Source organism: Ictalurus furcatus, chromosome 16, assembly GCF_023375685.1.
Source record: "Ictalurus furcatus strain D&B chromosome 16, Billie_1.0, whole genome shotgun sequence".
Lineage (NCBI taxonomy): Eukaryota > Metazoa > Chordata > Actinopteri > Siluriformes > Ictaluridae > Ictalurus > Ictalurus furcatus.
Window position 1 is genome coordinate 9214118 of NC_071270.1, and position 72089 is coordinate 9286206.

Genomic DNA, 72089 nt, shown 5'->3' on the forward strand with positions numbered 1-72089 from the left:
TTATGGTTTTTAAGTGTTTCCATCCTCAACAGCAGCAGCAAGTGACTTCCAATTGATGAGATTTCCAGCCAGAAGTAGGGCATCAGGATGGACCAGGCAGGTCCAGAGAGCAGAAGGGGTCAGGATTACTAGTATCTCAAGTGATGAGCTCTCACTCAAATTGGCCACTAGGGGCACTATTCATATTTTTGCACACAAAAACAATATCTCTACACTACCCTACAGTATATGCCCGATATTCACAATATTGATAAATTGATGAATATTTATCTTTTGATAAATATTCATCAATTTATCAATATTGTGATAAATTGTTGATTTATAAACAATATGACTGCCACACGTCAGTCAATTCTAAGGAGACAGAGCTGGATTACTTGGCAATATCTTGATTAACAAGACAGAGTTACCATTAAGCTATTGATATGAAACTTGAATGATGGTTTCAGGGAGGCACCTACTAGTAGCTGATGCAGTCTCACTTTTTAGCTAATTTGTATAATATGCAAAACCTACTTTTGTGAACTAATCATAGGATTTTTGCAATTTTCACTAATTTGGTCTCAAACTACTCTGCAGAGTGTGATGCTCAATGATCAAATCAGGTTGACCTTGGTAAACAATATGGCCACCTCACATCAATCAATTCTAATGATGCAGTGACTAATTTACTCAAACAGCTGTAACTCAAATTCTTACATGGATTCGTGCATAACTTGAAAGGCATGAAAGGAGAAGCTAATGAGGTAAAAAAAAAAAAAAAAAAGAATGCTGGATGGAAATACCATATGCAAATAATGCACTCAATTGAGGTGGATCATTTTTATATTCAATTAAAAAACATGCGCATACACAATGGAAACAAATTTACTGAATAAATTCCTCAATGCACATCCAAAAAGTCATGTGACTTTTCCTCAACAAATCATATGATTGGTTAATTGGCTGATGTGATTGAATACTCACTGCATGTGGCCAACTTATGCGTTCTCCATCTGGTTGCTTTTTTTCACCACCGTAGATAAGCAAATATACATGGTATGATATCTGTCAGTTTTCATACCACGGTATACCGTGAAACCGTTATACAGTTACAACCCTAGAAAGATGGCTGTTTCTCAGGAACTGTAAGTCTGATCGAGCTGAAATTTGGTAAGGTGCATCTGTGGTTGTCTAAGTAGATTTTGATACTAACTTAATTACTTGAAGAATATGGCCACCATCGGCCCATCAGTATTCAACAGGGATTTGACAGGGTTTACATTGGGGTGTTGTCACAAAACTTGAGTGGAAGATTTGGGTTAGGACCCTCTACTATCTGATGGAGGCTCAGTGAAATTGGTCACTGGGGGTGGTATTCATGTTTGTGCACACAAAAACAAACATATCCCTTGGAAATAAGCACTACAGTGAAAATTATTTTTTATTTTAATGTGTTTATTGCCTTTTGGAGCCACTTGAATTTGTGATAATTTACATAATATACAAAACCTACTTTTGTGAAACAGTCTTAAGATTTTTGGCCAATCTTCACAACTGTGGTGTCAGAGTGTGAACTTCAATAATTATCAAAAACATGTCATTTGTAAACAACATGGCTGTCATACATCGATCAATTATAAGGAGACAGCTGGATTACTCAAATCTGATTGGTGTTATGGAATTCATGATTGGTGATATGGAATTGAACTGACTTGAAAAGATATGTTCAGTACAAGGATATGCAGACATCTACAAAGGATTGGGCGTGGTCATTGAAAGGGAGCAGAGTTAGGGTCAATTAGTTGTTTCTCAACCAAAAGTCCTTTTAAGTTTAAATTTGGTGTGCTTCATCATTCAGCTAATCTGCAACTGAATTTGTAAAACACTATTTGATTACTTTGAAAATATGGCTGCCTTCAGCCAATCAGCTTTTAGCGCATTTCACACAGCTAGCACTGAACTGTCGTCATAAAACTTGATAAGTATGTTTTATATATGGTCTATTTACTGTTCTACGTACCTTGGAAAGAACTGACCACTGGGGGTGCTATTTGCATGCTTGTTAATGTTGGATATATGACATTCCTTGCATATTTTTCTAGGCTATATTCTGAGTCAACTGTACATTTAGTAAATGCAATTTTTGAAGGTGGTCATTTTAGTACAGTTTAGAAACTTAATAGAAAGAACATACCCTGTTGTGCTGATCCAACCTACATTAAAACAGACAATTTTTTTTCTGGTTTTCAGCCTGGGTGAGAATGGAGAAAATTGACTCATGTACAACTAAATTAGCAATACACCAGTGTTATAGTTGGTGAAGCTATGGGGTTTATTCTGAAATTGATTTTCTATTTATTTTATGCAGCCTAGTTCACAAAGAACAAACACCATTGCTTTAACACTGTAATTTTAGCAAATGTCTGACATCAGGCATTTTTCATCCTTAAAAATATGCTCCACATTTTCTTTGATGATTGAATGTTATAACTGCTTAACTGTTTGTGTTGTAGGTACTACAGCACACTACTGCAAAGCCTAATGGACTGTGATGAGGAGACAGTGGAAGTGGTCCGCTCTGGGCTTGTAGCTAGGCTAGACTCTGACATGCTCACCCTCTTTCAGCTGCTGCAAAAGAAGCCCTGTCCCCAAGACCTTGGTCATGGTACCACTGGTATGGATGGCCTTGAGGGCTTCCGCTGGCCCATGGGAGCACCCATGTTCAAGATCCAACCTGATTTGCACAGCAGGGAACCAAATCACCTCTTTGCCAAGAAACGTTCAGTTGAAGATAAGATACCAAACACCAAGATGCTAAACACATTAAAGAAATGATTTAGGAGAAACCTTTTTTTTTTTTTTATCAGCCATGACACATGGTATCCAGAGTATTACTTCCTTTAGTGTTGCCCTATAGCAACAATAGTAAAGTACTTGAAGTTATAGAAGCCTCAGACTATGAATTAGCATCTTGCAAATGACACTTCCTTCAAATAAATGAATGTCAAACAGACTTGCGTATGTGGTTTCTGACACTGTACGGCTGTTTATTTTTTTATGTACAACCCCAATTCAAAAAAAGTTGGGATGCTATGTAAAATGTAAATAAAACAGAATGCAATGATTTGCAAATCTCATAAACCCATATGTTATTCACAATAGAACGTAGAAAACATATCAAATGTTTGAAAAAATTTAAGGAAAAAAATAAGGTAATTTTTAATTTGCTGGTCACAACATGTCTCAAAAAGTTGAGACAGGGGCTACAAAAAGCTGGAAAGGTAAGTGTTACTTTTTTCTATTGTGAATAACATGGGTTTACAAGCTTTGCAAATCATTGCATTCTGTTTTTATTTACGTTTTACACAGCGTCCCAACTTTTTTGGAATTGGGGTTGTATTTAAATGTTTAAAATACTCTGCTATTTAATGAATTTGTACAAATGATAATACTTATCCAAACAATGTTGTCTTCACTGTATTATTATTTCTCCATGCAGTTTCCAGGATTTTCTATATGGTGGTCTCATTTAGCAACAGCTGTGTTGTACTTCTGCTGTGGCCTTTATGGTGGACTTATTTACACTATCTATACTTTGGTTGTAATTTACATATTGAAAAATTTTATCACTTATTTCACTAAATTTCTCTCAGTTTTCCTTAATGAAATCCCATCTTTCTGGCATTTCTATATTGTCTCTTCCTTGACTTCCCATGTGCTTTGCTTGTGAATTTCTACACATTATGGTCCATCACTGATTCGATATCTCTTCCTAAGTCTATTTTATTTCCCATTATTTATACAAACTAAGTCATAAATCTCTATTGTCTATACTAATGGACTAGTACTAGAAGAATCATATTTACCCCACATAGTGCTACATTATATGGCCAAAAGTATGTGGACACCTGAATACTGAACCTCCCATACCAAAACCATGGGCATTTGTTCATGAGTTGTTCATAAGTTGTCCCTCCTTTGCTATAACAGCCTCAAAACTTCTGAGGTTTTCCACTAGATTTTGGACTGTGACTGTGGGGGATTTGTACCCATTCAGAGATAATAGGTTGGGTGCTGATGTCTGACAATGAGTGGCATGAAGTTGGTGCTCCAATTCATCCCAAAGGTGTTCAGTGGGGTTGAGGTCAGGGTTTTGTGCAGGCCACTTGAGTTCTTCCACACCAACCTTAGTAAGCCACACTCTAAAAAACACTGGGTTAAAAACAAATCTAATATTTACCCAAATCGGCTGTGTAAAAATAGGACAGAACACATTTCGGGTTAAAATTGGTTTAATTTTTACAAAAAATGCTGGGTTAATTTTATTTCATAAATGGGTTACAATTTTCAGGGTTATTTTTACCCTTTGAAAATGTCAAATGTACCACATTATAAACAAATATCTTAATATGGTATCTCCTGTATTTATACAGAAAAAGGTGTTCAGAAATGTATTGCTAGAGCTGCTAAAGTGGTGTTATATAAGTAAATTACTCAAGTCATATTTAAAACGAAAATGTCAGATTTTGTTCAAAGGAGACATTTAAAACATCTAAAAAACTGAGTAACGAACTTATGATCCAGTGGGCATTATAAACAAGTAAGCCAAAGTTAACAAAAATAACGGTGCATTTAATGTCATGTAACAGGACTGTTATCACAAATTTTTGCTTTTTCTAGTGTACACTAATGGTTTTATGGATAAATATCCATACGACCTACGACCCTTTTTTCTCTAAATAAATCTGTCTGTCTGTGTGAAAACTGCACCCTCCAGCTGAGGAATTCAAACAGTCCGCAGTGAGTTGATTTGACCCAAGGAACTGAGCTTATGAGTCGGAGTGGGGGAGGGGTGCATTGATTAAACTGTCAATGAAAATGACCCAGCCACTAACCCAGTGGTTGAGTTACACAAAACTACCAAAAAATTACCCAAGACTGAGAAAATAGCCCAATTAAATGACCCAAAATGCTCAACCCAGCATTTGGGTAGGAAAAAAATAACCCAGCATTTTTTAGAGTGCAGAGGCACTATCATGCTGGAAAAAGATTGGGCTAGGCCTCTTGGTTCCAGTGAAAGGAAATCATAGTGCTACAGCATACAAAGACACTCTAGGCAACTGCATGTTTCCAACTTTCTGGCAACAATTTGAGAAAGACCCTCATATGGGTGTTATGGTCAGGTATTCACATCCTTTTGACCATACATATTGATAAATTAATTCCTCTCTCTCATACAACGAAAGTTTTTTTTTATGTGTCAGAAAAATTTTTAGACCATTTTTATGTTGTCCTGCTAATTCTATAGCTACATAATTCAAATGGGTCCCTGTCCTCAGTATTCTATCTTGCACTTGCAAATTAAATATTGTACAACCTCACCTCCTGCCATCATCACCCATCTCACCGAATGCTCTTATAGCCTTTGATCATAAAATCCAGTTCTGGCATTAGTTTTCTGTATGAACATTCATAACATCAATGACATCAAGACATTTTATGGATCTTTGATAATGTTCTTCCTTTGTTATTATGAAACATGGTGTCAATGTTTTATAAAAGAACATTGTACCTAAACAACGTCCCCCAAACATCCTCAGAATGTAGCAGGCAAAATGTTCGACCTTTTGTTAAAACATCACATTACAGGAACATTTTATTTTAAAAATAATAAAAATAACCATCATGATCAATGCCATCATTGATCATCTCAGGCCTCAGTAATATCCTCAAAGCATTTTACAAATTTTGCTTTGATAATGTTCCTCCTTTGTTATTATGGAAAATTTTTACCAATGTTTTATAATAGAACATTGTATAATCTGTTACTGTTACCTAAACAATGTCCCCAGAACATCAAAATGTTGCGGGCAACATGTTCTACCTTTGTTAACATATCACATTACAGGTATTTTTATAAAAAAAAATAAAAATAAAAAAAGATTCTGTGATCTCAGGAGCTAATAACATCCTCAAAACATTTTCAGAACATTGCTGTGAGAATGCTCTTCCTTTATTATTATGAAACATTTGTACAAATGTTTTATAAAATAACATGCTACAATCTGTTACCTAATGTCATGATACGAAGTTGGATACAGATGCAAGTGTGGATTTTTAAACATTTAATAACAACCAAACCAAAACACAAGATACTATAACAAGGATACAAACACAGTGGCAAAGACTAAACACAGCAGCAGAGACACAAGCATAGTAAGATGATGTGAGACAAGGAAGCAGTGTAAACAGTGGCCACACACACACACACACACACACACACACACACTCTCGCTAACCAGGAAGTGAATTCAGGTGCAGGTTGTCATGTGACCGAGTATGGTGCAGTGGCTGCTGGGAACTGGAGTCTAGAGTTCCTTTCCTGATACATGACAGAACCAACCCAAGGGCGCTTCTCCCGGAGCGCCAAAATACACTCCCTCCCTCTGGCGGTCCTGGCTGCCTGAGCAAAATGTCCCCCACTGAACCAGAAGACTGAGCAGTATCCTCAACGGAGCAAGAAAGCAAAGTGATGTCCTCAGTGTAACAGGTAAGCAGAGCGACGTCCTCAGCTAGGCAGGAAGGCAGAACTTGGTTTTCTGTGTCAGCAGACTCGGGTATGATATTCCCGGTCCAGCTTGAATGCAGAGCGATGGCCACTGCACATTCAGCAGGAGGAACAAGGCTCAAGGCGGAGTCTGAGGGGATAGCGACATTCCCCATGCTGCTAAAAGGGAGAGTACCGCTCTCCGCGTGATCCGCGGGGGGAGCAAAGTTCTCCGCGAGGCCAGAGAGGGGAGCGAGGTTCTCCGCGAGGCCAGAGAGGGGAGCGAGGTTCTCCGCGAGGCCAGAGAGGGGAGCGAGGTTCTCCGCGAGGCCAGAGAGGGGAGCGAGGTTCTCCGCGAGGCCAGAGAGGGGAGCAAGGTTTTCCGCGAGGCCGAAGGGAGGAACAGTGCTCTCCGCAGATTACGAGAGTGGAACGATGCCCTCCGTGGAGCAGGAAGGGGGAGTGACATACAGCGCGCAGCAAAAAAGAGGAGTGACGTCTTCAGCGGAACATGGAGGCAGAGCGACGTCCCCAGTGAAGCAGGATGGCAAGACAAGGACAAGACAAAAACATAACAGGGAGGCTGCCAAGAGACCTACTGTATGGCAACATTAAAGGTGCTGCAGAAATATCTGACAAGAACTGATTACACTCTGCATGATACTGACAAAAATCTATCATGTTCTTCACATGTTTGGGGTAGGGTCGGAAGTCATTTCTCACAAAAAACAACAACATCTAAACCCAACCTGTGTTACAGTCTGATGAAATCAATTCCAAAAGCTATAATAATTCCGTAATTCCAAAAGGTATGTTTGGTGAAAAAAAAAAAAAACACCACCAAAAGAACACCATGACCATGGTGAAGCATGGTGGTGTTTCTTTAGCCAGAACTGGGGTTTTTATCAAGGTGAATAGCTACAAATAACAATCGATTTTAGTGCAAAACCTTCAGGTGTCTGTTAGTAAGCTGAAGATGAAAAGGAATTTACCCTTTTAGCACAACAGTGACCCAAAGCATACATTCAAATCAACAAAGGTATGGTTTCACCAAAAGATCAATGTTTTTGAAAGGGCTAACCAAAGCCCAGACCTGAATCCAGCTAAAAATCTGTGGGGTGACGTGAAGCTGGCTCTGCACAGGAAATGCCCTTACAATCTGACAGATCTAGAATATTTCCATGTCAAGATGTTCCATGCTGATAGACTCTTAAAAATACTGAAAAAGACTGAGTGATATAATCAAAAGATGCTTCAACAATGTATTAGTTTATGGGTGTGCACACTTATGCAACCAGGTTATTGTTTTTTTCTTTTTTTTTCTTTTTCCCCCCTAAAATATTTGATTGTTTTTAAATTAATTTGTAGGGGTTTAAGTGCGTAGCGCTGAATTACAGTACAATAGGGTTTCAGCCCTTCGGGCTTTAACCCCTAATAAAAATTGTAACAATTACAATAAGGTTTCAGCGCTAGGTGCTTGAACCCTTTATAATAAAAATCCTTACAATTATTAGGGGTTCAAGCCCGAAAGGCTATTATAACTGTAAGGATTTATTTTATTTTATTTTATTTTATTATTACTATTAATATTCTGCCCTAAAACTGATCGTGCAGACCAAACCGTAAGGCCTGGAGAGTTGAAACTTTTGAGGTACTACCTTCCCTCAAGGTAAGACTCAAATGTCTTATATCTCTGGAATCGAACAAAACGAAGAAAACATATCTCCAATTTCATTTCTGGCTATAAAAATTTTCTGCCATCTCGGGTTTTTTGTAAAACCTACTTTTGTGAACTAGTCCTAGATTTTTTTTGATAATTATTGATATAAAACACCCAATGCATTGTCCTGCAATAGTTTTATTTCACTTGAGCAAAAAACTATGACTAGTTTGCAAAAGTAGGTTTTAACATTATTTGAAATATTTAACGAAAGGTTTGACAGACACAATGGTTCTTGAGCAATTTTCACCAAACTTGGTAAACTTATGTAGGGTCTCAGTCTGAGGGCACTTGTCAAAAAAGGAGGAGTTTGGCCACTTGGTAGCGCTATAATACTAAAAAAAATTGAAAATGGCTGTATAAATAGTGTGTAAATGATTGAATATCATTCAATGTTACAGATATACACATTCTTTATATCATACATTAGATCTTCTGATTCTGAACAACTTTGCCTCTAGGACCACTGCTGTCAATCAAATTGTTTGTTAAATATTTGAGATTATTTCAGAAACCTAGTTTTGCGAAGTAGTCCTAGGTTTTTTGCTCAACTGTAATAATCCTATAGCAGGATAATTCTTTGGAATACTTCGATCAATAATTATTAAAAAAAAAACGTTTTTACCCTAGTAAGGGCACATCAAAAAGTTTGGGCATAGCCACTTTTACTTAAATGGCTATAACTCTTGAACAGAATGAGATATTTTCACCAAACTTGGGATACTTAAGTATGGGTTCAATCTGAGGACAATTCTAAAAGGAATACTGATTGTGACCAGTCGGTGGCGCTATAACAGAACAAAATATGAAATTGGGAGCAAATGTGGAACCATTGGTCAAATAGACTTGATGAATAAATATTGCAAGAATTGTGAATCTTGAAAAATCATTGTTCGACCAATGATCAGCAGCTATTAGACTAGCTTAATGCAAGCTGATATTTCTTAAAATTATCTTGTTTTTTCTTTGATTTAGGTGCTTGTATATAATTGCTGCTCACAGCTATATATTTAATATATAAATATATATTAAATATATAGCTGAAAAATTAAATATATATTATTATAAAATTATAAAATTAAATATATATTTAATACAGCTTTGTTACTGTATTAAATAAAAATCTGTGATTTTTTTGTTATGTTCTATTAGGGTATTTCCAATTGAATACAAGTAGAGTTCTAAAAAAAAAGATCCTAAAAATCAAATAAGATCCTACAGGACAAACTGAAATTCTGTTTAAAAAAAGTCACAATGTCCAGTAAGATTCTAACAATCAAAAAAGTGCATGATGAACTGAAATTCCAATAGGATTTTTTTTTTTTTTTTTTTTTTTTTACAAGGGGAAGCAAGTTAACGACCCTAAGTGCACAAGTGATTCTACCAAAGAATGGTTAAAGAAAAATAAAGTTAATGTTTTGAAAAGGCCAAGTCAAACTCCTGGCCTTAATCCAGTAGAAATGTTGTGGAAGGACCTGAAGCAAGCAGTTCATTTGAGGAAACCCACCGACATCCCATAGTTGAAGCTGTTCTGTACTAAGGAATGGGTTAAAATTCCTCCAAGCCGATGTGCAGGACTGAGCAACAGTTGCTGGAAACATTTAGGTGCAGTTACTGCACAAGGGGGTCACACCAGATACTGAAAGCAAAGGTTCACATCCTTTTGCCACTCAAAGATATGTAATATTTGATACTTTTCCTCAAAAAGTAAATGACCAAATGTAATATTTTCTCATTTATTTAATAATTAAATAAATGAGACAAAAATATTATACTCGGTCATTTACTTGGTCATTTACCAATTAAATTTTCATTGGTGAAACGGGCGTGCAGGCGGATGCAAGTGCAGTAAAAGGCTTTTAGTGAGAGGCAGGCAGACAAATCCAAATCGTGGTCAAAACCATAATCCACAAAACAGGCAAGGTCGGGCGATGTACAAACAGTGATGAGGGTAATCCAAAAGCATAAACCAATCAATATACTGCGCGGGTAACAAAGACACATGAGGGGTTTTAATACACAGATTAATCAAGGGGGAAACGGTAACAGGTTTGCATGACGTGAGGGAAACAACCAATAATGGTACAGTGGTGGAGACAGCACAAAAACCAAAACATAAACACACGTGGTAATGTAAACAATTACATGACAATGCGGAAGCGCGCGCTGCATCTGCACGCTTCTCGTGTCTCGGGGAACTCCCTGACTATTGGGCTCTCTTTATCTACTTTTAGGACTTGTGTAATAATCTGATGATGTTTTAGGTCATATATATTAAGAAATGTGGAATATTCTAAACGGTTCACAAACATATAAGCAATACTGTAGAATGTAGTGGAGCACAGTTATATTGCAATAATTGTTTTTGTTTTCTATATAGCTACATAACTTCAATAAACAAATTAGCTAAATATTATACATTAGTGTTATCTTGTTAAAATGCTCACATTTATTAGTTTTATATGCAGCTACTAGGGATGGGGAAATTAAGCTTTCTGTAGGCTAAGCTTTTAAGCCAGTTGTATTAAAAAAAGCAATTAAGTTTTTTTTGTTTGTTTGGTTTTTTTTTTTTGTTTTGTTTTTTGTTTTACATTTTTCCGAGTTCAGTCGAGTTCGCGTCATGTGTAACATGAAAAGAAAGATAAAATAAATAAATAACAACATACAATTAAGATAACAAGAAATTAATGAAAGTCTCCCTGTCTGACTAGGGGGCTTTCTGTGCGCACATGCTGGAAGCGCGCGCACAGAAAGCCGCCTCATCATGCAAGTACCGAATTGAGTTCTCTTTAGTGGCTTATTACGCTTGGACGGTCAAATAAATATACACAAATCATGTCAAAATGCAAAATTCTGCTTTTGGGCGCAAATCGCATGTGGGAAATTGGCAACACTAGGGTGTGAATGAGGTGGTGATGGAAGGAAGTTGCCTGGATTCAGGAAGTGATCCGGAAACGGATGGAATGGACGGCGGGGAATTAGAAAATAAGCTAAAGCAAATAGTACTTGGACTTTAGTGGAAAATCGTAAAAGAAAGAAAATGAGTAATAAATTATCCGGATCCGATAGTGAAAGAGAAAGACAACAGGTTATAAGACTGAAAGAGGAGTACAAGGTGATGCTTAAATTTCTTGAGGAATCGGCTAATCTGTTAAACCCAATTAAAATAACAAAAGCACTGAAAGAAGCGGTTGGCAAGGTTGAAAGTGCAAAAAGGATGAGAGATGGCAGATTAGTGTTGTTCTGTAATGACAAGAAGCAAGAAAAAGCAGCAGTAGCCCTAAAGACACTGATGCGGAAAAAATAGCTGAGAAAATGTATCTTGGATATTTATGTTATGTGGTATGATCGTATGTACCACCACCAATAAGATGCTTTATTGTGTCAGAAGTTTGGTCGCGTAACTGCAGTTTGTAATGGAAAACTACGTTGTGCTAGGTGTAGAAGAGAGCATAAGTACAGAAAGTGTGGGCATGGAGTTAACCCAAAATGTTGCAATTGTGGAGAAAGCCACAGTGCGGGTTATGGGGGCTGAAAGGTTAAGAAAGGATGTGGCAAGAGTGCAAAATATAAGAGTATCAGAAGGAATAACATATATGGAAGCTTTAAAGCATGTCCCGAAAAATACAAAGACGAGTACAAGGAAAGCAGATCAGGTGGAAAAATCTTATACAGTGCATGAACAATATGTAAGTAGTCGAAGAATAAGTGAAAATACAATGTTGATTGACAAGATATCATTCATTGCATTTATATCAGAAGTGGTCAATTGCTCAGTGCAAACTGAAAGCCGTATGGAAAGAATTAGAATAATCCTGAGGGCAGCTGGAAAATATTTGGATGCGCAAGGTGGTGTTTGTAGCCCCATACTTTTTAATAATATGATAAATTATATTTTTGGGGAAATTGAATCAGGAATCGGGAAAGCACTATAGCAGATGATAGAGTGCTATTGAAAGGAGGGAGAAACCTGCAGTATGTAGGAAAATAAATGCAGGAGGCAATAGATGTTGTTGTTAACTGGGCTAATCAATGGGGATTTCAGCTTTCGGTACCAAAATACACGTTATGTTTTTCGAAAAAGAAGAAAACTCCTGAAGTCAAATTAAAATTATATAAACAAACATTAGAGCATTATTACAAATTAGGAATCTGGGAGTGTGGATGAACTCCAAATTAACATTCGGGTCACATATTCAGAAGCTAGATGATAACTGTAAGAAAGGAATTAATGTGTTGAGGTGCTTGGCAGGAGTGGATTGGGGTGCCACAAGGCATTCTCTAAAAAGGGTATACTGTGCATTAATTAGGTCATCAATTGATTATGGTAGAATAATATATGGCTCAGCATCGACCTCACTGCTTAATAAGATAGAGGTGATTCAAAACCAAACCCCTTAGAATACACTGTGGAGCTTTTAGATCCTCTCATGTGACAGCTTTGCAGACAGAAATGGGGGAAATGCCACTAGACATTCATGAATTACAGCTAAAATGGTATATTGGACAGGTATTAAAGTTTATGTTACAAATCATCTGGTTAAAAAAATATTGGCGAGTTGCTGGGAATATGAGCAGACATATCTGAATAGCTTTGGCTGGACAGTAGGCAAGCAGACTCAACAAATATGTATCAGTAACATTGATATTAGCTCCACAGTAGCTCTGCCAAACTCTCCACCTTGGCTCTTCTTTATGCCAACAGTTGATCTGCAAATATTTAAACTAATAAGAAAACCAGAAGTATGTTCCAAAGGAGACAATAGTGTAGCAGTATTTAGATAGTGAATACTTTCCATTTTTACAAATTTACACAGATAGTTCTAAAGACCCAGAAACTGGGTGTACAGCTGCTGCTATGTATATTCCTCACTTTAAATATAAATCTGCAAAAAAGAACATCTAATAATATATCCGTATATGCAGCAGAGATGGTCGCTATTCAGATAGCGATAGATTCACAATGGGTGGAAGAAATCCAGTCTACGGCTGTAGTAATTTGTTCATATTCATATTCTGCACTTCCAAGTGTATTGAGTGGAAAATCAGAATCTAGGCAATATATATTAATAGAATTACTACAAGGTTTGTACAGAATAAGCCAACTGGGAATTACAGCAGTCTTTTTATGGGTGCTGGCTCATGTTGGAGCAGAGGGAAATGCGGAGGTGGACAAGATAGCTAAACATTTACATACACATACCATTGAGTAAATCAGAAATTAAAGGTTTAATTAAAGTAGCTGTCAGAAAGATGTGGCAAGAGAGATGGGATAAAGGAAACAAAGGACAACATTTGTATAATATACATAAACAAGTTGGTCATGTAAGAACTGCTTATGGTAATAGAAGGGATAATAGTTATATCACGGTTGAGAATTGGACACTTTACTCTTAATAAATCACTCCAGATGATAGGTAAACATGAATCCAGTGTAATTGTTACGGACTTACAGAAACCGTAGAGCATGTGCTGATTAACTGTAGGGCATATGGAAGGGAAAGACTCTAGTTAAAAGAGGAATTAAAATATGCTGGCATTCGTTCTCTGACATTACAGAATGTGCTAAACAGTTCTTATAAAGGTTTCAAAGCTCTTATAAATTTTCTGAAAATAACTGAGTTATTTAATAGAATTTTTATCTCCTTGATATCAACGTGTCACACTTCATCCCAGTAGGTGGCGGAATATGCACCATAAGCTGCCATAAAACATCAAAAGAAGAAGAAAAGAAGGAGGCACACTGCTTTAGTAAACACCGCTTCGCATTTTTTCAGTACAAGCGCTAAAGCTTTAGTGTTACGTCGCTAGCAGCTATATTCGGCTTCCAGTACGGAGATCAGAAATCCCTTTAAAAGCATGGCACAACAGCGGGGAGTCAATAGCCTCCAGTTCAATCAAGACCAAAGTGAGTTACGTTGTATGAGCTTTTCATTTGCCTTTTTTCAGTGTTAATTACTTATATAAAGAGCCGACATAGTAGGTTATCTAACTGTTAGGTAGCACCAAATGATAAATTGTTAAATGATAAACTGTGTTAGATTGTAACACAGTTTATCATTTAACAATTTATCATTTGGTGCTATTCATATTCATGCTACTGAGTCCTTTTATTTTCGGGGTGGAGGTTGTTAGGCGAGCTAACTCGAGAAGTCAGACTTGTTTCTACAAACCCGGCTAATTTGCTTCCACTAACGAAGCTAATCGTAGGCCCCGCTGAGTTATTATGGCAACGTGTGGTTTTGGACAAACATGGGGGTATTCCACGAAGCGAACTAACTCGATAAACCAGGCTTATTTCACCAAGCCCGGCTAATTTCCTTCCATTTCGGTCTCACAAAGCAGCATATGCTTGTGGGCAAACCTGCTCCGTGTCTGCTTGGTTTTGAAGCTTAGCTTAGTTTAGCTTATTGAATTCTGTTGGCCAAGCCTTGTAAATGGCGCACTTATATAGCGCTTTTAGTCAAAGTGCTTTACACTGTTTCTCATTCACCCATTCACACACACACACATACAAGTGGTAGCAGAGCTGCCATGCAAGGTGCTAACCTGCCTTCCGGAGCAACATGGGGTTCAGTGCCTTACCCAAGGACACCTCGGCATGTGGAGTCATGTAGACTGAGTATCGAACCGACAACCCGCTCTACCACCTGAACCACAGCCGCCCCATAATGACGCTGGATATCAACTTTCTCAGTCAACCCAGATTTTAACTCTGAATCGAGATTTACTTTATGTGCGTGTGCACATAAAAGACAGACATTTGCAGCAAACAGCCAATAGCATTCAACATTGAAAAAGCAGGTGTGCATATTTTTGGTTAAAGAGCAAGAATGAGGAATCAAACCTACACTAACCGCAAAAATCACATCGTTGTGGCTGTCAAAGCTCGGGAACATTGCTGATTGTGTGAATGTGCAAGTTTACTTTCATAGGCTCACAATGAGAATAAACGGATTGAAAACCTATAACCCTATTTCATGTAATTTCATTTAATATAAATGTAAATTGTTTTAATTACATATTAATACAATAAATATCAATTAGTGAAAATATATTGGGACAGGAATAATGCCACCACATGAAAATGTGTCACTTTCAAAGAACCGCAAAACAATACAAGCAATACATATAGTTTGCGTTACAGTAAAAGCATGGCTTCTGCATGTCAGATTTTTTTGTGTGTGGCTCAAGAAGCCAGCATAGATAAACTACACCATCAGCCGAAAATCCATATTTTTCATACAGATGGTCATCAGTAAAAGCAAGGTGATTGTGTCTGTCCCTCAAAGTTCTTTCCCTTTAAAGTGGCTTTATTATGTTTGTTCTGAGCTAGTTAGTTAGTTAGTTAGTTAGATAGTTAGTTTACTTTATTATCCACGTTGTGACAAGACAGAAGTCACCAATCACTTGCATTTAATATTTTAACAGCATTGGGCACAAAAGATAACTGAAACTTTCTTCATTGCACATGGTTGCCTATAACGGCTCCTTGATGGCAACAGGTTAAACTCGCCATGAAGAGGGTGAGACACATCCCCTACGATCAATAGCCTTTTGCTTTACTTTACATGTGTATAGATCATTCAGATGTCTCTGTGTATTGCCGATTTATCTTACTGGCTTCATTTACAATCTTGGTACCTTCTACCAGAATCCATTATCCTTGAATCATATTTTATTGGACTATACTGGTCTTAACCCCATGAGAAACTTTTTTTTTAATTCAGTTAACACTTGTGGATAGCTTGACCTTGTTTCTAACACACAAATTACCATACCACGAGGTCATGTTAAAAGTTAAAATACTGTCAACAAAATTTTTATAGACCGTTTTCAATTAAGTCACACCAAAGTGATTTAACCTCCTGATCAAATACAGCCTTTGTTGAGCTTTCTTGCGAATGCTGTCAGTATTCTCTATAAAACTAAGTTGAGCATCTATGTGTCCCCCAAATACTTAAAATTACAAACAAATTCAATTGGATTCCCACCAAGTATTACAGGTTCCAACTCTAAAGTATTCCGCTTATCTCCAGTAATTACCAATTCTTTTGTTTTATCCACATTTATCACAAGTGTACTCAGCTGGTATCACTCAAAAAGGGCTTTTGTGCGCTCTTGGTATGTGTGAGGCCTTCCTATTTCTCCTGCTTGCAAAAGACCCATGAAACCGTATCATCAGCATATTTAAAAAAGACTAAACAACATATTTTTAATTGTAAACTCATTAATATAAAAAAGAAAAAAGTAATGATAGTGATAAAATTGCTCATTGTGGGGCTCCAGTGTTTAAAATATTTGTTCCAGACATGTTGCCATTAACAACCAATTAAAGATTTCCTCCAGTTAAAGATATCCTGACATGGGCACGGGAATACTTTGGTAAATCTTGTCAGTCAACACCATTTGCCGCTGCATCCACAGATCCACCAATTAAGTCCACTGTTAACCCCCAAGTCACTGAATAAGTATATGGATCTTCATTGTGTTCAAAGCTGACATAAAGTCTAAAAACAAAATCCTAGTGTAGTTTGTTGTACATGTTCAGCAACTGAATTATATAATGTAAGCACTGCATCATCAGTACCTCTAGCTTTTCTATATGCAAATTGCAATGGCTGTACAATCCCAATTCCGAAAAAGTTGGGACAATATGGAATATGCTAATAAACAAAGAGGAGTGATTTGTAAATGTACTTTGACTTGTATTTAAACAAAACATGTAAAAAGACAAGGTATTTGATGTTTTACTTAATCAACTGCATAGTTTTTTGAAGATAAATGTTTATTTTGAAATTGATGCAATTTAGGACTAATAGTGATGTGACAAGTTGAAAGAAGAAGGTGATGTGAAACAGGAGAGGTGATCGTTTAATCAGAGTATATATAAGGAGCCTCCAAAAAAAAAGGCCTAGTCCTTCAAGAGCAAGGATGGGTCGAGGCTTTTCCAATCTGCCAGCAGATGCATCAGTGAATAATCCAACACTCAGTGCATTTACATCAGAGGTGTCGAACTCATTTTAGTTCAGGGGCCACATACAGCCTAATTAGATGTAAAGTGGGCCGGGCCAGTAAAATCATAGCATAATTACATATAAATAACAATAAGTCCATGTTTTTCCCTCTGTTTTCATGCAAAAATACAAGTACATTAGGAAAATCTTCATATTTAATGAAATCCTTTTACAAAAGATATCATGAACAACCTCAGATTTCTTAAGATAAACATGCGCAATTTGCTTCTGATTATCATTTACATGTGTGCATTACAATTGGTCAGTGTTTGTACAAATGCAAAAAACTTTGTCACAGGTATTTGGAACTGAGAAATATAGTATTGCACTTTAAAATTTATGGCATTGCATGAACAATAAGATTCCACTCTTTTGTAGTGAAGCTGTTGACTAACATTAAATTGCACATTTTTTTTTAACTTTTACTACAGCAAGGATTAATTTTCAATTTGTTAATTTGGAATACCCTGGCAAGAGATAATGAAAAAATGTGTCTACGCCCACTGAGGCAAATTTGTCGCGTATCCACTTTTCTCCTTTTTGACAAAGACATTTGTCAAATTGGGGGGGGGGGGGGGCCTCTTCTACTCTGACTAAAACAGTGCGCCCCTAGCGGATAATTTAGGAGTAGCATTGTATTAAAAATTTCTAGTTCGTGTCTTTTATGCATTTTTTCACTTTCAAAATTCATCCTGCGGGCCAGATTGAACCCCCTAGCGAGCCAGTTTTGGCCAGCGGGCCGTACGTCCGACACCCCTGGTTTACATGGACAACAATAATCCAATATTAACCCGACTAAGATAATACTCTGATTAAGAAACTACCATGTAAACAGCAGTTTTTAATTACCTTAATCCGATTAAGGTCATACTCAAAGTAAACACAAATCGAATTAAGACATGTGGAGTACTCCTGTTTTAGTCGCATTATCAACGTCTATTACAGACACCTTAATCACGTTATTAACGTCGTGTGAGAGTTTTCACCGCGTTTTGCGACAGGACACGATCACACACGGCAGTGCTCAACCATTTTATAGCAAACGAGAGCACGGCTGCATCCCAAACTGCGTACTTGCCTACTATAGGCCTGTAGTAGACAAAATACATGTATCTCGGCTACTATATAGTAGGTAAGTACGTGATTTGGGACGCAGCCCACGGTTTCAAGCAGTCATCTATTTACACGTTTAGCATGACAAATAATTAACCGCACTTGAAGCATTCATAAATTTTTTAAAATAAAAACACCCAAAACTGTATATGGTACCATAACGAAGACGAACTGTATGTTGATATGTGAAATTCTGGAGGGACGGCGTGGCGTGGTGACATAATGACGCGTGCTGTTAATCGAACTATGTTACTATATAACATGTAAAACGGGTACATGAAAGGAGTATTCTAAAAGCGACTCATGTAAACACCTTAATCACAATATTGTCTTATTCAGAATAAGGTCAATAATTAGATTACTGCTGTCCATGTAAATGTAGTCACTTTGAGAACAACATTCCCCAAAGACAAATTGGTAGGATTTGGGGCATTTTACCTTCTTCAGTGCACAATATAATTAAAAGATTCAAAGAAATCCAGTCAAATCTCTGTGTGTAAAGGGCAAGGCTGAAAGCCACTTCTGAATGCGCTTGATCTCAGATCCCTCAGACGCCACTGTCTTTAAAAACTGTCATGAGTCTGTAATGGATATCCTGACATGGGCTCCATCCTGACAAATTGCCCCTGCAACCGAATTGTTTTAAGCCATGGAATGAACGGAAAAAAGAATCTTGTTTCTAGCCCTTACGGTTCAAAAGTTATTAGCATAAACGGTGGTGGTGGTGCTAGAGAGTTTGAGATAGAGACTCCAAAATTGCTTTGGTTAATGTTGAGACTGTCCTCTATGTGTGTACCAAACTTCATAACTTTCCCACAAGAGGTTCTATGGACTGCCATAGACTCGAGCGGAAGAAGAAGCAGAATAATAATAAAGAACACACAAAAAAAATTATAGGTGCCTATGCACCTTTGGTGCTTGGCCCCTAAAACATATGAGCAATAACAATAGTGATGCTTTGTTTCACAAACACCACTAACAATAAGCTTATAAAGCAGAACAGTATGTTGGCTTTGTCAAGCCAACATAACTAGATGGGTAAGTTTGTCATGATGAACCTTGTTGTTAGTTTGACAAAGCCGGTCTAGTTTAACGGGGTCATTTGATGATTTTTAAAAGATTTTAATAGTTCATTATTTTGAGTGTAATAAGGTTAACATGCTGTAATGTTCAAAAACACATTTTCACATACTGTACATTATTGCAGTACCTCTATTCCCAGACTGCCTGAAACGCTCTGATTAAGTTCCAGTTTCTCCAAAGCCCCTCCTTCCAAAATGCCCATAGTGCTCTGATTGACCAGCTGACCCATTGTGTTGTAATTGGTCAAAAACCTGTCTCGGAAATGTAACGTCCCTTACCATAATGGTGAGCTTCAGCTTCTAAAGCAATTCTAAGCTTCTAAGCACAGTTTTTGTTTCTAAATATATTTATTGAACATTTTCCAACTTTAGCAGAAAACAACAAAAATTTCAATCACAATTAAGAAAAATAAAACACGCATACAAAAAAACAGCATTAGTAATAGTGAGCACATTTAACCTAGGCCACTTAAAGGGTTTAAAAAAAAAATCAAAAGGTATGTTACAATTTCAAAACCATTATGTCCTCACTTAAGGCAGATGTTTGGGAAAACCCCTCTGCAGAATAGTTGACAATTCAGTTCCAGATTATTGATATAGGGCTTCCAGACACTATAAAACGGATCTGGTTGACCATAAACTAGACAAGTTAAATATTCCAGCAGAATTAGTTCCATCAAAATCTTATGCCAACCCAATATAGTATGAGATTTGTCACTTATCAACCTCAGTAATGTTTTTCCTAGCTGCAAAAGTAAGAAGATTATAGTCTTTTTGTTCTTTTTCTTTTGATAAAATCAAAACTTTATCAGGCAGACCAAGGATAAAAAATAAAGGGTCCATTACCAACTCCTTATTAAAGATATTACTTATTTCAGAAACTATCTTGGGTTCAATAGCGAGCACAAAAAGCAGGGGTGACCGTGGGCACACCTGCCTAATCCCTCTATGTAAAGAGAAGCTTGCTGATCTGAAACTATTTGTAAGAACAAAAGCTTTGGGTTCTTCATATAACACCCTAACCCATCAGATAAAAGAATCACCAAAATTAAATTTTTCCAAAACAAAAAATAAATATGACCACTCAATGCGGTCAAATGCTTTCTCCACATTGTCGTGGAAATTTAGACAAACAAACACAGGCTTGTCCTCAAGTGAAAAGGTTTAGTGTAGAAGGATGAATACAGGATAAACTTTTTTTATTGTATTTATACGCCACATCGTGGTATCGACTTTGGTCGTATCGTGTACTTTTGGTGGTATCGGTATTATTCTTAATGAGAGCGCTCCGGCGCACTTGTGCTGGGAACATCTACTGTGTGTGTGTGTGTATGTGTGTGTGTGTGTGTGTGTGTATATATATATATATATATATATATATATATATATATATATATATATATATATATATATATATATATATATATATAAAATGGATGTCACAATACCAAAAATCTAGTAGTCGGTACTGATACCACCAAAAGTACACAATACTCGATACCAAAGTCGATACCACGGTGTGGTGTATAAATACAAAAAAAAAATTAATTAAAAACTCTCCTGGAGGACATCCTCCTCTGGCTGATACTGGCAAAAAAAAGAAAGAGCGAGAGGGGGTCATATTTTAGTTATCAAACACTGTCTGACAATGAGTGGAGGCTACAGTGGAGGTGCACTCCTAAACGTGTGCGCACACACACCCTTATACTCTGAATGCAAGCATTAGTTTAAATTCACTGATAAAGTGGCAAGCCAAAAAGATTTATTAAAAGCATGAACATTTAAATAATTATTAGTGACATTAGGCTACATTTTGCTGACAGGACACGGGCTGAATGGCGATGCATGGTGGGAGTTTATAACATTGCCATGCTTTAGCCTCGTTAACAAATAACTGGCTACCGCAAACATTACATGGAGCATAATGTTAGCTGGTTTCACGGCCACAATGCCAGCTGCCTCAAACAAACATAATATAGGGCCCGTCTTTCAGGTGCTTCACCAAATTCCAGGTGTTTCCTAGCTTTGTTTGAAATGAACGATAGCATCGGCTGCACACCGGCTTCAGAGCATCAATTATATGCTTGTTGTCATCCGCCTCGAATGCGAAGTATTTCCATATTTGACTCTTTACCACCTTTCCTCTCACGAGTCAGGGCAGAGCTAAACTTCTGTAGTTTTTCCTGTGTTCTTGTAGTTGTTGTTGTTGTTCACCACTTGTGGACCAATTAAAACACTTGTGCATATTTGTTGCCCCCTTCAGGTCTGGAAGAATTGCAACATCTGTACCCACGCTACAGCAGAAAAACCGTCACGTTTTAAGAATGTTGGTACCGAAGTATCGGTTCTCGTGACATCCCTAATATAAAGCGCAGGACACGATACACTTCTATGTACCAATAAGGAGCAGTTTGAGGCAGTTCAAACAGGCTATGTTTCAGGGTCGAACCCTTAACAGGAAAAACATGCTTGTCTCTATAAGCAGATAAACATTCTGTACTAATCTAAATGACATGACATGACCACCTTTGACGTTATCCTCAGATGAACAAGAACAAAACTATTACAAATGAAAAATTAATCATTTCCCTCACAGCATCAATAGGTAGCACTAACCCATCCATCTCACATTGTTTAAAAGTTTGTATAATATTAAGGAGACATCTCATATTGTTGCAAGATGAGCAATCTCTTATAAAACCTACTTGGTCATCCTTAATAACATCCGTTACTACCTTCTCCAAACGAGACGCCGGGATTTTAGCTAGCAATTTCCTGTCCGTATTTAATAGAGACATGGGTCTATATGAAGAGCAGACTTCGGGAGGTTTACCTTTTTTCAATATAAGAGAAATATTAGCTTCTCTCAGAGATTCCGGAAGCTGCCCAGTGTTAAATGAATGATTAAACATATTGAGCATGGGTACAATTAACAAAGTGTTCCATTCCTTATAAAATTCTTAGCCTATAACGAGTCTTTATTGGTCACATATACATTACAGCACAGTGAAATTCTTTTCCTTTGCATATCCCAGCATATTAGGAAGCTGGGGTCAGAGCATAGGATCAGCCATGATACGGCGCCCCTGCAGCAGAGAGGGTTAAGGGCCTTGCTCAAGGGCCCAACAGTGGCAGCTTGGCAGTGCTGGGGATTGAACCCCCGACCTTCCGATCAGTAACCGTCAAGCAATTACACCACTGTAATTGTAATGCCACCACTATGCTATGCGGACCTGGCACTTTTCCGTTTTGCAGCTTTGAAATTGCCTCAAGTAACTATTCTTTAGAGATAGGAGCATTTAACTTCACTTTCTGCTCTTCTGAGATAGTTGGTAAACTGATATGGGATTAATTTTCACAACAGCCATGAGTCACAGTGGACTGACATCAACTCCCCTCTTTGATTGATTGGCTAGAGAAGGAGTTGTAGTGGACCAATTGTGACACTAAAGCCAGCCCTGATTTACATGAAACTCGAACTGCAACATTTGGAAAAGCAAGCAGACAATGTGGAAAGAAGTGCGAAGGGAAAAAAAGTGCAAGCGTTCCAAAAAAGAAAACGAGCAGAAAATGTCAGAGAGCACACAAACAAAGTAATATAACCAAGGAAACATGATTTTGTGTGTGATTCAGAAAACTTTGAATTCATGTTTCAGTTTTGTGCAATATAATTGTAAATGCGTCTTAAAATTTTTGATGAACACGTATTATTTTTTTAATCTGTGACTGCAATACTTTTGATGGAAAATTAATCCCATAAATTGATTTTGGAAAAAAAAAACTTAGGGTAGTATCGCTGCTGGATACTTCAGTGTTGTATAGGTATTTCTAAATGTGTTGTTAATTGACATACATTCATAATGTAATTTATCATGTGCATCTAATACTGATGTAACAGAATGTGAATCACGGTTCTTTTTAGTAAGATAAGCCAGAAATCTACCTTTCTCCATGTTAGTAGAATTTCTGTTTCACAAATCTCAATTTGTATTCTGCATCTTGGGTAAGCAGCGAATCTACAGCACACCTTAGTGCTGATATTTCTCTAAGTAAAGTCTTATCAGCAGTCTTAATATATTTTTCCTCTTTTTCCCTCAGTTCCTCCTCTAACAGTCTTTGGGTCTCCTTTGTTTTTACGTTTCTTAGGGGCAGAAAAAGACTAAATTAATCCCCTTATATAAGCTTTACTAGTCTCCCATAAAAGCGAATAGTCGAGCAGTTTGAGCATTGTTATAGAATGAAGTAAATTCCATAGAACAAAAGGGTTTAAATAACTTGACTTAACTTGAGATAACTTGAGTATAATATTAGTAAACTGAACTGTATTCTTTACCAGATGGTTACAGAGCTCTCCAAACATCTATACATTCTTCACAAATACCATTAATTTGTTTAGCTAGCTTAGATGGAGTCGCTATTTTATGGGGAAATCGATCAATGGGAGGATTTAACATACAGTTGAAATCACCTGCAACAATCATATAATCGGATCTCAAATCATGAAAGTCAGCAAATGTCTTGATCAGGAAATTGGAGGGGTGCCCTGAAGGATAATATATATTATACAAAGAAATAGGGCTGCACAATTAATCGAATATCGATCGTGATTACGATTTTGACTGCCCACGATTACATGAACATGATCGACTGCGATATTAATGTTTAAAGTTCATCCTCCGCTCATAGAACACTCCGCTACAGATCAAATCAAGCGTTTCCTAAACTTTCCAATCACATAGAGCGGCGCAGTGATGACGTCATTTTGTAGTGCCAAAACCCGGAAATGGATTTAGCATTTTAGTGCTCCAGCTGCTAGCTTCGCTTCGGAAATCATGACACTAACATGATGCTAAATGGCACTACAGAGGTTGTCGGGGAGATTAAACATCATCACGCCGAACAGGAAAAAACTTTGCAGGTAAACTCAGCGCTCTACAGTGCGACCATTTCACTCGCATTTGCGACTGAAAAGTACTTTGTGCGACTGTGAATAAATATATATTCACACCGGTGCGAGTGACCTGTTCGGAGTTGTATAATTCAATCGGGATAAAAACTACAGGAAGTCCAAAATGCATCTACACTGAGCAACAGTTACTTTCCCACTGCTTTTCATCACCTCAGTTAACCTGAACATCATCTGCTTCAACTTCCCGATCTCAAAACCGCCATCTTTTATTGATCCCGCAAAATGACCTGAAACTGTGACCTGCTCGTGCAGACACAGCGACGTCAGGCGGAGTAAATAAATAATAATAATGCTAACGCTACAAGGTGGGTTTAATTCAAACATCTATATTATGTAATTCCTCACCAATCATTATCAAGAGTAGCAACTCTTCAGTCGGTACACATACAGTACACTGCCGCTCTCCTTCTACACCAACTCAGTGCTTTTACTTCATTTAAACTCAGGGTTGCCAGATGTCACTGGAAAAGTCAACTCCAATTTCCATGTTCTGATTGAATCCCCCCAACACTGTACTGGGGAACCGATCTAAAAGGAACAACTGATAAACAAAAATAAAACTACTAAAATGTAAAGACAGAAAATGTGCTTAGGTGTAAATAAATCATTTAATATAAAAATAGATATTATAATAACTTCATAAAATATCAATAAAATGAGAAATGAAAATGTTTAATTACTGTGGGTTGCATTTAATATCAATTTGACATTAAGCTTAGTAAGCTATTTCCTTAGAAAGCTATTAGCCTTTTTCCTAATATGGATAATTTTTGTGTTAGTCTTCTTTTAATTAGGACTCTTTATTGTTTAAGATATTTTAAAATAAACATTTTGTGCTTGTTTATGTATCAGTTAACCAACAGTATTTCTCATTGCTATTATTTTAATTCAATCAACAGTGTCCATGAGCAGAGAGCTTACATTTAACTGTTTATGACAGACCTCCTGATTAAAGCTTAAACAAAAAAAGATTGGTATCCGGATCGGTTTCGGCTGTAAAAATTCTGATCGGAGCATCCCTAATGAACACCATTAACCCTCTAACCCCGTAAGGCCGAAAAACCGGCTTGCCCGTCTTTGACCTATTCCCGTAAGGATGATATACCGGCTTGGTCGTCTGTGCCAAATACCCGTAAGACCGATATAGTGGCTTTACAGTGTAACATTACTCTACTATGATTCCTTAATTATTATTTTTTGACCCAGAAGGTTGATGACGTCATGACGTCACGACGTGATTACGTCATTACAATGAAGATGATCCAAGCGTGAATGTTGTTGATAAACTTAGTTAACTAAAAATGCCAAAGCGAAAAGCTAATGTTACGAACCCGGTCTAGGTCGGGCCGCAACATACAAGGAAAAAAATTAATAAAAGAAAACGGGTTGGCGAGACCAAGATGGCGTTTGTGTTGGTTTGTTTTATTCTCCCAAACGGAGCACCTTTTATACACACAGTGGCCTTAATCTTCAGAAGCTGGCCGGGCCAAAATAATAAACAAAAATTCCCTCTAACGTGACCAAAGAAAACTAGCTAACCTAGAAGACAAGGAAACAAAAATACACCGTCTTCCCTCACTCCCTTGCTAACCCAAAACAAGAGAAAAGATGAATCAACAAAACGACTTCCTACAAACCACTCCTAACCGTTCACTATTTACAAAGGTGGCTATTAGTGTGGTAAATAACAAAAATACTGTTTACACATTTATATATATATAAGGGTATCATGTGAATCGTAATGGGACAGAGCATAAACAAAGTCAAAACAGGCATAAGGTCATACACAGGCGAAATGCACTTGTCTCTACACACAACACAATGGGCAATGATCTGCCCTGGGACTGACGGGGCTCAAGTACACTTCCGGAAGCGTGCTGACAACCAATCCGGTCGCACCAGGCTGGAGCAGGCAGGAACAAGACGTGATCGTCCAGTAGCAAGCCGGAACGTGACGCATGCAGTAGGCGGGGTCTAGAGAAGAGGGAGGAGACAAAAGAAAACCCAGCCCACCACCGACACACAAATGGCACATAGAGCAAACAGAAATATATTGAATAACGTAACACTAATCGTGTTCCAGCTAAAATTACACCTACAGTGAACACAGGTACATCTAAAACAGTGAAAAAAAAGAAAACATACACAGTTACACAGGCGAGAGCAAGGATTCTAGATAGTAACAGCAGTGAAAGTGCAGGTGAAGTTGAAACTGAAACTGATAGTGATAAATCCTTCCGTTGAAAAGAACAACCCCCACAAGGAATCAAAAACTGTTTTTCGTTGTCGGGAATGCGACCAATTTCTGTGCATTCGTGAAAACAGTACCTGCTGGTCTGATTATCACCAATAAGTTGACTTTTGGAGCTAAAATGCATATATTCAAAGGCACTGACCATGCTGATGCTCATATGGTACTTCTAAATGAGTATAAGGATTTTAGCAAGCATTTTTCGTAATTTCACTAGTTAAGAATTGTGCTCTAAGTGGAGTAAAAACACTGAACTGCTTCATTTTCAAAGTAATATTACACAAATACATTATTATAAGTTGTTTCAAGGCCTAAAAATGTTAAAATTAAAATGTTGATTTTGGGGCCAATTTTTGCCCGGGAACTCAGGGTTGGCATGCTGTTTCTATGGGGAATATAGGGTTGTGGGACATAATACTGTGGGAACTAAGGGGTAAGAGGGTTAAACTAAAGCGCTTTGCATCTGACAGGTAAATGAACTCACCCAATCATATCCTATGTGAGATTATTCAGATATATACACAGAGCGGTTCGAGAACTGACTCCAGCCCAGAACCATGACAGTGGAAAATGTCTAATAGTGTAGATTTAAATATATTTAAGAGGAGCAGACTTCAAACACTGAACATTGATGTTTATTGTATTTGTTTACAAGGTGGAACAGGTTAACGGTTGTTTTTTGCATACAAAGCCCTGAAACTGGTTCAGGTGTGCTGTGCACAATTCCCCCCTAAAAAAACGTGGATGAAGATTCATCCACAGAGTAAATCCGTATTATGGAAAATGTTTTAAATCAAGTTTGGAAAAGTTCTCGGAAGCTTGGTGACGTTGAAGTTGAGCGACCGTGGTGTAGTTCGTTTATAGCATACGGTTAGCTGTTTATTTCTGGAGATTGCATTTAGGCTTAAAACTTCATAAACGTTGTGTTGATTTGTGAAAATTATCTTGATGGACAGAACGAGTTAGTGTTGTAAACTTTTGTTGATCACAGAGCTTATTTTTTTCCAATAATCCAAAAGTCTATGTGAAAGTCCTATTGGGTTTTTGTTGAGGGAACCGGTGTGATGATAACTTCCGGGTTCCGGTACAAAATGACGTTGTTCCTGCACCTCTCTATTGGATGATTTGGCTGCGTCTCTTCTCCTGTAAACACTTATTGCCTTTTCTGCATTCACCTGAATTGTTTTCATTTAGTTGCATATTGTTATATTTGATGCATATTTTCATTTGGTTGATGGTATTTTTATTTTTACTTATCCTATAATTTGGGTACAATTTTATTTATATTTTGCTTCTACAAGATGATGCACTTTAAGAAGCAGTCTAATTTCATGCAAATATTTGTACATTAGCTGGAATGTAGCACGACATGGAGGTGAAAGCAGCAGTCTGTTTATTTAAATGTGAAAGTACATTAAAAATATGTTGTCCCTAAAATCAATGAATAATCGTGATAAATAATCGAGATCTCAATCTTGATCAAAATAATCGGGATTATCATTTTGGCCATAATCATGCAGCCCAACAAAGAAATAGAATTGCCAAATAAGGTGCTATTTATAATAACAAAACAGCCTCTGTCATCCTCTATCAGTTTGACAATGTTCAGTGGTATGTCTATTCTGATCAACACTGTCACTCCTCTACTTTTTGATGAAAAGGATGAGAAGTATACTTGATTTATATCATCCCTGTTTTAGTTTTAAATGTTCCTTTTTTTCTAAATGTGTTTCTTGTAATACCAGTCTTCTTTTTTCTGATATTTGACAAAACCTTCCTTTTTATAGGATTATGAATTCCCGTGACGTTCCAATTACAAATATGGAGTGTGTTATCCATTGTCATAAACCTCAGTTGAGAAACAGCTGTACCTAAACATCTTTGAGCGGTACACATAGTGACCTAAAACAGAACTATGCCGAGCTAAACAAAAACAGAAAACATTTACAAGAACTATAGTACACGTGAAGCACAAATAACAGAAAATAAAAAACAGGGGAACCACCCTTTCAACTATCTCACAAGGGCTTCCAAACAAACCTTGTTGTGAGGAGACAAACACACGTTTCACCGAAAATCAGCACCACATAATTCAGGCTTCGGCAAAGCTCCACAGTCAGTCTCTTCTTAGTGCAATAATAGAACAGGAAATGTAATTCAAAGTCCATGGAAAATTACAGGAAAATTATGCTGTATCTAAGCAGGTACTTGTCGGGAGTCGAGAAAAACTGCCACCTCCTCCGGAGAAGTGAATTTCTTGCGTGTCTGGCCGACTGTTACGCTAAGTGTGGCAGGGTAGAGTAACGCATAATCCATTTGCAGCCCTCAAAGATGAATTTTACCCTTGTTAAATGCTCTTCTCTTCTGCACCACAGCTGCTGAGTAATCATTGTAGTACAAAATTTCCGGGGTGTCCGCATGATGCGAAGATGTTTGCTTACTGTTGAGAGTGAAGCATTTACTGGCAGCAGCCATCACTCTTTGCTTGTCTTGGAAATTGTGAAATCGAATGATGACCGGTTGAGGACTGCGGCCTTGAACCAGCTTTGTAGCGAGGGAGCGATGGACTCTTTCTAGTTTCGATTTACCCGCCTTCATGTCCAAGTTGAGGTAATCTGGAATTCATTTCTCGAAGAACTTGAGTGGATTAGAACCCTCTGTATCCTCCGGTAAGCTGATAATACATACATTACATCTTCTTCCATGATTCTCTAAATCGTCTACCTGCTCATTTAAATCACTCAATAGTTTTTCCAGGACTTGAATCTTGGTTTCACATGCAGTGCAGATAGATTCAGTCACCTCGATTCTGTCCTCTGTTTCTTGAACTCGCTGTACAGTGCTTTGAATTTTATACACTGGTTATCTATCGCTTCGAGGACTGTTGAGATCTTAGCGTCAATCATTGCCACTATTTCATCCACCATGCTCTTCATAGCTTGTATAAGGTTAGGGTCGGTGACGGGCTTCTTAGCAGGGTCGTCAGAGGTAAATTTTGTGGCTTCTTCGCCGCGTATTACCTGAGCTGTAGCGATGATGCTATCTGTGGCCATGGCTGTCGCCCTTTGCGTGTTCCTCAGTGCAATTTATTTATTTTCTTTAGCGCTTCTCAGTGAAATACCTGACGATTTAGTAAAATTATTAAGATTCATCCTACTAAAACAAAGCTAGTCACATAGCCAATCCTCTGATTAAATGAAAAGGAAACTTTTATAGATAACCGAGACCTGCCACGCAGCTCGCAAAACACGTGTTCACTCTACAGCGCCATTTTGCATCCCACCCTTCTAAGCACATTTAATAATGTCATCGGTTTTACCGTATCAGTTCGAGCCTGAGTCAGATTCAGAAAATGCAGATTATCAAGCAGAACAATTGGAACCAACTTTGCAAGCATGACTTGAGCAAAACTTTTCACAGCGGTAAGTTTTTATTTTGTAACTCTTAGCTTTCAGATAAACTGTTATAATGGTTTAATTTGTCTTCTTCACTGTAATTGAACTTAATGCACTTGATCACTTGTGAAGATCATAAGAACGACAAACAATATGCATTACTGTGCACGTTAACAGGTTAAAAATTCCCACAGTTGAATATTAAAACTACTTCAACATAATAACTTTAGCTAGCACGTTAGCTGATGTCCACAGCTGAGCCCTGGGCCACAACACAAACCTCCATATTTGAACAGTCAATAGCAGATACTTCATAAAATAATCAAACAAACTTGCAGGTTCTGATTCAGAAGCGCAAGATTGTCCAAGCAAAGTGGGAGTTGCCCCATTTTTCAGGAGTAGCCTTCGCGTATAGCCTGAGTTGTACTTTCCCAGGTTCAAGAAGCTGTCCTCTGTAAAATGCACTGTGCACAAATACACTTTTGGGTTGTACTACTAAGGAACAGGGTTATAAATAAATGTTAATCACTGTTTTGCTTTCGCATCGGAACATACAGTGTCTACACAACATCGCGCCAACACAATTCAATGAAGCCTCGCCACCTTTCTTCATGCCTAGGAGGGATTATAGTAATATTTCAAATAGTGACGTGGACGTTTGTGGAAGTAATATCTGGACTTGGATCGAGGCATTTTGGGCAGGCCTGGAGCAGTATTCTCTGTTCAATAGAATAAATCCCTTTGTGGGAGACTGTGAGTTTTGTAACTTTGCAGATCTTATACATGCACAAACAGATACGTTCCACACTAAAGGAAAACAAAAATCGCATCATACAACCCCTTTAAAATAGTTATCAGTCAGTTTGAAATCTGAAGGTAATTTGCAGTTCTAAGAAGGAAAGACAAAAGATTGGGAGCCAGGTGGTGTCCCAATACTTTTGGAGCTAGACCGTATCCCAATACTTTTGTGGCTAAATGGTGTTCCAATACTTTTAGGCTTCAGGCTGTGTGCACTCAGGTGTGTGTGTTGACAATTGGAGCCAGGCTCTGAACATTCCCTCAATGTAAGTGAATGGCAGTTTTTGGGACTTTATCATCTGCAGCCGGAATACCAGGGGTCCGATCAATTTGAAAAATAGAGCCTGACCAGATTAGTCTGAAGGACTGAGTTTGGTGGAAGTAGCTTGAAAGCTCAATGTGTTATAACAGTGAGAAATTTTTAATGGAAGTCGATGGGAATTTTGGCCACTTTGAGCTTCCGTATTCTGATGACTTCAAAAAGATATAGTAACTCGAGTCAGAACAGGCTGAACGTCTGTTCTGACAGAACAGGCTGAACGTCTGACCCTAGCCCTAGGACAGAGGTTCTCAACCTTTTAGTAACTAAACTCACGTCTATGTCAGCTGCCGTGCGATCAAAGGAATGTGCTGCTCCGGCTCTCAGGCACTCGCTGAATAGAGCAGACGCAGAGAGAGTGCAGCGAGAAAGCAAGACCTCATGCTTACAGGACAGTACTGGCAACATTTGGAAAGTTGCTAAGGTTTGTCCAAAAAGTCGCTAGATTTGTCGTTAGGCACTTTTTATTTTATTTTATTTTATTTTATTTTTTATCTATTAAAAAAAAAAAATTAAAAAGGCGCTAAGTTGGCAACACTGGTCTCACTGACAGCTAGATAAAAGGCAGACTAAGCTCCACCTATCCCCAGCAAAAAGAAAATGTAGAGGGAGAGGGAATGCAGGGTTTTTCATTTATGTACATTCTATTTGAAAAACAATAAAATGCACAGTGTATCCAAATGATGCCCTGTCTGTTTTTTTGTTTGTTTTTGTTTTGTTTTTGTTTTTTTCTTAAACAATTTGCGCCCCCCTTCCGATCTCTGAGAACCACTGTGTGAGTGTTGAGAACCACTGCACTAGGAGGAGATACGATTTAATTTTTTGGTGCTCAGATGAATCATATTAATAATAATAATAAAAAAACTTATAAAGCAAATCAGTATGTTGACTTCCTCAAGCCAACATTACTTGTTTGGTCAGAGTTGAAGTTTGGTCCAAATGTTTCGTCAGAGTTGAAGTTACCATCCAGAGGTGTATTATTTTTCAGTGTGCGAATTATACATTGACTTCCGGGGTGTCAGTTTTTGTCAGTTTGCCCAGATTAACTAGTTTGTGTAATGCTTATGCGTGCTTCAGTGAACCACTGTGCTGTATCCTTAAAACTGCACATGAATGCAGCCCTTTAAATCTTATAATTCATACAGTGCTGTTCAGCTTTATGAGACAAATATTGCCATGAATGCCTTAAAAGAAGTAGTATATATGTACTTTCTTTTCTTGCCGTTAAAAAAACATTGCCTTATGTTTGTTCCCTTTGTCTTACTCTTAATCACTATATTAAAAATGCTAAAAAAGAAAAACAAAAGCACAACCTAATTAAAAAAACACTGCTCTCCTCATAAAAAACACAATTACTTTTGTTTCTAAATAAAGCTAAATATAGCATCAAATAATATTTTATCAAAATTAATATTTTAGTCGGTTATTGCACTTCCTTTCTATTGCATGCTGTTTGATTGATGCGCATGTGTGGATTTGCACTCATTCAGTGAAGTTTAATGGAGACTCACTTGCTGTCAGGACAAGCCTTTATGTAAAAAAAAAAAAATAAAAAAAAAAAAAAGATTTTCTAATATTTACAGATAAGGAACTTAACATAAAAATATAATTTTCTGCGCTGAAAAAAAAAACATGTCTGGAACACATTAAACAGCACACGCATCTGTCACAGCATCTGACACAACAAGCCATGTTAATACATTAGGAGTTTGTTTGAAGCGCTTAAGTTCTTTTTGCGGTAGCCAAAAAAATGACATTTTTGTCTGTTTTGGGGATACCTGATTCTGGGGTACATTGATTCGTTTTGTGATATCACACACCACAGTAGTGGTTAATGGCTCATATGAAAGTAGACACTTAAAATTTAGCAGTTATTTCAAGTATTTCTTCTTTTACCTAGACTACCTGGGCCAATATATTCAGAATTTTTTATATATATATATATATATATATATATATATATATATATATATATATATATATATATATATATATATAAATAATATATACATACATACACACACACACACACACACACACACACAGCCGGAAAAACCGGCTTGCCCGTCTTTGATCTATTCCCGTAAGGACAATATACCGGCTTGGTCGTCTATGCCAAATACCCGTATGGCCAATATAGCGGCTTTACAGTGTAAACGTTATCCTCGTAAGGCCGGTGTACCGGCATTACTCTGCTATGATTCCTTACTTATTTAATTATTATTTTTTAAACCGGAAGGTTGATGATGTCATGACGTCACAATGTGATTACGTTATTACGCTGCATTACGATGAAGATCCAAGCATGAATATTGGTGTAATAGTAGAAGTGAACTAAAAATGCCAAAGCGAAAAGCTAATCGTGTTCCAGCTAAAGTTACACCTACAGTGAACACAGGTACATCTAAAACAGTGAAAAAAAGTAAAACATACACAGTTACAAAGGTGAGAGCGAGGATTCTAGATAGTGACAGCAGTGAAAGTTCAGGCGATGTTGAAACCGAAACCGAAACTGATAGAGAGACAAACTCTCCTGATTCAGACCCTGATCCGTCTTCATCTTCAGCATCAACCAGTGCGACTGACACTGCAGGGGTCTGGAGTCATAACGGGACCATTTCTGTGCATTCGTGAAAACACTACCTGCTGGTCTGATTATCACCAGAAACTTGACTTTTGGCGCTAAAATGCATTTATTTATTTATTTATTTATTTATTATTTATTTACTTGAATTTATTCAAAGGCATTGACCACCTTCCGTTTGAGGATGCCCCACAGATGCTCAATAGGGTTTAGTCCATCAGCTTCATCCTCAGCTTCTTTAGCAAGGCAGTCGTTATCTTGGAGGTGTGTTTGGGGTCGTTATCATGCTGGAATACTGCCCTGCGGCCCAGTCTCCGAAGGGAGGGGTTCATGCTCTGCTTCAGTATGTCATAGTACATGTTGGCATTCATGGTTCCCTCATTGAACTGTAGCTCCCCAGTGCTGGCAGCATTCATGCAGCCCCAGTCCATGACACTCCCACAGCCATGCTTGACTGTAGGCAAGACACACTTGTCTTTGTACTCCTCACCTGGTTGCCACCACACATGCTTGACACCATCTGAACAAATTAGGTTATTTTGGACTCATCAGACCGCAGGACATGGTTCCAGTAATCCATGTCCTTAGTCTGCTTGTCTTCAGCAAACTGCTTGCGGGCTTTCTTGTGCATCATCTTTAGAAGAGGCTTCCTTCTGGGATGACAACCGTGCAGACCAATTTGATGCAGTGTGCGGCGTATGGTCTGAGCACTGACAGGCTGACCCCCCACCCCGTCAACCTCTGCAGCAATGCTGGCAGCACTAATACGTCTATTTCCCAAAGACAACCTCTGGATATGATGCTGAGCACATGCACTCAACTTCTTTGGTTGACCATAGCGAGGCCTGTTCTGAGTGGAACCTGTCCTGTTAAACCGCTGTATGGTCTTGGCCACCGTGCAGCAGCTCAGTGTCAGGGTCTTGGCAATCTTCTTATAGCCTAGGCCACCTTTATGTAGAGCAATAATTCTTTTTTTTCAGATCCTCAGAGAGTTCTTTGCCATGAGGTGCCATGTTGAACTTCCAGTGACCAGTATGAGGGAGTGTGAGAGCGATGACACCAAATTTAACATACCTGCTCCCCATTCACACCTGAGACCTTGTAACACTAACAAGTCACATGACACTGGGGAGGGAAAATGGCTAATTGGGCCCAATTTGGACATTTTCACTTAGGGGTATACTCACTTTTGTTGCCAGCGGTTTAGACATTAATGGCTGTGTGTGGAGTTATTTTGAGGGGACAGCAAATTTACACTGTTACACAAGCTGTACACTCATTACTTTACATTGTAGCAAAGTGTCATTTCTTCAGTGTTGTCACATGAAAAGACATAATCAAATATTTACAAAAATGTGAGGGGTGTACTCACTTTTGTGAGATACTGTGTGTGTGTGTGTGTGTGTGTGCGTGTGTGTTATATCTTCACAGCAAATGTTGATGTCAACCCCATTCCTGGCCTCAAAGATGCCCCAAGTCCTTGTCCATGAACACCCAATATATATATATATATATATATATATATATATATATATATATATATATATATATATATATATATATATATATATATATATCTCACACACACGTGTGTGTATATATATAAAATACATACATACACATTTTATATATATATATATATATACACACACACACACACACACACACACACACACAGTATATGTGTGTATATATAGTGTGTGTGTGTGTGTGTGTGTGTGTGTGTATATATTATATGCATTATATACATATGTATTGTAGATTTTAGGGCTGCAACAACTAACCGATAAAATTGATAATAATCGATTATGAAAATCGTTGTCAACGAAACTCATTATTGATTAGTAGGTCTGTGTGCAGCACGGTGTACATTTACTCCCTACGTTACTTCTGTTCCGAAAACACGCATCGGAGAGTAAATACTAAAGTTATGTCCCAAATGATATACTACGCATAGTGTAAGTGTAAGCACTTACACTATGCACTATGTACTCTACCGTCTAGTGTAGGAATTTTAGAAAGGTAATATGGAACATTAGCGTTTTGGTTTTTTTTACTAACCGGAAGTATAAGCCGCTTCCTAGTTGGCAGCGCATGACATCATAAGCATGTAATGTGACGCCGCTGGCTTTAGCAGACACCCAGAGTCACGGACAATGACTTTCTTCAGTTTACTTTCTGTCAGCATTACCTTTTATTCCCAGCATGACCTCAGTCACCAACAGATTGAGGCGAAATCGTCACGTGACTGAGGAAGAAAGTGTAACCTCCAAGTCCTCTAAGCGGAGCATTTTAAACAACGTGGAAATCAAACTGATGCACGAGGACAAACTTATGTTTATATCCAAAATGCTCTACTGTGTCTAAGGGGTTGGGGAAACTGGTGCAAGCTATTTAAAAGGTTTAGTTTAATTTAAGTTTGTCATTAAATGCTGTATTTGTGCACTTGCAGTGTAAATTCTGTCGTTTATTATAACGGAAGTGATGTTAGTAACGAGGCCACATTGCTGATCACGCGCTGTGTAGATGCAGAGTGGGAGCGCGAGTAAGATCTGTAATGTCTAATTAAAATACTATGATCAAAAGTAAACACAAGAAAAATAATATTCCTAAAGTCAGTGAGTAACAGAAACCACAAGGTGCAGTGAAAGTGAGTTTTTATTATTAATTTAGGACTGTAGTTTAATTCGGTGCTTTTTGTGCATCCATAAAAAATAATGCATAAATACTATAATATTATATATATATATATATATACAGTATCTCACAAAAGTGAGTACACCCCTCATATTTTTGTAAATATTTGATTATATCTTTTCATGTGACAACACTGAAGAAATGAAACTTTGCTACAATGTAAAGTAGTGAGTGTACAGCTTGTGTAACAGTGTAAATTTGCTGTGCCCTCAAAATAACTCAACACACAGCCATTAATGTCTAAACCACTGGCAACAAAAGTGAGTACACCCCTAAGTGAAATGAAAGTGTGGGCCTCCAAATGTCTAGAACTGGCCCTGGTCAGACACCTCCTCCCTCCCCCACCCCTCCATATAATTTGCACGCTGTTATTTTTCCTATCATAGCATGGCTTGAAGTGTGGTAGAGCTCTGCTAAAGATATTCAAATTACTCTTGGCACATTATTTTTGCTTTTGATGTTTTGAGTTTTTTCCTATTTTAAAGTGAGATTTTCTTGGTCAAATATGTGTAAATGTGTTTGCTTTTCTAACATTATTCCTTGTTAGGTTGTTTCTGTTGTGCCATGGAGACTGGAGTTCGAATTTACAATGTTGAACCCCTCATGGAAAAAGGACACTTAGGTGAGAAGCTCTATTTTTTCAGCCTGTCCATTTTTTTTTTTTTTTGTCTTTTTTTTAATTATTTCTGACTTTTTTTTTTTTGACATGTTTATTATTAATTTAGTTGTTTATTATTACAGACCATGAACAGGTTGGCAGCATTAATCATTGTTCTATGCTACATCGTTCAAACCTCTTGGCTGTGGTGGGTGGGGGTGTTAACCCAAAGTTTTCAGAGATATCTGGTATGCTTATGTGCTTTTTCACATCTTTTTACATGTCTATACAATTCTCTTGCCTTTTTGAGGTTTTCAAATTTACTGGAAATGTGTCTTACCTAACTTTTTCTTAATGCAGTGTTAATCTGGGATGATGCTCATGAGGTCAGAGATGCCAAGGATAAATTAGTCCTAGAGTTCACATTCACAAAGCCAGTTCTAGCGGTACGCATGAGGCATGACAAGTAAGAACAAGTCAAGTCTGTTTTGTGTGTGTCTGAGGTAAGACTTTATATTTCAGTGTAATGATGTGGACATATGGTTAAATTTCTTTATTTGATTTTATGTAAAGAATCATCATTGTCTTGAAGAACAGGATCTATGTATATAGTTTCCCAGACAACCCTGTGAAACTCTTTGAATTTGACACACGAGATAATCCCAAAGGTATTTTTTAAGTTCATGTGTGCATTTAAACCAAGCTCTTGAGTGTTGAGTATCTTTTATAACTAAAGCATCCAATGTTAACTTCTCTTAGGTCTATGCAATATGTGTCCCAGTTTGGAGAAGCAATTATTGGTTTTCCCTGGACACAAATGTGGTAGTTTACAGTTGGTGGTAAGTAGCGGGAGCATTTTGGTCTGTCATTACTCTGATTACTATGTTCTGGACCATATATGTGTATACATATGTGTATCTGTTGTGTGTGTTGAAGTAGTGATGAGCAATAAAAAGAAATTCTGTTAATGATTATCAGCTTAGGGTATTCAAATAGCTTAATTTCTATTTTCCCATCAAATTTACAATGAAATGGGCAACAAAGTCTGATTATGTGGCTTGTAGGGCTAGCATAAAGCCAGCAATTAATAGCTGGTTCATGCATGCTCACTTGAGGGAATCACGTTTCAACAACGACAAGGCTAATGACAAAGGCTAATGATCAAGCGCAGTTATACAGGTGAACAGGTCAGTAGCATGGGCACCCAGAACAATCACAGTACAGTCAGGTCCAGAAATATTTGCATACTTATACTATGTACTATATATAGTATGTACTCTTTTTGCAAAGGAAAAAGTCTATACTTTTGAGTGTGTATTAAGAGTATGCAAATATTGGGACACACTAACACGTTGTGTAGCGGAAGAGAATGTTGTTGCACGGAAGAGAACACTGTCACTGTAAACACTCCTCATTGCATTTCAGCCTTTCTTCTTCCATTATTCCTTATATAATTTATACTGTCATTTGATTTATTATTCCCTTGATTTATTTTTCCACATTTCATTTACACCTCTAAAATGCCTCCTTCAATTCAGCAAAGCAAACAGTCACAAAACTCCTCCTCCATCGTGCAAGGAGTTATGGGAAATATTAGCTGAAAAAGTGTCCATGGATCCACACTTCGAAAATCCACCGGAAATAGTAGACCAACTGGGTACCTTTTTAAGATGGTCATTTCAACATACTACCATTTGGGACACACTAATTCTCATCTCTGATAACATTTAGTACAGATATTATGCCAATTGAGATGCAATGATTGTTATTTTAGCTGTCTACCACAGTATATTGAGTTGAGCTTAAACAAGACACATCTGCTTAAAAACAATATTGTTTTCCTCATGCAAAATATCGTGCACATTTAAACCAATTTGGTTTAAATGTGCATGATATTTTGCATGAGGAAAACAATATTCATCTTAAATCATGAGGAACCAGTTCTTATCCTCCAAATTTACCTCTCAGTATACCTCTTAGCCATAGACAGTGTTCCTTCTTTTCCACATTGCAAATATAAATGATATTTTGCAAATTATATTCTAATTATTTTCCTTATATGAAAATATAAGGAATATGATTAAAATATACTTAAAGCTTTGTTTATCTCTTCTTCATAGGACCTTTCTAACACAAAACCTGGTACATCATCTGCACCATTCACGATCAATGCTCATCAGGGTGAAATAGCTTGCTTGGCTCTGAATCAGCCTGGCAGTGTGGTAGCTTCTGCATCGCAGAAGGGTACTTTGATCCGTCTGTTTGACACTACTACACGTGATAAACTAGTGGAGCTACGAAGAGGAACTGATCCTGCCACATTATACTGGTGAATGTTTTTATAAACAGATTAACAGCTGCATTCATTATTGTGTTCTGTACACAGTGAGGAGTTAATAGAAATTGCACACATACAGACTACTAGAAGTGCTGTTCAGACAGTTGTGTGAGTTGAGCATGTGGGGGTGATTTTGCTTAAAACAGAGATGCATAATGTGCTGACCTTAAATGTAAAGACTGACCTGAAATGTAATCCCATTTTCATACATGATATTGGCTTGAGGGAGGAGCAATATTATGTCCAGCATCACTCTCTTGACAGGTTGATGTAACAGAAATAAGTCACACTGAAGTTTGTTTTCAGCATTGTAAAAATACAAAGGCTGTATGTCCACCAAAGCATGATGTTTGAATGCTACATATATGAGTAGAATATTTGTTTGTGAAATAAATGAAAACAAATGTTGATTACGTTTTTAGGGAGCCCAGTTTGCCTTTGAATAAAAAGTTTAGGAGGTAAAGCGCTTTTAAAAAAATAAAAAAAATAAAGAATCTGTTTAAAAGAATCGCGCGTATTACATACATTCTAAACATAAACCTTTAGGAGGTAAAAATGGTTAAAAGAGCTGTTTAAAAAGAATCGCGCGTATTACATGACTTCTAAAAAAAGATCCTTATGAGGTAAAAATGTTAGTGTTGGCTAAAAGAATCGCCGTGTTGTTTAAATTAGAAGATCAGTTTTCGCGAGATGTCTTCCATTCGCTGGGTCATAATGATGTTAAAACCGAATCATCTCTCTCTCTCTCTCTCTCTCTCTCTCTCTCTCTCTCTCTCTCTCTCTCTAAACCCCGCTCATACATACGTGTTTCAGACACACCTCTCTCTCTCTCGCTCTCTAAACCCACGCCCATACATGTGTTTCACCGGCAGACACTTTCTGTCAAACTGTCAATCAAAGTAGTGTGCCGATTTATGATCTTTTGTGTTTTATTTCCTGAACGACAGTTTGTAGGTAGTCTAATTTATGACCCTTTGTGTTTTTCCTGATGAAGAGTTTTGTGGGGAGACACTTATTTTATGACCAGGGGTCGTGGTGTAATCCTATCAGTTTGTTTATCATAAAGAGTTAGTGTCCGGGGGTGTTAATGGCTTTTAAATATCATCTTAAGCCATTGTGGTTAAAACACAGAAGACAGTCTGCAGCTATCTGATACAATGGCTGCTCCGAGAACTCCTAATATCCCTAGAAGACTGTCCTGCATCACACCTATAAGAGAATCTGATGAAAAGCACAAGGAGTTAACTTTTGCTCCAAGAAATAAAACAACAATGTGTTAGTTTGTCAAAAATTCTTTGTGAGAATGACATTGTAAAGGAGCTAATGTTTAACCCTGAGCAGGGCGTTACCAACTCCGGGGAACCTCTCTTAAGACCACCCTCATGCTGCGATGATTAAAACGGGGTGGCCGGTGTTACAGTGAACACATATTACAAAGTTGTCTCAAGATCCTGCATATGCCTGCTACAGCAACACCCCGGAAACAGCGCCGGCTTTGCCTGATAACGCTAGAATCCCTCCCACAAACATGTGACAACAGTTGGCTAGATGATTTCTGCAAGGAATTAGGATATCACAACGTAAGTTTCCTCACAACTCCGTACGGAATCAGCGGTACATTAATTGGCGCATCTGCCTACGGTCGGTATTGATGACACAGACGGCTGTATTCGATGACGCATTCAAGGTTATAAAAGCGACAGTCATGGTCCTTCTGGAACATCTTATCAACAAAAAGCTGACCGATCTCTGCTTGCGGTGCGAAGTGAATCACCCGAGTCAGATTAGACACTCGTGTCTGTTCGAACCTGACGCGTATTTCTTTGACAAATACTTTGAGGAACTATCGCGTGATCTGGTCAAACCCGGACTTAAACATTTCATCGCTCAATCATTTGAGTCGGTGTGGTTTGAGGGTTAATCCCCAGAAAATTCAAGGATCGGTGGATGCCGTTCTGCACGAGCTGTGGGACGAAGTATACATCATGCAAAGGCTTCACGAGGTCTGAGAGAAACTTGTGGATGTCAGCAGCGAGCAGATTGACTACGACGCCGTGGACAGCTGGAAGGGTTGTTTGACCAGTCGTTTGAGATGGGAAATGCATGCAGTGCTACAGGATTAGCAAAGAGTCTGCTTAAGCACCGTATTAGGTGCGAGATGTCCAGCCTGTTGTACAAATGCCTTACGGACTGTGCTGATGTATCCGTAGCTGTAAACGGATGCGATGTTGACCCGAGATGTTTAACAAATTTCATAAATCAGATGTGTCTTGTGCGAGGTACGTTGTGCGATTGGTGTGCTTTGTTGCATATGTGTATTAATGCATGCAATCCGATTTGGGCTTCTATCACAAAAATACTAGATCTTGTGACTGAATGTGGCAGACGTGTTAGAATTGTAGATATTTTATGTATGTGTACATATGTGCATGATTTATGTGTAATCCTTCTGTCGAGAAATGAGCAGACTGTTGTCTATGAAAATCGATACATTTATCGCATATATGGCGGAGGAAAAACACTGAGGTCTATAAAATTTCTACACTCCCTCGATGATGTATGATAACGTTTTGTGTTCTTTTACTGAAATAAATACCATGGCATTTAAGACTATCTGAGTTCTTCTTTTGTGGAGGCTAAAGTGTCTATGTTGAAAGAAATGAAAAAAGTGTATTACACACCTTCACCTGCGGGGTCTTTTGGTGGTAAAAAAACGTGTAAAAGATGGCGTTTTAAAAGAAACGGGTTCGTTTAACGGATAAACAAGTTTTGGATTGGCTTGCCGGCGATTATGCTTACATGGTACACAGAACTGCTCCGTTAAAATACAAAAGAAATCGTGTTTTTGTTTATGGTATTGATATGCAGTTTCAAGCCGATCTGGTCGATATGTCTGCATACACCAAGGAAAACGACAACGTTCATTTTCTGTTGACGTGCATAGACATTAGTAAATATGCGTGGACCCGGGTTTTAAAAAACAAATCCGGCGTCGAGGTGTCTAAAGCTTTCGAATCTATACTGGCTGAGGGCAGGGTGCCCCGTAAACTACAGACAGATAATGGGAAAGAATTTTTTAATAAACATTTTCAAAGCATGACAAAAAAGTAAATATACAACATTTTGCAACAGCCACCGAATTTAAAAGCATGCATCGTCGAACGGTTTAATAGAATCTTAAAATGGCGGATGTGGAGATATTTAACTGCTACAAACTCCAAACGCTATATCGATATTCTAAAAGACATCACGGATGGATACAATGCCAGCTATCACAGGAGCATTAAGATGAGACCTATTGATGTGAACAAAGAAATGAAGCTGCGGTGTATAAAAACCTATATGGACCTAACGACGGGCCCACCGTAACCCCCAAATTTAAATATAAAGTAAGAGGTCTGTTCACAAAAGGTTATAAAGAAAACTATACGCATGAGTTTTTCACTATAATAGAATGCATATCCCACGAACGTCCCATCTACAGTGAGGGGAAAAAAGTATTTGATCCCCTGCTGATTTTGTACGTTTGCCCACTGACAAAGAAATGATCAGTCTATAATTTTAATGGTAGACTTATTTGAACAGTGAGAGACAGAATAACAACAAGAAAATCCAGAAAAACGCATGTCAAAAATGTTATAAATTGATTTGCATTTTAATGAGGGAAATAAGTAATTGACCCCCTCTCAATCAGAAAGATTTCTGGCTCCCAGGTGTCTTTTATACAGGTAACGAGTTGAGATTAGGAGCACACTCTTAAAGGGAGTGCTCCTAATCTCAGCTCGTTACCTGTATAAAAGACACCTGTCCACAGAAGCAATCAATCAATCAGATTCCAAACTCTCCACCATGGCCAAGACCAAAGAGCTCTCCAAGGATGTCAGGGACAAGATTGTAGACCTACACAAGTCTGGAATGGGCTACAAGACCATTGCCAAGCAGCTTGGTGAGAAGGTGACAACAGTTGGTGCGATTATTCGCAAATGGAAGAAACACAAAAGAACTGTCAATCTCCCTCGGCCTGGGGCTCCATGCAAGATCTCACCTCGTGGAGTTGCAATGATCATGAGAACAGTGAGGAATCAGCCCAGAACTACACGGGAGGATCTTGTCAATGAACTCAAGGCAGCTGGGACCATAGTCACCAAGAAAACAATTGGTAACACACTACGCCGTGAAGGACTGAAATCCTGCAGCGCCCGCAAGGTCCCCCTGCTCAAGAAAGCACATATACATGCCCGTCTGAAGTTTGCCAATGAACATCTGAATGATTCAGAGGACAACTGAGTGAAAGTGTTGTGGTCAGATGAGACCAAAATGGAGCTCTTTGGCATCAACTCAACTCGCCGTGTTTGGAGGAGGAGGAATGCTGCCTATGACCCCAAGAACACCATCCCCACCATCAAACATGGAGGTGGAAACATTATGCTTTGGGGGTGTTTTTCTGCTAAGGGGACAGGACAACTTCACCGCATCGAAGGGACGATGGACGGGGCCATGTACCGCCAAATCTTGGGTGAGAACCTCTTTCCCTCAGCCAGGGCATTGAAAATGGGTCGTGGATTGGTATTCCAGCATGACAATGACCCAAAACACATGGCCAAGGCAACAAAGGAGTGGCTCAAGAAGAAGCGCATTAAGGTCCTGGAGTGGCCTAGCCAGTCTCCAGACCTTAATCCCATAGAAAATCTGTGGAGGGAGCTGAAGGTTCGAGTTGCCAAACGTCAGCCTCGAAACCTTAATGACTTGAAGATCTGCAAAGAGGAGTGGGACAAAATCCCTCCTGAGATGTGTGCAAACCTGGTGGCCAACTACAAGAAACGTCTGACCTCTGTGATTGCCAACAAGGGTTTTGCCACCAAGTACTAAGTCATGTTTTGCAGAGGGGTCAAATACATATTTCCCTCATTAAAATGCAAATCAATTTATAACATTTTTGACGTGTTTTTCTGGATTTTTTTTGTTGTTATTCTGTCTCTCACTGTTCAAATAAATCTACCATTAAAATTATAGAATGATCATTTCTTTGTCAGTGGGCAAACGTACAAAATCAGCAGGGGATCAAATACTTTTTTCCCTCACTGTATATATTGTGTGATTATGATGGCAATGTCATCGATGGTGTTTTTTATGAAGAGGAATTGCAAAAAATATTTGTGAACAAAAACAAAAGATTTAAAGTGGAAAAAATTTTAGACAAGAAGAAACAAGGCCAAAAAACCTTTGTTTTGGTTAGATGGCTCGGATGGCCATCAAAATCCGCGTGATGGATTGACCAGAAAGAATTGGTCGATCTACAGACCCCATAAAACAAACGAAACCTCGTAGATAACACACATTCATGTAAAAATCCAACCATGACTGAGGGTGGATTTTATGTGACGCGTCCCTGTAATGCCTCAACAACTGTTTATCCGGAAAATCGTATCTCGTGTTATACAACTCCATTATCGAAAACTATCCATCTAAAAGGAGAATGGCAAGCCGGGTTAATCGAATTTGAATATCCGCTGTCATGGTACACATTTAATGAGGAAGATGCTACGTTCATTTTCAACTATGGTGAAATAACGAAGACTGAGAATCGGGTCACCGAATATAATATTGAAGGCAATATATCAAATGCGTCTTACAAGTTAAAGACTGGATATTATGACAACGTCGTTTTTTTTTTATCAGGGAGATCAACGCCTCCCTGACACAACATGGGAGTCTTGGCTATAATCATGTTAAAAATAAAGTGTTTCTGAAAGGACCTCTGAAGACATTGCTGACATTTTATGGAAAGGTGGCCAGTATTTTAGGATTAAAACCAGGGATTGCTATTGAAACTACGGACCATACTCTTGAAAGATCTGGTATGATTTTTGCGCCCTTTCAGGCTGACATTAATGCGGGGTTTTACAGTATGTATATTTATACCGATATCATAGAATACCAGACCGTGAGTGATTTCTACGTACTGCTGCTAAGATGTGTACATCTTACATGAGGGGGAGAATCGCAAGATTGTTAGTGTTAGATACGACACCCCACACTACGTATCCGTTAATAAATCATCCGTCAGTGAGATAACCATACAAGTGAAAGACGATCAAAATCGAGACGTGCGCTTCAGTTACGGGAAGGTGTGCCAAGCTGTATTTTAGGCCTGTGAAACAATTTGTTTCGCCAGGGGTTCGGAGGAGTGGCCAAACAATGAAGAAAAGAAAACATAACCTCAAGAAATCGTCAGTTGTAAAACGCAAACACAAGAAGACACCAACCAGCTCTACAGCAATAAAGACCAAAGACCTGCGTTAAAACAATATTTTAGACCATGTCTTTACTACGCAATAGAAGAATGCTTAAAAACCGAACTGGATCTATTCACAGATACCGTTGACTCAAACCGTTATTGAAAAAAAATATATATATAGAAGTACCCCTGTTATCAGCAATATCAGAAACATCGTCGCTGGAGTTTTTTTTTTATAGCGGGGACTGGAGAGGATTATGTGGACCTAAACAACACCCTTGTTTTTTTACATCTCAAAATCACTAATGCAGACATTGCAGACGGAACCCCCGTGGGACTTATTAACTATGCCGGATCTACAATATTTTCACAAGTGGACATGTCGCTTGGAGACCATCTCATATCACAAAGCTCCAACACATCCTTATCGATGCATAATAGTGTCTTATCAATAATGGTAAAGACGCTGTTGAAACGCTATTCTCAGCGGGGCTCTTTTACAAAGACACGGCTGGTCACATGGACGTAACGGACCCCGCTGGTGGTAATAGAGGTTTGACCAAGCGAGCTGCATTTACCATCGCCAGCAATGTTGTTGAACTACTGGCACCCATTCACAGCGAAATATTCTTTCAAGAAAAACGTATGCTTAACGGTGTGGACATTAAAATTCGCATGACGCGGGCAAAAGATGAATTCTCTTTGATGCAGAGCGACGCTGTAGCCTATAAACTAAACATCGTGTCAGCTTTGCTGTTTGTGAAAAAAGTGTCTATCACCAGGTGTGAGATTGGGGCACGCACAAGCATTGCTCTCAACGTCAGCCAAATACCCCATCGTCAGAGTATGTGTGGAAAAACTTCTAAATTCCTGTAGGCTCATGTGTTTGTAATCAAGAAAACTTGTTCTTAGGAACTCTACCAAAATCTGGTTTTGGCTGTGGTTGATAATGATGCGTTTACAGGCTCGTATAATAAAAATCCGTTCGCATTTAAAAACTATGACCTAGAATTTTTGGCAGTTTATCTGGATGGCCAGCAGCACCCCGCTAAACCTCTGCAGCCTGAATATGGAAGTGGCTCTGCAGTGCGTGAATTTTACCAGTTAGCTCTGGCTTCTGGAAAGCGTCTTAAAAATCAGCCTCTATCCATTGATAGGGAGGAATTTCTGCACGGTTATACCCTTTATGCGTTTAATCTCACGCCGGACGAAGACTGCAGTCAACACGTATTGCTTATCAAGTCTGTAAATATTAGACTAGAAGCACGTTTTAGACAATCTCTACCCCGAACGATCAACTTAATTGTTTATGCCATATTTGACAGCATCATCGAAGTGTCAAATCGCAGACAGATCCTGGTTGATTACTATTAATAGGCAAAATGGACACCATCCAGCTTACGACTATAATGGATAAGATCTCGTGTAATACCCATTTTCTCGGCGTACTCCCGTGTGACTACCTACCAAAAGCTCACTTAAGAAAATTACCGTCAATAGTGATAATCAACACGCATCCTTCAGGACTCCCGGGTGAACAATGGTTAGCCATCTACATAAAGGAGGTCGGCATGGGTTGTTTTTTCGACAGCTTTGGTAATAAACCAGATGACTATCGTTTTCAGCAGAAATATGAAAAACTTTCTAAGCTGCAATTCTAGAGTGGTTCAGCATTCAGCAGTACAAGTCCAAGATTTTTCATCTGAGACCTGCGGGCAGCATTGTGTGTTTTTTCTCTAACACATGGTAAAGGGGTAGGATTATGACCGTGTGTTGAAGATGTATACCGGCGATTTTAGTAAAAATGACAAGATGGTGTCAGCATTTATGAAAAAACTAAAAAAAGTTTGTTGTAATGAAAATTTCAAATGTATTCATTGTGATCAGCCGGATGAAGTGTTTGTCTAATACTAGATTTTTTTCAATAAAAACAAAGAACAGAGATTTCTTCTTCTTTTGACTCTTTATTTTTATTATTACTTTTATTATTATTATTATTATTATTATTATTATTATTATTATACCACATCCAGCAATACAGATAATAACAAGATCATAAACATTAGAAAACTCGTGGATTTAAAAACTTAGCCACTGACTCACGTCAAGAGTGGGTGATTTGAATACTGGGCCATGTGAATAATTCGTTTGTGCTGATGGTGTGATCTGCAGTATTTTCTGTTTTTTACGCTTCTTAGACGAGATGGTTATAGGCGAAGTCGATTTGGTTTTGAAAGAGTTAATTGCGTGTCTGACATAATGGTTTGGTACTGTTGAGTATGGTATGTTTAAAGTTGCAAAAGCCTCCAGAAATTCGAGCCAGCCGACAGGTCTTCGGGCATCAGAAATCTTTTCCGGAGCCGTGATGCCTTTAACTAAATCGGGCATGTGTGAACCAGGGATTGTTCTACCTTTAAACACAAACTCCCCCGAATCGTCCCAAGATGTGACATCTTTCATTTTAGATATTTTATCTAAAATGTAGCGAGCGTTTTTTTACACTCCTCTGCGGAACATTCTTCAAAATATCGTCCACTACGTTATCTAAATCGTCGTGGGGGTTTACGCCGGGCGGCGCAGACGGCTTTTCTGTTTCAGCGTGATCAGTCTGCAGAAGTGTTAATGTGCTATTTTCATGGTCCCCTTGTCTAGCGAGTGTTAAAAAGCGCTGTAAATAGCTTTTATTAATAATAATAAATTGTCCATGACAAAAAGGTACAACATACGACAGTTGTCCATAATTGTCCAAGTCAGATTGGTGCAAAATATTTCTTATAGCTATGTCCAAATCATTCTCCACAACCTGCGGAATAGAATCGCGGGGGGTTCCGCTCTTTAGTTTATCCAATTGATGCTGCGGGACTAAAAACATCTCTGCGTACTCCATCCCTGTTATCTAGAAGCAATCAGGCTGGAGATGAAAGGAATAGCCACGCTTAAGAGCGGTAGAAGAAAGCCCCCATGTTGGTGAATTACACCTCTCTTTCTTTTAACTCCAACTGTCTTATCCGCAACAAATTTGATTACGCTTTTCCTTTTTCTCAGTTTCTGGTATTGTTGTGATGTGAGCGGTATATTACCATAGAGAACATTAAGAGCTACTTCACACAATTTCGCAATGAGTTCGTCTGTGGCAGTTTGTAAAATAATCCATCTTTGTTTGGATGTTGCTTTTAATAATATTTTTAAAAGCAGCAGGTTTCTACAAAGTCTGGCCAACATTTTCGCTATCTTCTTTTCTGGAGATATACCACAGAGTGTGGTGCAAGTAAATCTGTTCTGAGCCGATAGTGTTCGGGTGTTTTTTTTTTATAATCAATCAGCAGATACCCAAAAGGTTTGATGGTTGCGTCTTCATAACACTCTATAAAAAATTTTGTGTTGCCGGGATACATTTGTCTTCCTAGAACACTAACTTGATTAGCGTCTCTGGGGTTTTTAAACATCATCAGATAATTTGTGTTTAAGCTGATGGTCCTGCTTGCTTTCCCTTGGCAAAATAAATTCTGCACAATATAAATAGCACTAAGATTTCTATGATGTACATACTGGGTAAACACTTTTTCCACCTCGTTGCTCCCGCTGGCCTCTTTCATCAGATCACCAAGGATCAACAAATTAGTTGTGTTGGCAGGAAACAGAGCATCATCATTCAGAGTCTGTGGTAATTATTTTGTACATTTTCAACAATTCATCATACAACCGTTGCAAACAATCATAAATATACACAATATTTAAAAATTTTTAGAAATCAACTGTACAGCATTTTGCAACGATATTTTTACAAAATATGACTTTCCCGAGTTTGAAGGGAGTTATCACACATGAAAACGGGTGTTGTAATCTGAAATCAAAACCAGCTGTGTCTCGCACAGCTATGAAAAAAAATAGTCAGAAGCCATATGGGAGCGTTGTAAAATCAGGGAGCAGCACGCGTTTGTTGTACAACACCTTAAACTTTCTAACGACTGACCTATTGTGTACTGTGAAATGTTTTTTATTACGTACAATGGTGTCTGTGTATGCCAGTATATGACGACTATTATCCGTCCCCCACGACGTAGTGGTCAACAAGTCCAATCAGTGTGTCTAATCTAATGGTATTTGAATTTACCGCATTGAGTGTGATACCTTTTGGCTTTCATACAAACCTTGCCCTTGGCAGTGTGGTAACCGTATGTTTTTGGCCTGCCTGAACAAAATTCGATAATGTGATCACCCTCTCCAACCTCATCAGTTAAATTGCCGAGATAGGGTCCCAACGGAGGTTCCCAGTCGCCCTCTCTAGATGTAAAGATCATGCTGTCTGTGTCACTGTACAATAATCTGTCACCCAATTTGTCCATCAACTCATACAGCTCTAGACGTGCATGAGCTGTTGTAAAAGCCCTAAGAAAGATGTTGTCACGAGTCTGACCCCGTTTCCTATCCGCATAACACCACTGAATTAGCGCTATGCTGTCTGACACGAAGGAAAAGTGTTTAACATCGTAACCGTCGCTGAATATATGTTGCGTAAACTGTTCCGGGTCCAAAATTAGTTCTGTACACGGCAAGTTTTCACGCATCGAGAAACGACCCCAAAGTGAGTTTAGCAGAAGTTTGTTAATAGAACGCCGTGCTGGGTTATGACTTATCAACATCCATCTTAATCCCCTCTTTCTCAAAGTAATCTGACATGTAGGATTCCTTGTCTACATCTGTCACAACGTGTGTGGGGAACCCACTGGCCTCTTGTTTGTATTATAAAAATGTTTTAACATAGTCACAAAACAAAGTTTCTGAAAATGCCACACCTTGTCCACTTTCGTTACAACATAACCCTTTTCCACACCTTACAACAGTTCGATGCTGACCCAACAGCCTGAAATCGCTCTTTCCTTATCAGTATGGCCACACGGGTCTGTCTGATTCTGCTGTTCGGCGCATGTACGACAGAGTAGAAACATAAGCATACCACCAGTCCTATAGGGAAGGACGGGGTGAAGCAGTTTTCTTGGTGGCAGCACTGTCGCTTTGACAAACCCACAGTCATTTTCAAGAGGATAAAAATCCTTGAAAATTATTTGTGGATGTCCTATGGGGTAACATTTTTTGGCCTGGCAAAAGGGATACAAGCTTGTAAAGTCGACATATCATATTTTTTCACTAATGTTGGCTTTGTGATACAATTTGTACGCGTTAGTACGACCACCAAATAGAGCGTTGCGTGGTTTCAATCTTTCAGGATGTGTGTAAGTGGACATAAAGGCCATTACAGCAACATCAGTCTGTTTAAGGTTATTCCAATCACACTCCCACATTACCTCAACATCGAGGCCATACGCTTTTTCCAATATTTCGACTTTGTCATCAAATTGTCTTCTGAGCAAGCCGTAGGGCACTTTTGATAACGGATGTAAATGGTTGGGGTTATAACGACAATCATGCCCATGAAACATACAACCGTTGAATTCGAAAGCATATTTGACACCATCCTTTTCATAATAACCATCGAGATGGTATTTTCCAATCACCATCTCACCATGGTTTAATGCGTGCTGAATGTTTATGCCGCGTGTTGTTTTGACATATTCAAGCCATTCAATGGAAACGGTTGAGTATGTCTTGTTCTGATTTGTGTATGTGTTGTTATGGGTCAGAGCTAGGGTGTCTTTTGGTAGGAAGCCGGTTTTATACACAGCCATGCAGCACGCTGCTAAAGTGGTGTATCTGAATGGATCGAGTTTGGTACACTGTATGAATTCGTGGCGGTACTTCATGCATGCCTCACGGAGCAAAACGACATCGTTCTTGCCATACATGCCGAGTTCTTTTATTAAAATCAAACACCTTACCCGATACCGTAACATACCACTCATCAAACAGAGCCCTCTCTTTGTCAGACATTGTCTCATAGCCGTAGAAATGCTTGTCCGGGTATGGTCCTACGTAGTCTTCGTTTTCTATTCTATTGAACAGGTGTGGAAAATTACCTTTCTCAACACAGGTTAGATTTAACACAGCGGTTGTCATGGCCAGACGCATAGGGATGAATGAGTAGCTATCGATGAAACGTTGCTTGAATGTCTTGTCATACGTTAAAATGATCTGACAGCCTTGCATATTAATTTGAAGTGTTAGCCCTGCTTTTATGAAATATTTCAAAAGTATCAAGTTGTCAAACCCAGAAGCATTGTGTGCAACCCATGTGAAATTCTGATAATGAGGCTGTCTAAACTTTTTAACAAGTCGATCTATACAGTCTGTACCAGCGGCTGTCTGTGAACTCTTCCCCTTTAAACGTAATCGTGCATACGAAATTTGCAACGTATTTACCGTCTACGTGTTATGTCTCAAAATCATAATATATGTATTTGTCGCGAGGTGGCTTAAGTTTTATTGGTTGTATAAAACACTGGTGTACGCTGTCACTAACAAATTCCACGCTACAATGGATACAACGTTCTGCTGCGCACATGTGTTTTGGGGTGGATCCGTTGACATGATATCACCTATTACATTTCTGTCAGTATTTAGTGACATCACACTGAGCGTACTGTTGTCCTATTTGCATTTGTTTATGCACTTTATAACAGTAGGCTGATCTGCAGTACCGCAAACAATCGTAACATTGCCTCGTTTTGACAGTGTATTTATGACAATCAGGCGCATTACAAACATCGCAAATGTATTTACACCTATGGTCTCTACGGCTAGTAAAACCATGGTGACAGAAGTCGCACACGTATGGGGTACCAATGAACGCTTTTAGATTCTTAATCATGAAATAATGTTCGTTGTGTAGATACAAGAACACAGTCTTATTATGAGGCTCGTCATTGGTCGTAAAGTGTTCCAACAGACCAGAGCATGTTCTATGGAACACCACTATTTTAATGTGTAACAACCATTCAAACCGTGTGATGTCATTAAACCCTATCTTTTGCTGTACTGAATACCCCGCAGTGTTCTGCAGAGACTCTGCTATCGGCTCTAGATCAGTACACGACGTTTGTGGATGTAGAAAATGGGCCAGACAGATCACAAAACACAGATTGTTAGATATATTGTTGGGGCAAAACAGATTCATTCTGTTTCTGGCAATTACTTCGTTATGAGCTAAATCACGTATCTTTCGATAAGCACCACCGTGTTTACCACGAGCTACAGACACATTCAGATCCAGACAGTCATCAGCCCGCACGTTAGAATTGCTTTGCATAATGTTCTCAACCTGGATTGCGAATATGTACACATCACAATCGTTGTCAGGTGACAATACAGCGTTAACATCAGAGGGTAGACTAGGGCCTCTCAAGGGAATGTTGATTAAACCCCCATCACCAGCCAACAGTCTGGAAAACGACACTATTTCAGACATGATATCATGCAGAAATATATTGTACGCAGCCAGGTCTGGAGCAGTTATCACATGCATATTTATACGACGCTGTATCTCCAAACTATTAAATCTGAGTCTCGGTATCACTGTATGACCACCACCATCGTCACCCTCTCTTACAATAGATTCAATAGCAGATTCGGATAACCCAAAATTCGGGTCCGAAGAATTAAACGATCAATACGATTCGCAGCCTGACCCCCATCCCACCTGTTGTGAATTTGAATCATGGTCTAACGATGAAGTTGGAATTGATTCTGCTTGAACCTCAGCCATTGATCTAGCCATGTTTAATAATTCCAACAACGTATCAGTGGTAGACTCAGATCCTCCATTGTCCGAATTAAATACTGTAATGTGTTACCGCGCTGTTCAAAGGAACACAAACTGTGGTCGTCGTATTTTCTAGATTTAATTACTGCTCCTTGATTGCAAACTATTTCACCACAACACTTTGACATTTTTAACAGATTTTTTAAATTGAAACAAAACTAGTTAAAAAAAAATCACACACAGTAAACAGATACGAATCAGCAAATAATACACGTATACACACAGATGTATAAAAAACGTATTGTACAACTCACCCGAGTTTGGTGTTTTTAACTAATTGTACAATCTGCTTTAACAACACCGTTGTCAGATATTGGTCATGGCCAACACGGCGAATCTCCCCAGCAAGGAGCCTCTGGGTAGCTATAATGTGTTTATGCGTGATCGTGTGTTGTTGTAAAGTATCCATCACAGATTGATTATAAAAACGTTGTTTCTTCTCAAGGCTGTCCAGACGCTCTGCGAAGCCAGCAAAACTCTTTTCAATCCCCGCAATACGCCCCTCGATGGTCTTGAATCCGGATCATATAAGTTCAGTTAAGGCTCTGTTGTTGTCTATAATAGCCGGGGACTCACGACCATAAGCTTCTTGATTTGAAGGCAGAGTCTCAGAGTCATCCTCTCCCGCAGTCAGACATTCGCTGGCATGTGATTCTCCAAGAGCTGGGGAAAATGCACAAGCGTCCCACAATTCTAACAACTCGTGATCCCAGCTCAAAGAGTTGGAAAGAGTCTATAGCGTGCGGTTCAGCGGCAGCCCGTTCATTCAGAACTGACTCTGGAAAAAAGTAAACATGAATTAGGAAATCAGTACGAATTAGGATGATAAACACTCTTTTTTTTTTTTATTATTATTTTTTTTTTTAATTTTTTTTTGTACATGCTACATACTGTCTGTCGATCCTGGGGAAGATCTTGATCGCTTGCGCGTAGGCGTTGTAGATGTCACTATGCCTATGTCTCTCAAACATTCTGCAGTCGGAGCATAGACCTGAGCGACCGTAGCTGTTTTACGCTTGTTCTTTCTAGGCTTTGCTGACGCACGCCGTTCAGTAGAACCCGCAACACGGTTTTTGAACTCTGGAGTGGCGATCTTGTTTACAAGATTTGACAATCCTTGAACAGTAAACAAACGAACACAAAAAACCCATAAGAAAACAGCATAAAACCACATTTAAACATAACCGTCAAATATCTAATTATTACAACACTTACCGAGCATGGGGTTATCCGACCTGCCTCGCGGAGCCGCGCCACCTGAGTTCAATCCTTTGTGTAAAATAAAAAGTATAATCATTCTACACATACACATCATACATAGGAACGAATACTTATAAAATAATAACACATGTACGTACCACTTGCCTTGTTCAGAAACTTGATTTCGTCTATGATGTCCGGAATAGACACAATGTCAGCATCACCTGTAGCGTTAGATACCTGTTTAACCATTACAACAGCCCCATAAATTTGTTTATAAATAAACATTCTTAATAATGTGTAATAATAATAATAATAATAATAAAACACTTACTGTTATGATAGACAGCCAGCTCCTCTTTGAAGTATTCCACAAAATAAAAATAAAACTTTAGCGGTGAGCCAACACTTTAACATTTTTACCTCATAAGGATCTTTGTTTAGAAGTCATGTAATAAGTGCGATTCTTTTTAAACAGCTCTTTTAACCATTTTTACCTCCTAAAGGATTATGTTTAGAAGGTATATAATACGCGTGATTCTTTTAAACACATTCTTTTTTAAAAAAACGCTTTACCTCCTAAACTTTTTATTCAAAGGCAAACCGGGCTCCCTAAAAACATAATCAACATTTGTTTTCATTTATTTCACAAACAAATATTCTACTCATATATGTACACATTCAAACATCATGCTTTTTCTAACCATGTGGTTACACAAACGAAATACCCCCACACAGCAACACAAACACATGCCCAGTATTAACCATTGATACGCTTTTCAGAAGTATTTCACCCCCCCAAAAACCAGACTCGTTAACATAAACACCTTTGTTGGGGGGCTACTCCCTCACACACCCCTCTCCACCACTGCCCAGACACAGAGGGGCCAGATTGACCCACTGATACCGTCGATAGGGTTACCCACACCCCGGTCATAAATTAGGTCACCTACAGAAATGGCGGCCAGAGAAGCACAAAGGGCCATAAATCAGCACACACTACTTTGATTGAAAGTTTGACAGAAAGTGCATGATATAACTACTCATGTGGCTAATTTGTGTAATCTGAATTGGGAGCCCAGAATCTGGCAAAAGTGTGTATATCAAATTCTATGTGCTGGTACTGAAGTGAATTTAATTTAAATTTTAAATTTGACTTACACAAACAAGGTACTGATTTATTATTTATTGTAATAGGATGTTTTTGTTTAATTTTATTCAATTCAGCTTTATTTGTATAGCACTTTTAACAATGGACATTGTCCAAAAGCAGCTTTACAAAGAATTAAAAATTCAGGATATGCATTTTAACTATATGAATTTATCCTTAATGAGCTAGCCAGAGGTGACCGTGGCAAGGGAAAACTCATTGAGATGATATAAGGAAGAAACCTTGAGAGGAACCAGACTCAAAAGGGAACCCATCCTCATCTGGGTGACACCGGTAGTGCAATTATAAATAAATCCCTTCTATAACTATGTACTACATGGTCAAATAGTGCAATTGCGTAACCAGAAAATTCACTACAGTTTTCACATGAAGTCTTATCCACTGTTCACTGATGGAGACTTGAGTACAAATCTGTTTGTTGCATTTGCAGTCCTAAGCCATCATAGCATAAATGTTCATGTGTATTGTGGGCCAAAGCTGTCTTCATGGTTTTTAAGTGGTACCATCTTCAGTAATCTCAATGATCTTTACGCTGTCTGTGTGTAGGAGTAGAAGTAGGGCATCAGGATGGATCAGGCAGGTCCAGGGAGCAGAATTAGTCAGGATCACTGGTATCTCATGTATCTCATTAGAGAGAAAGAGAGAAAGAGAATCATCCGGTATACTTATTGTCCATAATGGCTAAGGACAAGGTACTTTGTGTGCAGATTGAAAGCAAGGACTCCAGCAAGACTAGCTATAACAGCATAACTATAACGGGAGAGCCAGAAGGAACACAGACTTGAGGGCTCCCTGGGACATAAAGTGGCCAGCCACTCCACCAACAACAGTAGCCTTTCTGTTGTTGTAATCTTTGAAGATAATTATTTTCTTTTAATACTCTGGACAAGGTTTCTGCTTAGAATATCCCAAACAGCAAAATGATCATTTGTCCAATTTTTATAAAATGTATTTTTCCTTTCGGTATTAAGCTGTTCTTGTTTTTCCTTCAAATGTAAATGCTTTATAAAACTTCTTGGCTAATAACAGATGCCCAAGAGTTATTGCCAGTCAGTGTAATAAAGTGGACTGCAAAGATATGTATAAGGGATAGGCAACACTACCAGCTTTAATGCCATTTATTAGTGAATGTAATATCATTATACTTTGAACAAAAATGTGGGTATTGAACGCATGTGTGGTTTTCAGAATAATAAATACCAAGATTTTTAAGGTAAAATTAAATGATGCTCTGTAGTATCAGATTGTCGATTGTCAATTTTACACTTTTTTGCAGCATCAACTTCAGCCATGACTCGTCCTTCCTGTGTGCTTCTAGTGACAAAGGCACTGTTCACATTTTTGCACTGAAGGATACCAGACTAAATCGACGCTCTGCGTAAGGCCTGTATTGGCTCTATACAAGCATAAAACTATTTTTAACTACTTGCATGTCTAAATGTTAAATTGTTAAAAAAAAACCAAAACAACAAAACATTATTCAATTGTGACAATGGTTTCCATTTCAGTTTGGCTCGGGTGGGGAAAGTCGGGCCAGTCATTGGACAATATGTAGACAGTCAGTGGTCTCTCGCCAGTTTTACTGTGCCAGCTGAATGTGCTTGCATTTGTGCATTTGGGAAAAACACTTCCAAAAATGTCAACTCTGTCATTGGTGAGTGAATTTTCTAAAATTAACTCTCTTTATCTTAGTGATTGAGCTAAGAAATAAATCTCCATGTTTGTTAAAGTTTCTTTCTCATCTCTTTCAGCTATATGTGTTGATGGGACATTCCATAAATATGTCTTCACTTACGATGGAAACTGTAATCGGGAGGCTTTTGATGTGTATCTTGACATCTGCGATGATGATGATTTCTAAGGATGAAGTTGACATTGTGTTTATTTTATTAAGCTTCATTTTAAAAGTTTATTGCTTTTATATACAAAACAGTGAAAGAAAAACGTGGTTGCTATATCTTAGTAAACTTTAAGTATACTTGTGGATTATGTTTTAGGGTTATGTAAATCAACTGTGCAAACAAATCTAAGGCACTTTGTGCAAAGTGAGCAAAAATGATTTCTAAACCATTTTTCTGTGGTGGGTAATAATATAGTGCAATTATTAAACCCTAATTATGCACCTGCTTTTATGCTGTCCCTAGTGTAGCCAGTATGCTATGTTTAGGACCATCATTTATTCAAGGGGAATATATTGTGTTTATCTAAAAGAATATGAATCACTTAAAACGTCTACATACCCCTGTTAAAATTGCAAGTTTTTGTGCTGTAAAAATCAAGATGAATCATGTCAGATCAATTTCTATATTTAATGTGATGTAGCAACCAACAAAATTGTGTGGAAACCATTTTATAATGGCTCATGTGATGGGGCTCAGAATTAACCAATCATAGTCAAACTTCAAAAGTAGTTATCATACGCCTGTCATCAATAAAGTGATTCTGATTAAACCCAGCTAAAGATCAGCTGTTTCTGTAGGATTTTTTTTCTTGATTTCCATGAAGTCCATGAAGAGCTTACAAAACCTTAAGAATATGTATATGGGATCTCATTATTAAAAGGTATCAGGAGAGGGGTACAAAAGAATTTCGAAAACATTGGATATACCATGAAACACCATGAAGGCTATGGAAAAAGTGGAAAAAATTGGGTGCCACATGACATTACCAAGAACAGGATGCCCCTCCAAAATTGATAAAATAACAAGAAGAAAACTTTGGGAGACTGTAGTGGAAAATCTCTCCAACCTAAGTCAGAAAACTTCCAGAGACCAGGGGTTATGGATGTCAAAAGAAATATAATTTTATTTAAAACAATAAAGTAAGACCTCTGCAGACAGTCTAAATTCATGCAAAAATATGCAGGCTTTTATACTCTCCTGAGACAGTGAGCTCATCTCTAGGCAGGGTTTTCTTCTTAAAAACAAACGAATCTCCTTCACCAAAATTAATTATTCATGTCTATATGAAATCTCACATTTGTGGTGCATGCGCACCTAGTTGATTTTTTTTTTTTTTTTAAAGGTTTTATGAGGACAGAATTTTTACTCTGTACAAAGTTTGTTTTCTACAACATTAATGACATTAATGGTTTTCATCCCAGGTCAATACTCAAAAGTATGGTGTTTTCCAAGCCTCTTAATTGGAAGAGCGGTTTTGGCTCAGTATACTTTACTTTTTACGTGTACGCTAGGAACAGTGTACAGTACACGTGACGCAAATTTCATCAGCAGCCGAGTATGCATGTACTATACGCGCACGACCAGATATTTCTAATCGCGTGTACGCTTTACGCAGGTCGCCCATGCTCATTTAATTCTTTAGCACTATTTAGTTGTTCCAGAAGGTGGCAACAGTGCCCCAGGGCCTTTGATTCTCAAGGTAGTCAAAGAATAAATGGGAGCGACTGAAACGAGTGCATGTTGGAAAGTACCCACATTTGTATAATTCTAACCTTAAAGAGTATAAAGATTTGTATATGGGTGCTAATCATGGTGAGAGATTGCTTAAGCCCTGTTCTTCATGTTGTTTTGGTTCTTCGTTGCCATAAGACTTCTTTACTGCTCTGCACTGACTCTTGTAGGCCAAAAGGGGTAGTGCAAGTTGTTGCAATGCACATGCGTTGACTTCTGTGTACGTGTACATGTGGACTATACTTTGAAAGGCTATGCATATGACTGTGCACATACGCTAGCGTAGGCATAAAAAAAAAAAACAAAGTATACCAGAGGCTTTAGAATATAGTCTGATTAGAATGTATTCTGTGCTTTTAGATTATGCTTCTAAGTGTTGATTATACATATTGGTCATATCTCATTGATTATTAGAGTATGCTTGAATAATATGTTCTATATACCCCCCCCCCCCCCCCCCAGGTCTTAGTAAGTCCCACCTATCATCAAGAGAGTAATCTCACAAGCCAGTCCCTTCGTGTTACACTAACTAGTGATCTCTGTATGAACACGTCAACCATCTATCTATGACCAAATCCTGAAACCCCTCTCTTAATGACCACAGAACCAAGCATCTCCCTCCACCTTTGACTAGGAAGTAGTAAAATATTCTCCCTTTTTCCTGACCATAAAAAAAAATCAAACATTGTGTTTATAAGCATGAGCATGCATTTGCTTCAGCGCACATGGTTGTCACAGTTATGTAGAGTACAAAATTGATTAAGCCCATATAGTTGATACAGGCATAAATCAATAAAGCATGAGTACAAAATAGTTTCTCATTTTGATTACAATAATAAGTCAGACAGTAATCACCCTGCCTCTAATCAACAAAACCAATTACAGTTAATAGAAAATAAGAAGAAAATTAAAAATAAAATAAACATTTCTTTTTCACATTGGGTGCACCAGCAATGTCTTTCTTCAACCCAGATACTTTGCGTTATCACATGGGGTCACCCTTGGGGAGAGGTTAGGCTAGCACTTACACCCAGGGCATGGCTCATCAAACTACTTCTATGTCCTCACTTGCGTAACTTGAATCCATTCTTCTGCTTCTGTTTGGGAACCAATCTGGTGTAGGGGGCCAACCACCTTGTGTAGCCCTTCCCTTCTAGGCTCGTTCCACTTTCTCCTGAACACCCTTAGGTACACCTGTTCTCCAGGAGCCACTGGACAAGGAACTTCTGTCTCCTCTTTTGGTCCCCTGCGCTTTTCCTGTGAATAGATGGCTTCATATATAGCAGCTTCAATTGCTCCAGCGGCAGTCCTTCATAAGGACCTCTAAGATATGGAACAGGCGTGGGTCAACCCGTAAGCATTTCATGTGGTGCTAGATGCATATTTCTGTTAGTCTGCATGTGATGGCTCATTAGTGCAACAGGTAGAGCATCTACCCAATTGAGTTTAGTGTCAGCACAAATTATGTTAAGTTTAGTCTTAAGGGTACCATTCACCCTTTCCACCATTCCCTGTGACTGAGGGTTTATCACCCTCTCAGGGTTTATCTCAGTTGCTGTAACACCGTTTTCACTGTTTTTTGAAAAAACGCTGAGCTGTTGTCAGAGCTAATCTAAGATGGTATGCCAAACATGGGAATTATCTCTCTGGTCTAAAAGTTTAATCACTGTTCCTGCAGCTTGGTCTGTTGCTTCCACCCATCTGCTAAAACAGTCCATCACCACTGGCACGTATCTTTTTTTTTTCACCATGTCTACGTAGTAAATCACCAAGTGCTTCAATGGAGACCAGTACCCTTGCTGTTTTATCGATCTCATAATGCCCCCCCCCCCCCCCCCCCCCCCACTTGCGGCATGGTCAAAACCATAAGCATATGAACTGAGCATAGTGAGAAGTTCAGTAGGTACAATCATATGTCCTTCATATGCCATTTCATCTCTAGTCTCAATGCTCTGTAACCACACTGCTCTTTCATAAGCCTGGTGGTGTTTGTGGACGATGTCGTCTACACTAGGTTGATGCTGAATAAGAACCATTGGTGCCATCACTGCTACTTGGCAGCCTGAGGCCTTCTTGGCCTCCATATCTGCAGCATTATTATTTTTGATAACAAAATCGTTGCTTGTTTGTGTTCCTAACATTTAATAATTACTAGCTGCCTAGGATGCATCATGGCAGAAATCCATTAAACTATTTCTTCACCATGTCAAACTGGCATTACATCAATTTTTCTAAAACCTCTTTGCTGCCAAACAGCTCCAAACAGGTGGCGTGCATATATATATATATATATATATATATATATATATATATATATATATATATATATATATATATATATATATATAGTAATGAGATGCACTGATGTATCGGCCAATAATCTGTATCGTATAAAAAACTATATTCTCCCATTTCAACAAGTTGTTTCACAGTAATTGGTCCCATAAACACAAAACACATTACTCAAATTAACATTAACACATTATACATTCTGAAGATTAAAGTAAGATTTCTTAACTTATTGAATGTTATTAATTCATATTAACAAAATTAAGTGACTGAATTCTAAAAAGCCGCCTGTCACTCACCACAAACAAAAGCATTTGTACTTCATCACTGAATATCAAACTGGTAATATATAGGCCTAATATAAACTTTGTTTTTGATGATATTAATTCATTAACATTAACTGGATATGAAACACTACTCTACAAATATATTTTTCTGTGCAATATATATTTTTTTGTCAACCAACTTTATTTAAATCTTTGAACCGTGTACTGGTGCTTTAATCCAGTGCGACCAGTATGCAAGTAGTGTGGGGGGAAAAAAATTATACTCAACGCCGAAACTCCCGCTTGACTGCTGCTCACTTCCGGTGTAAAATTATAGCGTTGCAGAGCTTACAAACCGCAGTATTGTTGTCATTCCACACAAGAGACGACATCTTTACAAAATCAATGTGTTTTTCCGCACAATTTTTATTGACAGAATATAATCGGCTTATATATATATATATATATATATATATATATATATATATATATATATATATATATATAATATATTTTATATATATTATATATATTATATATATATTTTATATATATATATATTATATATATTATATATATAATATATAATATATTATACATTATATATATATATATATATATATATATATTATATATATATATATATTATATATATATATATTATATATATATATATATTATATATATATATATTATATATATATATATATTATATATATATATATATATATTATATATATATATATATATTATATATATAATATATATAATCTATATAATATATATATATATAATATAATATATATATAATATATATAATCTATATAATATATATATATATAATATAATATATATATATATATATATATATATATATATATATATATATATATATACATAAAATATATATATACACACATACACACACATAATATAAAAGGACTACAACTAATGATTATTTTCATAATTGATTAGTTGGCAGATTATTTTTCGATTACTCGGATGGGGGGTAAACTTTCAGCACCATTTTTTCGTTTGTTTAAAATATAATTCACAAACTGAATGTTACAAATATAAACTTCAGACTACAACTGTACACAACTGTTTGTCCAATTATATAAGACTGAAAAGAACCCAATACACACAGACACACACACCGAAATATATATTATTAATTTAGGACTGTAGTTTAATTCAGTGCTTTTTGTGTATCAATAGAAAATAATGCATAAATACTTATATATAAAATAAACAAGGTATATAACTAAGCATATAAACAGTAAACCGAAGAAAGTCATTGTTGGTGACTCTGGGTATCTGCTAAAGCGGGCGGCGTGACATTACGCGTGCATGACATCATGCGCCGTTGACTAGGATGCGGCTTATACTTCCGGTTAATAAGAAAACCGCTAGTGTTCCATTTGAGACGACATTAACTTTTTAAAATTCATACACTAGACAGTAGAGTACACATTGCGTAGTGTAAGTGTATATTACGTCATTCGGGACACAACCTTAGTATTTACTCTCCAATGCATGTTTTCAGAACAGAACTAATGTAGTGAGTAAATGTACCCCCCTGCCGCTTATTATCAATTAGCTGTTGCAGCTCTAATATATATATTTTTATATATATATATATATATATATATATATATATATTTTTATATATATATATATATATTTTTATATATATATATATATATTTTTTATATATATATATATATATATTTTTTTTATATATATATATATATATATATATATATATTTTATATATATATATATATATAAAAATTGGGTTCTCTTTGTCTACTTTTAGGACTTCTGACAATCTGATGATTTTTTTTCATATCATATTTATGTAGAAATATGTAGAACATCTAAAGGGTTCACAAACTTTCAAGCACCACTATATATTCAGTATCTTAACTCTATTCGTCACTTCATACATTGATACTGAAATCGTGTCTCTGTTTTGCACAAGTACATATAACATTAATAGTTTAAGTTTAGTTTAAATGTAGGGGTATTATTATTTAGCACTTATCCTAGAAAAACTAGAATTCTGAAAGAAAATGCCTGATGTTACCAAACATTTAATTGTTCTTTCACCCCACAGACTGGTTACTTTTTTAATGTTAACTGGTAACATTTATTACTATTTTTTGTCTTGGGTAGAAAGAAATATGATGAAATGTATTATGAAATATTTATGTAATGTTCAAACCTCAAGTGTGTTTATATGCACATATCAGTTATTTATTTGTTTGCCTGATTGTGTATTAAATCACATCTTGCTTGGCTAGATTAACTAGATGTTACATTCTGTCCAGTAGTTACTCAACCAACCCAAATTTAAATGTAGAGTGCATCCACAGATTTTTAAAAAAAATAGGTTAAGTTTTTTCCTCCACAATTTACTTTCAACACTGGTCAAAGTACTTAGATTTTTATTACATAAACAATACAATATTTTTAAATAGCACAGATTTAAATGAGTCCCAGATAAATGAACGTAATCTGGGCAAATTTTCTGTCAGGAAGTTCCATTAGTTGTACTGTAGAGCTGGTTGTCCAAATGCATCGATAGTTTCCATTACAAGTGCCAAGTGATCTAAAAATGAGCCTACTGATACACGAAGACTGCGAGCCTCAACAGCATTCCATTTTCTGAAAGTACATTAGGAAGGTTCAGGTCACATGCATAATATCCACATAAGACACCTTATTTATAACAAGTTATAAAATTGCTTAACTGCATTTACAGATATATGACCAAAAATGTGTTAGGATTGAAACAGCGTGACCTCCAGAATTATTGGCACCCTTCTTAAAAAAAAAAGAGCAAAAACAATTGTACAAATAAACATTTACACACAATTTAAGATTTCTACTCAAAAAACAGGACACACTATATCTTTTAAAAAAATAGAACTGGTACTATAATTGTATTTTCACTCAAATCTGTCAAAAGCACTGACACCCCTAAGGAATATTTTAATAATTTTATAATTTATAAACTTGATGCACTACCATATTTTACAGTGTGTAACATTAATGCTTTCGGGCTATTTTGTGGCTGGTCATCATGAAATTCCCAGTACTAAAATGTTCAGATGTGGCTGTAGAGAGAGCATTCAAAAAGTTGACAAGCTAACCATATTTACAAACCAACACAGAAATGGTCAAAAAAGCATGAAATAAATATTTTGCAATAAACATGACTGGACACCATGACTGGACACCAGGACTGCACGACAAGTAATTTTTTACTAGTCCAAAAAAGTAGTCAGCTAATCATCATTCCATAGTTTTAGCAAAAAAAAAAAAATTCAGGCCATCACTATTGTAGGCTGCTTTATTTGTGCAGCAAATAGCACATGAAATGGCACTACAATTAACAGCCATACAGAGGCTACAAATTAAATTTCTAGCTTTTTTTTAGGCTAGACTGTTCATTGCAATACATGTGCAAAATAATATATCTCTGTATAATATTACAGTATTTAAGGAAGTACCAATTCTTAAAACATTCTTAAAACATGAATATATATATATATATATATATATATATATATATATATATATATATATATATATATATATATATATATATTCAATTCCCAGCATAGACCTATGCAGTTGCCGCAATGGGTGAAGGTATGTTGGGTGGTCTACTCCCTGGTGGAGGTACACATGAGCCAGTTGTCCTGATATGGTAGTATCCTTACGCCTCTTGTCATCAGATCCGAAAAGGCCACCTGCATCTAACTTCATATGTGCTAGAGTGAGGCCAAAGTGTATGAATTGAATAAGTATGAGTTGAAAGCCAAGATCAACTGATTAAACAGGTGTGGCTTGATTGGAATGAAAATCTGCACCCACACTAGCCCGGATAAGACTTGTCACCACGGTCCTAAAAGGTTAATGCAATATTTTTGTTAAACCCCTTGCTTCCTTTCAAATCCATTGTGGACAGAGGTAAAATGAATTAATTAAAAATTATTATTCCTTGTGTGTCCAATAGGTTCTAAGCATCTGATTAAGACCCATTTTGATTTAACGTTGGCATGTTTCTGTCTTTCTGGTTTTGATGTTACTTCCTAATTTGCTGTTGTATTTCATGAATTAATTTTTTTTTAGGTTTTTGAATAAAACTATATGACGTCCTTTTATGCCTGAGCTTAAAATATCAACAATCACATATGACCTGTTTATATATTAATTTTTGCTCATTTTCATGAAGGATGCCAATAATTCTGGAGGGCTTAATATTACATTGTATTTCATACTTTTATAGTTAGCAGAAGCAGAGTGGGCATGAAAAAAAAGAATATCTACAGGATTAGCCAGGGACATGGGAAGGTATTTTACATTGAGGTGCTGGCATTTTAAGCAGCATACATGTGGCGAAAGCTATGCCGTCACACCCAAATGATAGTCAATCCCTTTTCTTTCAACAGAGCTTGTGTATCGATTGCACCACAGCATAGTTAAATTCTCAAATCAGAAGGTGCTGATTAATTTTCTATAGTAGCAAGTATCTTTGCATAACATTGAATGTAATTATAAACAGTTAAAAAGCAATGGCCATTAATAAAAAAACAAAACAAATTGGAATCATTGACAAAATGCTGTGGAATAAGAGGAATGCTATCTCGGTCAGTGTACGTGGTGTTCATTCGTTTTTGGTTTCAAAATTGAAAAACAAAAATACGAATGATGACACGATCATTTTTTTTTTTCAACAAAAAAAGTAACATTAACATTCAACAAGTTAAAGATCCTTTTTAAAATGTATGTGTCAAGTCTCTGTTTGCCACAGTACAATAATTAAAATAAAATGAAACCTGAGCAATGAGTAACTTCTACCTGAATGTTGATTCTTTATTAAACACTTACACAGATAGTGCACTAACTGAGGCACTCAGAGTTTTTATGGTGCCCCCTGTCCCTGGCTCACGATCAGGCGACAAGGACTGGAGTGCAATGGACACTTCCCTCTGTGAAGGAAAAGGAACTTCTATAGTTCTGACATACTGTAAAGGAAAATATTTCTAAAAATGATCATAGACAGGCATGTTTACATGCTGTAAACATGGTGGCAGTTTATAATGTGAGAATATATCCCAGTTCTGGGATAGTTATGGTTACTTTACTAATAAATGACCCAAGCTACCAACAAAAATTCTCATTTAAATATATTAGGGATTAAGATTCCAACTAAATATGAATAAATAAAATTACTACAAGACAAAATTCAATATTTGAAAACTTTCCCAGAAAACTATACTCAGCAAAAAAAATATCCTCACACCCAGCTGCTTTTATTTCCAGCACATTTCTTAACGTGTAAATATTTGTATTAACATAAAAACATTCAACAACTGAGGCATAAACTAAACAAGTTTCACAGACATTTGACGAACAGAGATGGAATGATGACTCCATGAACGGGGGGTTCAATATCAAAAGTAAGTGTCAGTATCTTGCATAGCAACCAGCTGCTTTAAGTACTACAGTGCATCTCATCCTCATAGACTGCACCAGATTTGTCAGTTCTTGCTGTGAGATGTTACCCCACTCTTTGACCAAGGCATGGTAATTTTCCATTGCAAGGACAATCAGCCATCCTTTCTGTCTCCCTGTAGCACTGTCTTAGGCATATTACATTACAGACATTGCAGTTCTTGCAATTCAGTATTGCACTGGCCACATCTGCAGTACTCATGCCTCCCTGCAGCAGGCCTTGTGGCATGTTCATGCAGGTGAGCAGGCACCTAGGCATCTTTTTCTGGTGTTTTTGAGAGTCAGCAGAAAGGTCTCTTTAGTGTCCTAAGTTATTGTAACTGTGACCTTAATTGCCTACCACCTGTAAACTGTTACTGAATTAAGGACTGTTCCACAGGTGCATGTGCAATAATTGATGTAACTCAATGGTAGCAGCAGAATGAAATCAGAAATGAACAGAAACATTGTCTGCCAACGTACAAATAAATGCATCCAATTTAATTGAAAAGAACTTCATCATGCATCAAGACAATGGCCAGCACAACAAAGGACTTTGTCAAGTGAAAAATGTAGAAGATTTTAGACTGACTGCTGAAGAGGAGACTGAAGGGAGAAACCCCCAAAAACAAACTGTGGTAAAAAACTGGAAAAGCATCACAAGAAGAATGCAGCACATTGGTGATGTCAGTGACTCACCAGTTTGATGCAGTTATTGTACTGGAAAAGCATCACAAGAAGAATGCAACAGTTTGGTGATGTCAGTCACTCACCAGTTTGATGCAGTTATTGTACGTGGGTGACCAAATATCAAATAGTATTTATTTTTCATTTACTTTAAGACTCCAGTTCCAATAATTTTGCTCACCAAAAATTTGGTGGTCTGCCACCACAGGTGCTATGTTCCAATTTGTTCAATGCACGTAGATCAGGAAATATGACCTTAGCTCCACCCCTTATGTATAACTAGGCCCCGGACCTTGCATTTGAACTCCGAATCTTGTCCTGTATAGGTCTTTCAAGTTTTGTGCAAATACTCTGCTCTCATGGATATCCATATTAATATATAACAATTTTGTTTATAAAAATATCTTTGTTAAATATAGGTGTGCAACAATTATTGCCACCCCTATGAATTCATATAAGAAAAATATATTTGAAGTATATTCCCATTGATATTTTAAATTTTTTATTAGAACACCTGGGTGACTAGGAGCAGGAAATTGTTCAACCATGACTTCCTATTTCACAGGGGTATAACACAGGCCAAATTCCCTTAGTCATTTATAACAATGGATAAAACCAAGGAATATCGCTGTGATGTGCAAGGTTGTTGAGCTTCACAAAATTGGAAGTGGCTATAAGAAAATAGCACAAGCATTGAACATGCCTATTTTCACCATCAGGGCAAAAATTAAGAAGTTACAGTCAACTGGAAATGTTATGAATCAACCTGGAATTGGACGCGTGTCTATATTGTCCCAACACACTGAAGAGGATGGTTTGAGTGGCCAAAAAATCTCCAAGGACCACAGCTGGAGAACTGCAAAAGCTAGTTGCATCTCAGGGTCAGAAATTCTCCAAAACTACAATCCGAAGTCACCTACATCACCACAAGTTGTTTGAAAGGGTTTCAAGAAAAGAGCCTCTACTCTCACCCAAAAACAAACTAAAGCATCTTCAGTTTGCCAGACACTACTGGAACTTCAAATGAGATCGGGTTCTATGGTCAGATGAACCCAAAATAGAACTTTTTGTCAATAAACACCAGAGGTGGTTTTGGCACACACAGAGAGGTAGCCATATGGAAAAGTATCTCATTCCCATGGTTAAATATGGTGGTAGTATTGACTAAAAGGGTGGCAATAATTGCTGCACACCTGTGTTTTTTGGTGGGGTTTTTTTTTTTTTTTTGGATAAACCTGTGTTTATCAATGATCAATAAGTAGCCATTTGTACTACTACTACTCAGTTGGTAAGGGTGCTGAGTAGGAATAGACTTTGAATTGTATGTCTTGATGTTGAAGGATGCTGAATGAGGGTTTGCAAGCTTGTGTAACTGTCTCTGCAACCAGTAAATAAAGTCCCCTCTGAAACTATTGGATTTATTAAATTTATTTTCTTTTTGCTGTAGACTGAAGACATTTTGGTTTGAGATCAAAAGATGAATATGAGAAGAGAGCTTAGAATTTCAGCTTTTATTTCCTGGTGTATATATGTAGATGTGTTAAACAACATAGAACTTAGTACATTTTGTATCAGACCAAGTGTTTGTAGGTGAGCACAAATATTGGAACATGAGACTGACACGTGTTTCTTGTTACTCAGGTGTGTCCTGTTAGATTGTGATTGTTTGATCAATAAATAGCTCTGAACATCTACTACTGGGTTTAGCTTTCAGTGTCACCTGTGAAGACTGCATTTTTTGTTTAAAAAAAAAAAAAAAAGATAAGCAAACATGAAAATCAGGTAGCTGTCTATGGGAGAAAAGCAAGCCATTTTGAAGCTGAGAAAGAGGGAAAATCAGTCACTGGCACTGCACAAAAATTGGGCGTAGCCAATACAGCAATTTGGAATGTCCTGAAAAACAAAGAAGCCACTGGTGTACTGAGCAACAGACACAACGGGTCAGCCAAGGAAAACAACGGCTGATGACAAATATTGAACCCAAAAACAACATTCAGTGAATGTTCAAAAACAACTTCCACAGGGCAGGGGTGAAGGTATAACAATCCACTGTTTGAAGAAGGAGATACACAAGATACAACCCACTCATGAGTAATAAGAATCAGAAAGCCGGATTGGAATTCGCAATGAAATACAGAGATCAGAGACAAAAGTTCTGGACCCAAGATTAACCTCTACAGAAGTCTTGGAAAGGCTAAAGTGTGGAGAAAGAAAGGATCTGCTCATGATCCAAAACATACAACTCATCTGTAAAACATGGTGGAGGTATTGTCATGGCTTGGGCTGCTTCTGGAACAGGCTCACTAATCTTTACTGATGATGTAACTCATGATGGTAGCAGCAGAAATACTTCAGACATTTTTGTCAGGAACATTCTGTCTGCCAAGTTGCAGAGAAATGCATCCAAATCAATCGGAAGGAACTTTAGTAAGACAATGATCCAAAACACACTGCCAGCTCAATAGGACTTCATCAGAAGGAAAAAGTGGAAGGTTTTAGACTGGCCAAGTCAATCACCAGACCTTAACCCAACTGAGTATACATTTCACCTCCTGAAGGGCCTGTAGGGAGAAACCCCCGAAAACTACTAAAAGAGACTGCAGAAAAAGCATCAATAAAGAAGAAACCAACAATTTGGTGCTGCCAGTGAGGTTTTATGTAGTTATTACAAGCAGGGGGTATGCAACCAAATATTAAGTGTTATTTGCTTTAATTTACTTTAAGACTTCTGTTCCTATATTTGTGCTCAGCTAAAATTGGGTGGTCTGACATAAAAGGTTCTGTTTTATCTTGTTTAACACATCTAGATGCAAATACCAGCAAATAAAGACTGAAATCCTAAACTTTTGTCTCATATCAATCTTTTGATCTCAAACCCAAATGTCTTTGGTGTATAGCACAAGCAAATGAATTGGCCTTGCTGTTCCAATAGTTTCAAAGGGGACTGTAAACTGTTTAACAATTTATCCACTAATTCAGGAATAATGATTGTCTATTTTATATCAAATCTATCTATATATAACCTAATCTATAATTTGTTTTTTGATAGATAGATGAATATAGATAGACCTTTTTTTGCTTTTTAACTTTTGTAATTACTTTCCATAACTTTTATGATTTTTTAAAATAACTTCTATAATACTTATACTTTTATAAAACTATATAACGGACGGGTATGGAACATAACTGATCAAACATGTTTCTGAACACTATAGCTACTTTGATCAAGAGAACTAGGTTGTAATAACGTACTATTTTACATGTAAAACACGTTGCATTCCATTCATCTTGCATTATAAAAACATTTGCATACGAATTATGTAAATTTGGACAAAGGGCACGTCTCGTTAGTCATGACACTTAAACCTCCGTCTCTAACTCACTCACTGAACAGAGAAGAAGCAGAGAGAGGTGTGAGTGTAGCAGGAAAGCTAGACCTCGTGCTTGTGGGACAGTACTGGCGACATTTGGAAAGTTGCTAAGGTTTCTCCAAAAAGTCGCTAGATTTGTCGCTAGATGCTTTTTTTGCAACAACAACAAAAAAAAAAGTCACTAAAGAGGTCTGAAAAGTCACCAAGTTGGCAACATTGGTCTGCAGTGTCAGCTAGATAAAAGGCAGGCTGCCTCTCTCCAGCAGCCTGCCTTTTATCAAGGAGGCATCAGACCAGGAGTAGGGGATAAGAAAGGGGGGAATATCGCAATAAATACCACGATGCAGGGATCAGATAAAATGGGCAAAACATCCAATAAAATAACTGTGGCAGTTATGGACATATTGCTAGAAACTTACCAAATCAACAGAAGGATGAAGAAAGAAGAAGAAAATCAGCACTGCTTTTCACCACCTCAGTACCCTTGGCCACCCCATCGTGTAACTGTGAGTAATCTGAGAAATTCTAGACACTAGAATAGTACATGCAGAGGGACAGGTACGTGAACAATTTCTTAAACTTTCTATAACCTCAGAGCAGAATCCCATTATCCTTCATGTAAAGGGAGAGAAATTTCCATTCCTGGGGGATACAGTGGCTACAAATTCTGTTTTGCATGCTCACTTATTTTCAAATAAACAAATGTCTATTGATAGTATTTTAATAGTGGCTACTTCTAGTTTACAGGTGACTTAATTCTATACTGAAGCAGTCCCAATCAAATGGCTGACATGAGTTACTGCTTTAGAATCATTAGAT

At 37.6% G+C, this 72089-nt stretch overlaps 3 protein-coding genes across 3 annotated transcripts in view; 2 read left to right on the forward strand and 1 right to left on the reverse strand.

Annotated features, from left to right (window-relative positions):
* Positions 1-3028, forward strand: part of stc1l (stanniocalcin 1, like) — a 13699-nt gene extending 10671 nt beyond the window's left edge. The window contains exon 4 of the mRNA XM_053644735.1: positions 2496-3028. Within this exon, the coding sequence (XP_053500710.1) occupies positions 2496-2817 (322 nt within the window). The 3' untranslated portion in view covers positions 2818-3028. The remainder of the gene's footprint in view (positions 1-2495) is intronic.
* A 10784-nt stretch (positions 3029-13812) lies between these two features.
* wdr45 (WD repeat domain 45) lies at positions 13813-58197 on the forward strand. Its single transcript, XM_053644734.1, has 10 exons — positions 13813-14157; positions 37022-37096; positions 37216-37320; positions 37433-37538; positions 37646-37740; positions 37832-37911; positions 39193-39401; positions 57013-57114; positions 57245-57390; positions 57488-58197. Exons 1-10 carry the CDS (start codon positions 14109-14111, stop codon positions 57595-57597), a joined length of 1077 nt encoding a protein of 358 aa, XP_053500709.1. The 5' UTR covers positions 13813-14108; the 3' UTR covers positions 57598-58197.
* Positions 58198-63511: 5314 nt separating this feature from the next.
* Positions 63512-72089, reverse strand: part of LOC128620523 (EKC/KEOPS complex subunit Lage3) — a 19634-nt gene continuing 11056 nt past the window's right edge. The window contains exons 2-3 of the mRNA XM_053645591.1: positions 66607-66735; positions 63512-64374 (exon numbers count right to left, since the gene is read on the reverse strand). Coding sequence (XP_053501566.1) covers positions 64254-64374; positions 66607-66735 — 250 coding nt within the window. The 3' untranslated portion in view covers positions 63512-64253. The remainder of the gene's footprint in view (positions 64375-66606; positions 66736-72089) is intronic.

Bases quoted from the DNA above. Each gene is read 5' to 3' on its own strand.
- wdr45 (XM_053644734.1), top strand. From the start codon at position 14,109: ATGGCACAACAGCGGGGAGTCAATAGCCTCCAGTTCAATCAAGACCAA. The intron at 14,158-37,021 runs GTGAGTTACGTT...ATTCCTTGTTAG, and splicing joins CCAGTTCAATCAAGACCAAA to GTTGTTTCTGTTGTGCCATG. The intron at 37,097-37,215 runs GTGAGAAGCTCT...TTATTATTACAG, and splicing joins CATGGAAAAAGGACACTTAG to ACCATGAACAGGTTGGCAGC.